The sequence below is a fragment of the Trachymyrmex cornetzi genome, unplaced genomic scaffold, assembly GCF_001594075.2.
Source record: "Trachymyrmex cornetzi isolate Tcor2-1 unplaced genomic scaffold, Tcor1.1 scaffold1051, whole genome shotgun sequence".
Taxonomy (NCBI): domain Eukaryota; kingdom Metazoa; phylum Arthropoda; class Insecta; order Hymenoptera; family Formicidae; genus Trachymyrmex; species Trachymyrmex cornetzi.
Genome location: NW_017295600.1, coordinates 109,105 through 174,052, shown reverse-complemented (window position 1 = coordinate 174,052; position 64,948 = coordinate 109,105). Strand labels below are relative to the sequence as shown.

General features: G+C 35.6%; 6 protein-coding genes across 12 annotated transcripts; 3 read left to right on the top strand and 3 right to left on the bottom strand.

The window, feature by feature from the left end:
• Positions 1-5,726: 5,726 nt before the first annotated feature.
• On the bottom strand, positions 5,727-7,721 carry LOC108759581 (uncharacterized). 2 transcript variants are annotated; one of them, XM_018505090.1, is made up of 4 exons: positions 7,547-7,721; positions 6,865-7,051; positions 6,659-6,800; positions 5,727-5,744 (listed from the first exon to the last, which is right to left on the bottom strand). In XM_018505090.1, the coding sequence occupies exons 1-4, from the start codon at positions 7,674-7,676 to the stop codon at positions 5,742-5,744; spliced, it is 462 nt and encodes a 153-aa protein (XP_018360592.1). In that variant the 5' UTR covers positions 7,677-7,721; the 3' UTR covers positions 5,727-5,741. The 2 variants fall into 2 exon arrangements, with proteins under 2 accessions (XP_018360592.1, XP_018360584.1); XM_018505082.1 differs by lacking the exon at positions 5,727-5,744 and having other exon boundaries at positions 6,588-6,800.
• Positions 7,722-8,479: 758 nt separating this feature from the next.
• LOC108759709 (probable Rho GTPase-activating protein CG5521) lies at positions 8,480-27,760 on the top strand. 4 transcript variants are annotated; one of them, XM_018505285.1, is made up of 29 exons: positions 8,480-8,789; positions 10,920-11,030; positions 11,259-11,276; positions 11,480-11,651; positions 11,763-12,120; positions 12,217-12,494; positions 12,569-12,863; positions 12,948-13,315; positions 13,398-13,620; positions 13,695-13,902; positions 13,972-14,103; positions 14,488-14,724; positions 15,270-15,460; positions 15,573-15,671; positions 15,842-16,126; positions 16,213-16,338; positions 16,433-16,600; positions 17,329-17,439; positions 17,672-17,830; positions 17,904-18,083; positions 18,149-18,512; positions 18,611-18,759; positions 18,844-19,019; positions 19,122-19,581; positions 19,646-19,932; positions 20,006-20,142; positions 20,325-20,450; positions 22,814-22,977; positions 27,575-27,760. In XM_018505285.1, exons 1-28 carry the CDS (start codon positions 8,684-8,686, stop codon positions 22,972-22,974), a joined length of 5,685 nt encoding a protein of 1,894 aa, XP_018360787.1. In that variant the 5' UTR covers positions 8,480-8,683; the 3' UTR covers positions 22,975-22,977; positions 27,575-27,760. The 4 variants fall into 4 exon arrangements, with proteins under 4 accessions (XP_018360787.1, XP_018360804.1, XP_018360780.1 ...); XM_018505302.1 differs by lacking the exon at positions 27,575-27,760 and having other exon boundaries at positions 20,352-20,450; positions 22,814-24,653; XM_018505278.1 differs by lacking the exon at positions 27,575-27,760 and having other exon boundaries at positions 22,814-24,653.
• Positions 27,761-27,837: 77 nt separating this feature from the next.
• LOC108759594 (uncharacterized) lies at positions 27,838-41,870 on the top strand. 3 transcript variants are annotated; one of them, XM_018505108.1, is made up of 9 exons: positions 27,838-28,199; positions 28,305-31,865; positions 32,124-39,994; positions 40,064-40,267; positions 40,340-40,459; positions 40,653-40,910; positions 40,986-41,102; positions 41,196-41,267; positions 41,463-41,870. In XM_018505108.1, the coding sequence occupies exons 2-9, from the start codon at positions 28,655-28,657 to the stop codon at positions 41,532-41,534; spliced, it is 11,925 nt and encodes a 3,974-aa protein (XP_018360610.1). In that variant the 5' UTR covers positions 27,838-28,199; positions 28,305-28,654; the 3' UTR covers positions 41,535-41,870. The 3 variants fall into 3 exon arrangements, with proteins under 3 accessions (XP_018360610.1, XP_018360605.1, XP_018360604.1); XM_018505103.1 differs by having other exon boundaries at positions 27,838-28,186; positions 28,305-39,994; XM_018505102.1 differs by having other exon boundaries at positions 28,305-39,994.
• Positions 41,871-43,678: 1,808 nt separating this feature from the next.
• Positions 43,679-44,744, top strand: LOC108759773 (ADP-ribosylation factor-like protein 16). Its single transcript, XM_018505391.1, has 2 exons — positions 43,679-44,317; positions 44,403-44,744. The coding sequence occupies exons 1-2, from the start codon at positions 44,111-44,113 to the stop codon at positions 44,721-44,723; spliced, it is 528 nt and encodes a 175-aa protein (XP_018360893.1). The 5' UTR covers positions 43,679-44,110; the 3' UTR covers positions 44,724-44,744.
• A 141-nt stretch (positions 44,745-44,885) lies between these two features.
• Positions 44,886-50,289, bottom strand: pic (DNA damage-binding protein pic). Its single transcript, XM_018505381.1, has 5 exons — positions 50,149-50,289; positions 49,928-50,076; positions 46,372-49,097; positions 45,715-46,111; positions 44,886-45,279 (listed from the first exon to the last, which is right to left on the bottom strand). Exons 1-5 carry the CDS (start codon positions 50,216-50,218, stop codon positions 45,196-45,198), a joined length of 3,426 nt encoding a protein of 1,141 aa, XP_018360883.1. The 5' UTR covers positions 50,219-50,289; the 3' UTR covers positions 44,886-45,195.
• A 7,905-nt stretch (positions 50,290-58,194) lies between these two features.
• Positions 58,195-62,852, bottom strand: LOC108759511 (protein HEXIM). The gene is made up of 2 exons (XM_018504996.1): positions 62,017-62,852; positions 58,195-59,982 (listed from the first exon to the last, which is right to left on the bottom strand). Exons 1-2 carry the CDS (start codon positions 62,209-62,211, stop codon positions 58,969-58,971), a joined length of 1,209 nt encoding a protein of 402 aa, XP_018360498.1. The 5' UTR covers positions 62,212-62,852; the 3' UTR covers positions 58,195-58,968.
• Positions 62,853-64,948: the final 2,096 nt, after the last annotated feature.

The window sequence follows — 64,948 nt, the reverse complement described above, 5'->3', positions numbered from 1 at the left end:
CTCTCTCTCTCTCTCTCTCTCTCTCTCTCTCTCTCTCTCTCTCTCTCTCTCTCTCTCTCTCTCCCTCTCTCATTCTTTTCTCTCTTTTTTCTTTTCTCGCCGGAGCGGCGATCCTTCGACTGCTCTTCTTCGTGCCGGCTCCTGTCGGTCGAACGGATCCGAAACGGTCGTAAAACGAGGACCCTTCGATGACCGCTGGTGGATGTGGTCGTCCGCGAAATTGCCCCTCTATTTTCGTATCCTCCCGCACACGCTCCCGTTCGCCTTTTTGTTTCCATGCGTTTCACCGGCTGACCTTCTTCTTATAAAATTCAACCTTCTGCCCACCGATACCGCAAGTACTATCAATCAGTAAGTATAATTATCGTTTATGCCTGTTCTACAAAGGGTGCTTCCCATTTAGTAACACAAATCGACAGTACCCAAGAAGGAATACACAACCCAGATAGCAGAGAGTTCAAAAATAATTCAGTTATTAATATCAACTATGTACATACAAAAAGAATTCTAGCTGCAAAAAGAATTCTTTTCAAAATTGTTCAGGAAAAGAATTCTTTTTGTGTCTGAAAAAATAAATTCTAAATTGATGACATAACAAACTTGTTATGAAGAATTCATTTTTTCAGACACAAAAAGAATTCTTTTTCTGAACAATATTGAAAAAAATTCTTTTTGCAGCTGAAAATGAAATCGAAATTGATGACATACAACTGAATTTTTTTTGTGCTATTTGAGAAGTGCTATTTGAGAGACTCTGTAATACAAAATGACTTTATTTTGATTTTTATCATCATAAATAATAGTCAAATTGTAACAAAAAGTTATTATTTTGACTTTCATGACGTCAAAATAAAATCATTTTGACTTTTTCTTGACTTGGATAGCGTTCTGTCTTTCTTACTCATGGAATGCAAAGAAAGATAGAACAATGTTTGTTTCGACTCGTGTCACCATAGAAAGCTCTTCATGATCGTAATTAGCCATAAGCCGTAAGAAGTTGACCAATTACAATTAAATATGAGAAAAATAGTAAACTATGATTGATTAATTTCTTAGAGCTTGCATCATTGCGTCAATATATGCGAATATCATTGTTTATCTCTTTTGTAAAAAAAAAAAGATTTAAATCAATTAAATTTTTTAATATTTTATCATCGCACTTTACATGCCTTGTGTTTAAATTAATGAACTTGTTAAGAGATTACAGATTGTATATGTCTAACTATTATAGCCCACAATAATTACTAATAAACGACATTTAGCGATCCTCAGCAATCCGATGATTTAGACAGATCTACCTATCAAAGGAAAAATTAGGTGCTATAAAAGCGCAAATTAGATACTTGACAAGCAAGCAGCTCGTTCCTGTCCTGATCTTTCAGAAGAAGAGAGAGATCTCTTCTTCTTAGGAATCTCTCGTAAATCACGCATCGCGGGACCCAATGCGAGCTTCCGCCGATCGATAAGTCAGCGGACGAGACCGACACATTCAACATTGTGCGTCGACTCGCGGTTGAACATGGTGGAAACGGTTATCCCGAATTTTTGCACCATCGACCTGCGGACGTCGAGCGACACGATTGGCGGAATCATCGCGGTACTTTCGTACTGGAAAAAGCTACGGCGGGAGAGAGGGGACGTCGATGAGGAGGATGCACGGATGGTGAACGGCGAGGGGGAGAGAAAGAGAGGGGGAGGGAGAGAGAGGGAGAGAGAGAGAGATGAATAGACAAAGACAGAGAGCGTGATAGAGAGGGGAAAAGGAGAGTACGGGCTCGTGTTTCCGGCCGGGTGAACAACAATGCCCGCAGACAAATGAGCATCCCGCCTCCATTGTTCGCCTGATCGGCACGGCGCAGCCTCTCCCCGGTTCCGCTTGCGCTACTCCGGACCTCCCTATGTCGTCGTCACGGACCCACGTCGTCCTCCAACACCCGATTGGGGGGTCCTCGATCAACCTGATGCGGGCCAACACCGATTAAACATCGCTGCTTCGTCGAATCTCCGTCAACGGGACTCTACCCTCTCCTGTTTTCCTCCCTTCATCCACCTTCTCTCTTTCTTTCTGTCTTTCTCTGCCTCCCCCCCCCCCTCTCCTTTCTTCTCTCTCTTCATCCGTCCAGGTTCCTCCTGCTCCTTTTATACTACCTCTCGATCGCTCTCTTACCTCTCGTGCTTTTGTCTCTGTATGTTCGACCCCTTCATGCCTTGCCTGTTCTTCTTCCATCAGCGCGTCCATTATGCTCCAGGTGCGACTCCATTCGCGAATGAGGAATCAGGACGAGTGACGACTCTCGTGCGACATATTAGGACTGAATACGATATAGATATGAATACGAGTATAGATATACTGTACTATAAATTTTATTCGACTAAACCGGCGCAAAAAGTATTATAAGAAGGACATCACAAGTGGCCAAGAGAGTTTCAAGCCTAATTATTACTTGTATTAAGTAACCGGAAAAGTTTATTTGCTAGAGGCATATATACTTTTATAAGTGGCATAATTTATAACGCGCTCGTCTATCAATTGCATTTTAATTATTTAGCTCTGTAAGTGTTAAACATTTTTTATTTAACTGTTTTAAATATTTATTACTATATATTTACGCTAACTTACGTTATATTAACTTTATAGGTGCTGAACGTACTTTACTCTCAAATAATATTTTTAATATTTTTTTTTAATATTTAAAATAAAGTAAAAAAGTTCAGCACTTATAAAGTCAGCATAATCGAACTATTTAAAATGCAATTAATAGATATTGCATAATTCGTGCGTTCATCAATTATTATATGTATTACGAAATCGTTGTTATAAACGTTTTCAATCAAACGAACTTTTCCGGTTACTTAATACAAATAAATATTATTACACTCTCTAACGTTAACTTTATATATACAATTTCGATACAAGAGGACATTTCTTCATGTTGTTTTTAATTTCCACGTTTATCCTTCGTATTCTTTTCATATTTCTGTTTTCCCCTTTGATTATAACAGTTTTTAAATTAGCGTACGTAAATTATATAATTTTATGAGTATCATATTTCCTTTCAAATGAAATAATATCTTAAGCTAAGATCGTCCGCGAGTCATGCAATACTTAATGGCGTAGTGTTCCAATAACTTCAAACTTAATTAACTGCGAGATTCTCAACGTTATATTTGGATATAACGTCTTATTTGACTCCACGTATAGGAATCATCGAGAATTAGATTTGCCCGTTGTGTATATAACTCGCTAACGACGGCTAAGCACATGTTCCATTTAGCCCGCGTAAATAATTGCTCCAGAAACCGATGATGTGCCAATTCCAGTCTTCCGTCATAATTTATGTCCTATATATCTAAGAGTGTATTATGTTATTTACCCGAGCTTTGGTGATAAGGACTATTTCGGGGGATCGTCTCGACCGAAATAGTTATCGGATCACTTTTATAAAATTACAGATACACATTGCGATATGTGTGTGTATATACAGTGTATGTGCGTGCGGACGTAAGGGCGCGGTTTCGATGGCTGATTTCCGGCGTGGTCCCCGATCGAGAAACTTACGAGACAATGGACCGTTCGTTCCACGGGAGACAAATGGTCCGCGCGTAATGGCACGAGCAAGAAAAAAAAGGAGAACGTAAGATCGAAGCGAAACGGAAGTCCCCTGCGACGCACAAACGATCGGCTGTGATTATTGTCCATGGAAGATAATGCTGACGCAGTTGATAACTATAACTTGATCGAACTTGACTGGACTTCCGGCTTTGCTTCGAGGGGTAGTTACAATGTGCTTCTATCTCATTTTCAAATATAGCGTCAAAATGATAATCATTGACCGCGTTCAGAAGAATGTTTATTTTGCAACTGTTGGAGCTTTTCTTCGCTCTCTGATTAAATTATACTTTTAGATTTATAGGAATATAGGATCTAAATTCTGATCTCAGCGAAGAAAGCTTCCAACAGTTGCAAAATAAATATTCTGATAAACGCAGCCATTGCTGCTTCTTTTTTCTTATAAAACACGTGTATACATATAGATATCGAGCGATATATTTGCATGAAACTAAATAAATTTTTGCCACCTATGTTTGATGCCAATTATAATTATATAACTCTCGCACGCATACGAGTTACATAATAAATAAAATAAAATAAAGTAGAATATTATATTTTTATAGATGAACATTGTTATTGGAGTTTTTCAACAGCGATTCAATCGTAAAATCAGAAGATATTATATTTTATTTAACAATTTTATAATATCAATATGCATACGTTGATTTTTTCTGTAATATTATCATTTTAAAAACAGCACTGAGATGCGGCAATTTGAAAAATTTAAAACGAAATGTATATACAACAATGGGCATTAGGAGTCACCGCTAGATATTTATTGCGTGATATTCTCTGATATTTATAATCTATAATTATAATATTTTGGACGTTTCGGCTAACAATTTCGAGCCATCCTCAGCAATAATAAATTACCGCTAATCATCCGCGTCGTCGAGCTGCATCTCGCACAATCGCAGCTACAACCATACTGCAATTGTATTGGAAATGTGGTGAGAGACAACCATCTTCAACATAGTTAATGTTGCGCCATCCAGTTGCTTAGCTGAGTGGAATTGATAGTGGAACTCAAGCCCATCTCCAATAACAACTAAAAGCGAATCCAAGCATCGTCAATAGATAACATTATATTGATATTCGATGTTAATTAAATTCACAAACATAATGATCCGATATATGAAGAGAAAAATTCTCTGCGTGTTATCACAAATCCTTCCTTAACACAAAGAGAGACGTGTCGCACGAACGAAACATGTCGGTCAATAATTAGATTCACTTTTAGTTGTGATTGGAGATGGGCTTGAGTTCCACTATCAATTCCACTCAGCTAAGCAACTGGATGGCGCAACATTAACTATGTTGAAGATGGTTGTCTCTCACCACATTTCCAATACAATTGCAGTATGGTTGTAGCTGCGATTGTGCGAGATGCAGCTCGACGACGCGGATGATTAGCGGTAATTTATTATTGCTGAGGATGGCTCGAAATTGTTAGCCGAAACGTCCAAAATATTATAATTATAAATTATAAATATCAGAGAATATCACGCAATAAATATCTAGCGGTGACTCCTAATGCCCATTGTTGTATATACATTTCGTTTTAATATTTAGAGGAGTCTATTAATTATATTTTTCTTCAATTCTTTTTTTGAAAAATTTAGTAGTTCGATTAGCTTCTTTGAGGACTTATCGAGCAAATTCGTTTTAAATCAATATCCTTAAAATCCTAAAAAAAGACGGATTGCCTCTCGATCGTAGAATACTTGGAGGAAATCGAGCGATGTTCTCGATTGGCGCAAAGTATCCCGCTTGTACAAACGCTAACAATAAGACGACGATGTCGTCGGCCCAGGAGGCCAGATGTCGCGTAAGGATTCAGAATCCGCCGGTCCATTCATGGGTAGCTCCCGTGGCGGCGCACCTTGCTCGAAACAACGTCGACCTCCTGGACTAAGGAAATCCGATACACCACCGCGGTACCTCTTGGGATGTGCGCTACCCTACTCATCCATATTCCGGCCCGTTCCAATTCCATTAAACGACCGGCAACCTCCGCCGAGAGCTGGCCCTCGTGTGGCATTGTAAACGCTGTAATTCTCCTGCCATCGATTACATCGATTGGTATCGCTGTCTTCGACGTCAGTTCAAAAGCGCGCGGTCGGTGCGATCACTGTGTCACCAAAGCATTTTTTTATACGTCTGTTATATCATCCACGCGTTTTATTGATTCAAATTTCTTAAATTTCAGCTCTTTTACACGCTCTCTCTAAGACAACGTGTTTAGCTAAGAGCATTTTTTGTTTCCTTTTTCACTCTTTCCTAGAAATAAGAAACTAATAAACATAAAATTAATAAAACAAAAGATACTATTGTTTAATCAATACCAATACTGATACTAATACCATGAAAAATTTTAAAAATGTGTTACATACTGATGAGAAAAAAAATGGTTACAATTACCATAATTTAACTCTACAATTTATATAATCACTTTTAGTGCCAATTATATTCTTTATAGAACTATAAATGTAATTATTATTGTTAACATTGTAGTAGTAATAATTATAAAAATACACCTTCTAACCGTAATTATTTTATTATGCAATTATAGTTATAATACTTTTTCTCTCAAAGTGGAATTAAATTTATCGAGCTCTTTTTGAATCAACTATATATATATATATATATATAAAGTAATAATACATTCAGCCCGACAAGTGGATAAGAGTGCATTGTTACCAAAATATGTTGATTCAAAGAGAGCTCGATAAATTTAATTCCACTCTGAGAGAAAAAGTATTATAACTATAATTGCATAATAAAATAATTACGGTTAGAAGGTCTATTTTTATAATTATTACTGCTACATACATACATATTATAATGGAACATTTCTAGAAAGATAAAAAATCAATTTATAAATAAACATGCAATTTGTTAAACTATAATATATAATAAATTTGAATTTTTAGAAATCGATTTGACGAATTGGAACTCGAATGGAAACGTCGCGGTTCGCGAGTTGAAAAAAAGACCGCCCTAAGGTGTCAGTCACTCAAATTAGATCATTTTTTTTGTTTTTACATTGGAGTTGCAAAATTTGTTGGTAGCACAAAACGCTTCGTGCTGAGTAAGGATCGAGTCACGGTTTTTCTGACGCTGCTCGAAGGCCTCAGTGTTCAATTCTTCATATGGCTGCTTCACCGTGTCGGCCAGATCTTCGCATCTATGATTATCAGGAAAAGTATTGATTTATCTAACGTTCTATCGAATCGTTCCGCTAACCATACTGGAGCTTTGTTTTATGAGCGAGGCTGCAGAATCCACATCTGTTATCAGCTGCGAAAGCGGTTTTATCTAAACCGAGTTGTTGGAAAACTTGCAATCCCTTGCGCCAAATATCCTTCTCCCTCATAATTTCCTCCATGCTTGATACCGACGTTTTCGTTTCCGATGGCGATTCATGCTCCAATATTCCTTCGCGTCAAAGTATTGTCTCAATCAAATGCTTGATATTGATTACTTTTATAGAATTTCATTTTTTATGTAATTTAATAAAAATAAAATTAATTCTATGCAGTGTTTTAAGATATACTTATTAGTATCATTGTTAAAATTAATTTAATTTATTGTGTCTTACAGTACAGCAAATATCATTCCAGCAACATTGCAGCAATGTTGCTACAAACTACTGTGCTGTATACAACTTAAGTTATTTTGTGTACCATGGCTTTTGAGATATAAGAATATGAATTTTTAATTTAATTTGTGATATTTTAATTATTTTAGCTTATTCTTTTTCGTTATTGTGTTACAATATATAATTATACAATAAACACGCTTATAATAATATGATTAATAGTATATTATAATATTAACACACATATCTTATAAGATATGCAAGATTTCATAGTAAAATGAAAGAAAAATATCCTTAGCGAATTGATAACATAAATTCATATTTTTCGTTACCTTTTTGCGGTTGCAAACAATTCTGAGCATCCAGAAACTTCCAGAATGCCTTCACTTTCTCCTGCTGACTTACGCTGTTCTCTTTAATAAACGAAAATTCCATGTCAGCTTCCTCATCTCTCGAATTCATTTTGAAAGCGCGTATAACTAGTCCACCATGACTAGTCTTTTGACATCACTTCTCATCACTTCCGCTTTGGACATGATGCGGGCCTCTAGTGAAATCGAATATTGAGCTATAATCGCTGTTCAGTCGGTAAAGACGATTTCGTTATCTAATCAAATCCTACTGCGGATAATGCATATTCCTACTTCAAGTCTATCAAAAAATATATGTATAAAATATAATATATTACATATATATATATATATATATATATATATATATAATAGTATGTAATAGTAAGTCTCTATATAATAGTAAGTCTTTTGCTCATTAGCAATAATTATATAACATTTTCAAGAAATAAATATAGATATAAATATTAATTAAATTAACATTATTAAAATGATAGTTAAACTATTGACCAGATTAATTCATTAAACGATTTAATAAATAATTCTTACAATTAGTTTCTCTTCTTTTGTTGCTATATAACGTATATCTTTATTTATATACATTATTATTATTAAACTGTATTATCGATCAAAGTTACACGCGTCAAGAAACGATATCAAATAGAAAAAAAAGTTTCAAAAATGACAAATCGGGACACAAAATATTCTAAAGACGTCGCATTGGTAATTTTCTATTTCGTGAGACGCCTTCAAAATTTTAAAATGTATCTTACGATGTACGAAACTTACGTAATTATAATTAATCATAACGAATTTTCTGGGAATTGGGAATTGGATGACGGATGATGTCATTGCCCCGAAGTACCACCGAGGGGCGCAGCGCTGCTTGCGTGTGGCCAGTTAGGCGCTCAAGATGGCCGTCACGTACATCTGATCGGAGGTGTGTATGTGAAATTCGACGCCGATTTGACGTGACACGGGTGGGCCGTGCATCGTGCACCTCGCGCCGCTGGCATGGTGATCGCGCGGAGGTAACCGGGCCCGGGCATCGACGCGGACCGTCTTGGGCGTCGCCGTCGATGATTGTTCCTGTCCCCGCGGCCGCCGGCGGCTCGAATCATGTTCAGCAAGAAGCTCCATGTAGACGTCAAGAAGTCGACGCTCAAGATCCAGGATGTCAAGAAGGACAGCGCGACGCGGTTCAAGCATCTTAAAATCGTACTAGGTGAGGATCATGACGACAACGACGTGTCGGTGATGACAGGTCACGATAGGCTGAGTCAGGTATTTCGCGGAAGGACAATAGCGAAATCGAGGCGGTACCACTGATATTTACTCGCTCCCACGCGTGTTGGCGGAGACGCCTCAAATTGCGAGCCACGAGGACTTTTCTCGATGCGGATTCCTCGTTCCGCCTTCATTCTGCCTCATATCGCGTTCTTTATTAACGAATCTTCAGCTTTTACTTCTCAGAGATAGAGTGAGAGAGAACATGAGAGTACACAACATTACTTTTACGTTACTGAGGAAAAATTGTTTACTTCATGCAACTCGTTTGACTTCTTTGAAAATAGAAGATAACCCTGAGGAATGTTGATGTGTTAAAAGTAGAAAATTAAAAATAACCATTGTAATGACTTTGACCAAACCAAATAAAACTTTGATTAATTCAATTAGAATTACTTGCTGCAAAATTTTTAATTGTGTTATTATCCCTGATCTATATTTTTTATGTAAGAGATTAATTGTTTGATATATTTTTTATGTTAACAAAATAGCACAGATAACTTGAGTTGTTAAGTTAATCAAAACTGGACCTTAATTAACATTAATGAGAGATTATTTTTGCAAGCAGATTTTAAATGAATATATAAAGATATTGTAATAATTAAAAAATCCAGTTATACACAGATTTTAAAAGACGTCACTTTTACCTCTTTGTGAAATATTGTGAAAATTGTGAAAATTAATATACTTTGTATAATATTTAACTGATTTTAAAAGTAAAGTTAATTAACAGTTTTTTTTAGCAGGTTTTATATAGAATATTACTAAAAGATTTGAGAAAGTAGTATCCTATTTGTTTCTCAGCTGTTTATTTAACATAGATAAAACTCTGTTACATCACTTGCTTGTTGTATATCCTAGTTAAAAAAAGAAAAGAATTAAATCCAAGCAGTTACAAGATAGTGGTTTCGCAGTATTATGAGAGAGGTAGTCAATATCTAATCACCAAACCGCCTGACCACATTGACCAACTCGTGGCCTCCATGTCTAGCTAAAGTTACATTGTTGTTGCATGTTTTACATCTTTGCACACACACACGCGCGCGCGCGCGCGCACACACACACACACACACACCTAATAAAAATAGTCTACAGCTTTAGATATTTTGCAAACATGTGCTTATGTATGTCTAATGCCATACATATTAATATCTATATTTCTGTTTTAATATTTCTATTCTATTTATCTATTTCACTACATTAAATAATTTTGAAATATTATAACATGTATTGCATATTTCTTTCTCTCCTTCCATCTTTCTCTGTTTCTTATATACATATAAGGAAAAAGAAAAGGAATTCTACTATATAAGCACAGATACTTAAATACACACTTGGAACCAGTTATGATGTAATAGAGTTTCCACTACTTTTTTCTGTAAGACATATCACTCCCGTATTTCAAAGGCGACACACAATACAAAAAATTTCTTTTTAGTTATTACCATGAATGAGTTAACACTAGAAGGATGAAGAAGCCAAATTGGCTCCAACAATCTCTCTAGGTAGACAGTTAAATAAAAATTCAACTATTTTACATAAATGAAAATTTTTTTTTTAAATTAAGAACATGAAAAATGATAAAAAGTCACAAAAGGATATCACGTAGAAGCAAAATTGAAAAAAGTTATATCAGTTTGAATTTCGCAAGGAGCCATTGGCTCCTTCTAGTATTAAGTAAATAACTTCGGTCCTTCTAGTATTAAGTAAATATTGTCCTATTAATCATCAAGAGTAAACTTCATAAAAAATCAAAACGTCACAATTCAAAGAAAATGGTTTTTTGAAAGATTGTGAAATAAAAATGACAAAAAAGAGATTTGATGGGATCATATTATGAATATATACTTTTTATCGATATCATTGATTAGTCAATAATTTTTTATCAAGTTGAAAAAGAATTTTTTTTTTTTAGGGGAAACTTAATTTTTTTATTTATATTACTTTTAACATTAAGGAATATTGCGAGAGAAAGTTTTCTCTTTTATTTAATCAATGATGATATGTTTACAAATATCTTATATTTTATATAATAAACATATATCAATTCACGCATTATTGTTTAAAGAAAATGTGGACACTGACGAGGCAAAGGGCTTTTTTGAGGGTAACTTCAGCCATGTGTACTTCATTCTTTACGATTGCTTCGTGTCCGCCGAAGCCAATCTTCGGCAACGCGGTAAGTTGCAAACTAAATTGATATTAAAGTGTAATGTACTAAATAAAGCTAACTGTCCTAATGCTGTATAACTTTGGAAATTTCCATGCTTTAATAAATATCGCATAAATGTGTAACTTGACAAAATAATATCATTGCCTTCAAAATTATAATAAATTTTGTATTAACCATAATATTCACTCGTTATTTTATTATCATCTCTTTCATTTCTTCCCATTCTGCTGCCAGAGCTTTCCTTCCATATTGGTAAGTCATATATCATATTACTTTAGCTTGATTTGCATTAATTATTTCTTCCATTACTAACGTTTTATTATGAGTTAAATTACATTTACATGGATACTTATGTGCAAATATCATTCTCATGTTAATCATAGCATATTTGCCATAAATATTTCTTATGTAGTATGATTAAAAGATAGAAAAAACTAATCTATATTTTTTTATAGTGCATAAGGCACACAGGGAAGAGTTAGAACAAGTATTGCAACTTCTGGAGAAAGTTTTAACTCTTCTTCCTGAGCTGCTTAACAGACGATGGCAGTGTCATAGTTTAGCACGGATTTTGCAGAAGCTCTTGCATCCTGGTAATAGTTGGAAACTTCGTAGACAAGCTATAAGGTATATGGCAACTGGTCACAGTATATATGTTCTATTTATTTAGAGCATATTATTTGGTTTTTATGTGTGTTACATTTACTTGTTATTTGTGTAACACCATTGATGTTTTAGGTACTTTATTTTGTGGTATCAAGCTCTTGGCGAAAATGCTCCCGAACATATACATCAGATGTTCGCTAGCTTGGTGCCAGGATTTCCACCGCATCAAGCATCGCCTTATAAATGTGATCGTAAGACAGATGGCAAGAAAGAAAAACTGGCGAAAACATCTAATTCTGAAGAGAAAGATAAGAAAGAATTTTATGATACGCAACTCGGGCAAAGTACTTTTCATGATAATGGACCAAATCAATGTCCTATCAGTCAAGTTGACGGCGGACCTATCTTACCACCGCAAAGTGGAGAAAAACCTCTCGATAATGAAACTGTTCGATTTTTGGAAGCATTGCTTGAATTTATGGTTACTCAGGTATGTAATTTACTTCTCTATGGACATATTTATAGATATCTATTTAATGTTAAAACGCGATAAAAATGATTAACAATTTGTTTGTGTTATTTTCAGGTGGTAAAAGTAGAATGGCGAGATAAATCTACACGACAGCATAAAACTTTTCAATTTTTATTAGAACGTTTTAAAGTAGCATATCTTCGTCACATCTGTCCGGAATTCAATGACAACTTTTCCCTTTACAAACCTAATTTGGAATTACCCACAATGCGTAAACCGATGAATCAAAATCAGAATAATTATGTACTCTGTAAAGTCGCTTTAATCAAATGGGTTGCAAGTTTCACGCATGTCGCTAGAAAAGATGGACTTTTTGCACATCTTTCGCAAAGGTAATTCATTTATTTTATCTATTTGCTTCTGTTGTAATTTGAATTATAATACATTTTTGAACACTAATCTGCAGTACAACACCAAATGAGGAAAATGCCGAGTCGGAATTACGCCGTGTGTCGGTGTATACTCAAAATTCTGCGGATTCGAATTTACTGTCACCTGAATCAGCTATGTCCCAGCAGGATAGTCAAAATCAAGAAGATAGTGCCGTTTCAGCTTTGTTAGTCAGAGAAGTTTTATATGGAAATAGGGATAATGTAAACTTTGTACACGAATTGTACAGACAAGCATTTCTCTTGGATTTCCATCATGCAGGAGCCATAAGAAAGGCTATTGCTGTTTATAAAGATTGGATTCAAATGAACGTGAGTTTCAAATATTAGAAAATTATATATTGCACATATATTTATGTAAATATTATTATTATATATACGTAATATATTTTATAGGAAATCCCTCCCTTTATGTTGGAACCATTGGATGGCCATAAAGATCGGGATTATGAAGAAAGTCAAAAAAGGGAAAGTGAAATGGAGAAGAGTCCATCTGATAGTTATCGGCAGACGAGATTAAGAAACGATTCTTATCTTGGCGCTATACATCGGGAAAATTTGTTTATTAGGGCAGGCCTGCAAAATGTTTTACAAATTTTTATCACGCAAGCGTCAAACGTATTTTTCTTAGAGAACTCGGGACCGAATGCATCTCTAACGTTACTCGAGGAACAAACGGACAGTTGTAAGAGAGTTCTAAATGTGTATCGATACGTTGTTATGCATTCTAGGCTGGAACCAGCAACTTGGGAACAGTTACTTAGGTATTTATTCGCGATTTGTTACCTTCTTTCTTCACGATTAATTTATATTCCTTCGCAATTTAATTTAAACTCCTTAAATCAGAGTGTTACTGCAAATTACATCGCTCGTGTTAAGCGAGAAATCCTCTCGCCGCAAGCATCAAGAAAGTATCGGTGGGAAACTTGCGCCTGCCATATTCCAGACTTTAATTGTTACATGGATTAAGGCTAACTTAAACGTGGTTATTTCTACCCAGTTATGGGACCAGTTTCTAGAGGTGTTAACATCGTTGACGCAATGGGAAGAATTAATTCGTGAGTGGGCGGTGAGTATGCAACGAATATCTCGCGAGTTCTGACTTACATACGTAAAGTAATGTTTTCTTTTTTATATATGTAGAAAACTCTGGACACACTAACAAGAGTATTAGCGAGACACGTGTACAACTTGGATTTGAATGATCTACCTTTAGACAGACTCAGCGAACAAAAATCAAAAAAGCGACGTGGAGTTGGAAGCCGCGCGGCGTCAACTGGAAGCGTACAGCCGCCTCGGAAAGGTAGCGTTGATCAAGAAAACAATATCGCGCCGAAAGGAAGTGTCGTAGGTATGTAAGATTGCAATTTCCTTTTGTCGCAATAATAGTTTGCCAAAGGAGTTTTTTAATTTTAATTAGATCATCCCCTGCGTGATATGAGGAAAGTGCGACCATTACCGCGCAGTGCGAGTGACAACACTATATACAATGTCAAGGCTCGTACGAAGTTGCATAGACAGCGGACCCATACGATACATAGCGGTATTCCTGGTGAGTGAATAAACGCCATTAGCTACATAGTTCTTTTTTTTTTTTTTTTAGTTTTACTTCTCGAAACTATGGCGAGATCTTTGGTAGTGCCTTTGTGTTGCTGTGTGCGCAATTTATTTATAACCGTGTCTCTTCTTTTTTTCGCTTTGGCGCCGACACCAAGTTAAAAATAACTTCTCCCCATACCGTACAGACAGACAGTAGTATCATTCCTACTCGTAGATTTGTCATATTTATAACGCAGCGCCCATTGTCGCTTATTCTAATTTTTAATCGGCATGTCGTTCATAAGATCGATTTTAACTAAACGACTTGTCATTGAATACATCTCCGCAGTGTGTGTCCTACTTCTTGATTAAGTATAAACAATTTCCACACGTGCAGTACTCCCCCTATCGATAGAACAAGATATGGCGCGGTTACTGTCAAGCGGCTCAGCTTCGTCATCAGCGACCAGTCGGAGGATGCTATCCAGCAGACGTGCCAAATCTTTGGATAGCATTGTTATAGTTGATAGCGAACCACCATCCCCACGCTGCCCGTCGCCAACACCCAGCAGTGGCGTTGACAGCAACAAAGATAGCCCTATACAAATAGAAAATATTGATGGTAGCAGTATTGGTATGTATGGCCTGTCATTGTAATCTATATAACGTATTTCATTGTGCGAGAGGCTACATATTATCACAGACTTGATGTGTGAACATTTTGATATCTCCAAAAAAATTATTACATCCGTCCTACATTAATAATCATTTTACAGCATCTCTTAGTCAAATAATATCCTTTTATTAACAATACGTGATGCTTTGATGATTGCTCGAGCATTTAATATAACGGAGAAGAATCCGAATAATATTAAATCAAAATATTTCTTCAATTAAACTTATGCTTTTCAGATGGTTTTCCGCTTTTGGGGTTTTGAAAGATTTATCATTGAATTAAGTCATATGTTAAGCTTGTAACAATTTTTATTGCACAACATCATAAGATATAAAAAGCTTAACTATATATGGCAATTTCATAATTCATAAATAACGCAATGAACTGTATTGTTCAATAATATGTATTTGATTTTAAACTTAAATTTTATATCTTAAATTATTTATATATAATTTTATATCTTAGATTAGCATATATTTAGCAACTGTTTTATTGTTCTATAGATACAAATGACGCATCTGAGAGAAGATCAGTTATGGCAGGTGGAGGGGTCCGTGGATGGTTGCCAGATGTGGCTGTCGTTTTATGGCGACGTATGCTCTCGGCATTAGGAGATGTTAATAATATTCAAGATCCCGTTTTGCACGGTCAAGTTATGGATTATCTTGTACAACTTACACAAACGTTAATTAAGGTAAGAATTATTAACTTTAAAATTAAATTAATTAAATTAAATTAAAAATAAAACGTGTGTGTACATGTGTGTCTTGACTCTTATGCTATTCTCTTGGTTTATATACGTTTAGATACGTTTGAATCAAGGAGTATCCGGAGATAATCAAGCAACACCTCCAGCACCAGAGTTAATTCCACCTCTGACAGTTATCGCACCTTGGTGTTTCAAGGTATATATACATATCACTATTTGCTATATAATTGGTAAAAAATTGTCATTGTTTAATTAAAAAAAAGAAACAGTAACATAAAGAAAAAACATATTTAAAAGTTGTAGTAAATAAACGATATAATGCAAAAATATTATGTTTTTTGGTACTTACCCATATATTCTTTGCAGGCGATTCAGCTTCCGGATCAATACGAAATTGGTAAATTAGCCGCATATCGTCTTATATGTCTCTTAACAGTACAACCACTGGACATTAGTCTACCGAAACAGCATCTTACGCTCTTCTATCGCGCCGTTCACAATGGAATTGCTAGTAACGATAGTAAAGTACTGCATGTACTTGTGAAATATACAGGACCCAGATTATTTAGTTTGAATCTACCTGGATCGAGTCTTCTGACTTTGGATTACATACATGCTGCAAATGTGATACTTAGCAGTCAAGATGTCGAGGTGTCTTATTTTTCTCTGTAAATTAAGTAATGTAATATTTATCTCAGTGCATACAACATTATATTATTTATATTATTTTTTCTCAGGCACCAAGGACGGAAGCTGTTTCTATTATCGGCTCATTATTATCCTTACCTGTTGCAATGATCAAACTACCCATGTTACAACCAAATGGGCCTGATATTGTAACTATGACGTGTCCAGAAGCAAAAGTAATACAACTATTGCATATAATTTAATATCACAATTAATAGTCTCAAATTGATCCTTGTAATTTCATGTTTATTTTAAATTTTATATTTTTAGGAGCATATTGTAACAATACTTCTACGGAGTTGTCGACGAGAACCCACTGGTATTGCGAGATGCCTGGCTCTATCAAGTATCGCGATGTTTGTATATAAAGAACTATCTTATAAAACACAACATCCGAGAATTCCGGAAGCTGTCACAGTTCTTCTACTTGCACTTAGAGTAAGTTGAAAATTTTTTTTAATTAAATTATAAATCTCTATTAAATATCTTTAAAAGACAATTATACGGGAATGGCTACATATGTACACGCGGCTACATATGCACAGATTTTAAATCTGTAGATTTTTTAGAATATAGAATGCATGGGACAATTATTCTCTACGACTTGTAGTTGCTTGATAGTTTGCATTTGGAATATTGCCCTAAATCAAACGGTACATATCGTGTGAAATGCACCGTGAATGTATTTTTTTTTTTAAGAAAGAGAGATCCATTTAACAACATGTAAGTTAAGTAAATCAGGTTACAATAATATTAAGATAAAAGCGAATCTCTTTCATTGAGTGTCATTGACAGCGGATGCAAGGAGCAGAGCGTCGCAGAGCTGGTTTCTGTTTTCCTCTAATAGATCAGGTAGTTTTCCTTCTTTTTTTCTGCATCAATGTAGCTGTGTCGACCGTCATGTGACGTTCACAATTTTGGACTGATACCTGCGTGTCTTACAAGGATCTCATTGATTTGCATGGCCTACCGCTATATGTGTGTCCAAAAATAAACTGTTTCAGTCTGCAATTTCTTTTTTTTATCTGATATTCTATATACTTACTAATGAACAAATTCTTTATATGTTACTAACTAGATGTTGATAGTTCAAATATGCAGAAGTTAATCTTTACTTATCGGAAGTTAATCAATACTTAATGACTATATCAATTTTTTGTTTTCAGGCTTCTCACGCTACTGTTGCACAGGTTGCGTGTGATTCTTTGTTACTTCTTTGCGATAAGGCTGATGTATTACTAGAATTGTATCCTAATGTGCCATCTAAAATAATACAGGTACGATTGTGAAAGGATCCCGCACTAATTACTATAAAGCCTACCCTAATTAATTATGGGGAATTGGATCCCGATAAAAGTTCGTCTTCATGGATGTTATAGCTTATAATATGGCAAATAAATGAACTTATTTTACTAGAATTTAATTTCCTACATAAAATTAGTCCAGAGTCTTTTGATTTAAGGATTGTACAGAAGAATCTAATGATAATTTTAATTTTCCGATATCCAGATCTTATCGGATACGCTTGGGCGAATGACAACGCGTGAGAGACGCGGACCTTTAACGGTGTCGATGCTATTTTGCTTAGGCGAATGGGCCATGCATTTAGGACCAACAGTATTACTACAGGTTTTCCAAGGAAAACCTCTCTTGATGACTTTATTTACAGTCAGTATTATATTTTCTTATATTTTATATATGACGTTTTATCTTGTTGATAGCATTTAATTTTATTATGTAGGTTTTAAACAACATAGTGCAAAATAAAGTTGGAAAGGAATTTTCGAAAACCGCTAAAAATAACCAGGATGACGATGATGATTTTGATCCTAATATTACATTAGATAATTTAATTGATGAGTCCTCTACAAAATCACCCCGCAAAGGAAATATTCAGTCGGTACAATTGGCAGCAAAGATGGTAAGCTAATCCGTTACACACATATATAAATATGTATAATTTATGTGAATATTCAATCGACACAGGTATTGATGCATTTAATTAATCATCTGGGACATTTTCCGATGGGTATTGGAGCCGCGCGTCTCTCATCACTGGTTGTTGAGTTGGACGACGTTCCTGGAATCGACGGAGACGAGCTATCATCCGCCGTTTTTCAAGCACCTAATATACAGCTGTTGATGCTATCTAATTCGATCATAATGTCACTTGTAGAATTAGCGGCATTGGATGCACCTGGCGGAGGCGTCACAGCTGGTTTAACTACAGCTCCTTCTCTGGTCAGAGTTTTGTTGCGTGATCTCGCTGGAAAAGCTTCTTGGGACAGTTCGATCTTGTATAGCCAACCTTTCATTGATGACGATCTGCCGTTACCGTTTGCAAAACCTGGTAATGATTCATTTATGTTACCTTTTTTTGCGCATGATTAGCTTTTTTAATGAAAGAAGATGAATCGCGACATGATAAATCTCTGTGATTTATTTCAGTTGATTGGAACGTGAAATTACATACAGAAGATTTGAATAGTGTCATCACACCTCACAACTGTACACCCAGACACACAATACGGCATCGCGAGCCCCATATATTACCGACTTTTGCGAATGCTGCAAGCGACATGGACAACTTGGACGATGTGAGTGAAGTTGAAAGTTATATTGACATCGTAACCTTCAATAATAACAAAGTAGTCAATTGCTAAAGAGCTGTACGGTTTTAGCTTCTTCAATATATAGGACATACAAGCCCAGAGGTTTTGACCAATCCAGAAATCGCTCTCAATGCGCCCGCTAATCCACCTCAGGGACATTATCTCGAGAGCGAGACTATTGCGACGATTTTAAATCAGAGAAATGCAGAACAAGAACACATGAATAATTGGAATCAACACATCAGGTTGCGTGTCTATCGTTTTCTAAATATATTCTATCGATTTGCAGTTGATGATAATTTACAATTTGACGTTGTATTTTTGATTATAATAAATCTTAATTTTAGTATGAGCGCAACAGCAATCAGTCCACCGTCATGTCGCCCGCCTCCGGCGCCATTTCATCACTGCCGCCTCCTGTTTTCGCATCTCGGTTTATCCGGCTGGGAGCTGCGTAAGAAACTGCATTTGCTAGCGAAAAACGAGAAGCTCTTACGTGAACTCCGTAATCTCGATGGCCAACGGTCTCGGGAGACACACAAGATAGCGGTGATTTACGTCAGCCAGGGCCAGGAAGACAAGAACTCCATACTAAGCAACGTCACTGCCAGTAAGGAGTATGAGAGTTTTATCGCGAGGCTCGCTTGGGAAGTTGAGCTGGAATCGCACACTGGTTTTCTCGGCGGCTTGGTACCTGGAAAGGCATCTGGTGTCACCGCACCATACTATGCCACATCTTTCACTGAAGTTCTCTTCCATGTTGCTACAAGGATGCCATCGGATAGTCCTGAGAGTTTGCTGCAAAAGGTATTTTAGTATAGCTTTCTGCAACGCGTGTATCTCAAGATATTTACGTGATATTTAATTTCAGACACGGCACCTTGGCAATGATGAAATCCATATAGTCTGGTCGGAACATTGGCGAGATTATCGCAGAGACATCATACCCACAGAATTCTGCGACGTTCTCATTGTCATTTATCCATTGAAAAATAAGCTGTATCGAATACAGATTTCGCGTAAATCGGAAATTCCATTTTTCGGTCCATTATTTGATGAGTGTATTGTGGAGGATAAGGTATTACCGGGTTTAGTGAGGACAACCGCGTTAGCCGCCAGTAAAGCGAAGAGGTCTACGCTTACGTTATATCAACATTAGTAAGTAATCTGTTTATAAACTGCAATATTAGGAAATTATCGAATCGAATCGGACATTTAAATAAAATTTTAGTTATGAGGAGAGAGCGCGATCCATCGATACCGTTATGAGAAATCACAAGGAAGCTACAACATTCGAAGAGTTTACGGCCAATGTTTATTCACCAGTACAACCACCAAGCCCGTTTAGCGCAGCTTCTTCTGTCTCTGGTACGTGATTCTCAATTAAGTAAAAACAATAATATCATACATATATTTTGTAATATAATATTTAATTTTTTTCACCTTTTCACACATGTGCAGAAATAAACGTCTCTCTTCAGTATTTCGCGTATCACTACAATATTTATCGTTTATACAAGTTATTATTGCTATTGATATCACACTATCAGGATCTACAACAAGCGTGCAATCCACAGCATCGTCAAACCTCGCAGCAGCGCTTATAGATTCGCACCAGGGACGCTCCGGTTTGCGCAGCAGTTCGACGGCGAGCAGTGACAATCGTGCGAATAGAGGTGACTAATTCAGTCCACTAACCCCCACCCACCTTGTAACACCACCGAACAAGGTAGTATTATTAGTTATTTATTATTTCCGTGCTGTTCTTCCAACATTTATCTGATATTGTATCCTATGCCTCTATCTGTATCTGTTAAGTGTGTGTATGTATGTGTGTATGTATATACATATATATATGTGTATACATACAAGGTATTTGATAAGTTTTGATAAAACGCTCATGTGTAGAGCGGATAAAACTGACAAGTAAACCTACGGAAGTGTCACTCATCGATTTTGATGAAACTTTGCATATTTGTAGAACTTTGAAAAATATTTAACACGTATTTTTTTATCGGCAAAGGTCCACTCTGAAGGATGAAAACTACCCCTTAAAGATAAGGGTAGATTTAACATGTTAGGTGAAATAAGTTGAAGAAAATCTATGTTGACAATTTCAGCTACGTGCCTTATCTATAGTTTTTTCAACTCTGTTAAAAACATCAAACCGCTCATATTTACAGTGTATGTATGCGTCAGTGAAAAGGGAAAACGCTTATACGCCCGCCGTATCTACTCACAATCGCACGTGGCACGTGAAGAAAACTTTTGAATTTTATACTTTTGACGTAAGATTTAGTTTCAGCGACCCAAAAACCCCCTAGCCCATTTTACTTTATAAAATTTTCACCTATATGTTAAATCTACTTTTATCTTTAAGGGGTAGTTTTTCCCTTCAGAGTGAACCTTTGCCGATAAAAAAAAATACGTGTCAAATATTTTTCAAAGTTCTACAAATATGCAAAGTTTTCTTAAAATCGGTGAGTAACACTTCCGTAGGTTTACTTGTGAGTCGAAAAGTCCTATTTTACAATTTTTGCAATAGTTAACGAAATATCAATTTATAAAAATTGCCAAATAGACATAATATCCAGTGGGTCATACAACCAAGTACACATTCAGTGATCGTTGTCGCGATGACAATAGAGAATGGACTGCGCGATCCGTGTGTCAAAATGATCAATAAAAATAAGAGAGAAGGGCAGTAAAAGACGGCTAATCTATTTCCATTCAACTATGTAATGGGAAAGACAATGAAAAGAAGATTAGCTGTCTTCTACGATCCCTCTCTCTCATTATTACCGATCACATTTGAACATTATCTAAATATAGGATCACGCAGTTTATTCTCTACGTCTTTGGTCATGGTTGCTAAGCACGCGGGAAGTTGTTTTCTTTCGCCGCTTGTAGTAAACAAATTTACGTATACCTAGCGATCACGACTGATTGGGATAAGGGGCGCAGATGGCCGGGCGAATACGCGCTTATTCAGCAACTTTTAGAAATCAATATTTCGTCGATTGCGAAAATTGCAAAATGATGAAGAGAGAACTTTTTTACTCACAATCAGTTTAATTCTATCTGCATACAAGCGGTGTCAAAAAGTTTGTACACGCGCACACACACACACACACACATACACATATATTTTATGATCGTTTAGTCACAATTTCATAGACAGTAACGTTCGTGCAACATGCTGCAGATAAATATTTGAAAGTAAATATTTTCTAATTCTAATTTATGTTGTATACTTGCTGTGTGTCTAATAACCATATATATAATTGCAAGATTTAATCTGCCGAATATTGTAAAATCAAGAATATTAATCAATTTTTTCTTTAACCTTTCTATGTCTTTTAATTAACTTTTTGTTTGGCAGTCTTGCAAAATATATTCAGAGGTAATCTTTCTAATCTATGAGCAACATTATAAACATAGCATGTTTGGATATTATTTTTCTTATTTTTATGTGTATTTCATGTTTTTTAAATATTTTTAATAATTTTATTTTTTATAATTTTTTTATATTGCTTTGCAGGAGAACAGGTGCGTTTCGTTTTGCGCTTATAGCGCTTATAAACATTATTTATCCTTGTTTAAAGCCGTAATCACAATCTACGTGTTGCCGATTGATGGATTCTATTTTAGCCAATCATATTGCAGCTAATTCGTATTCGCTGCATCGTCGTAGTTGGCTAAAATAGAATCGATAATCGGCAACTATAGCCAGCAATCTAGTAGTGCGATTACAGCTTTTAATATTTGGTAAACAATAAGGATGAATTAATGTTTATAGTGTGAGCGTGAAAACGGAATGCATTTATATATGCAATATATATACGTAAAATATGGAACAAAAAATATTGTTTCTATCAATGCTCTCTTCTTATTCAAACTGCACGCTTACTTTTTTTTTAACAATTTCTGCCTTTTTCACATGAACTGTTTTCTTGCTAAAATTTTATGTTGCTTTTTGATTGATAATCTGCAAAGTTACAATTAATGAGATTTTACTAATTCTGGCTTTTGTTTCCAGTTTCTGACGGAAGCAGAGTATGGTTTAGTAGTGATACTCCCGAGAGTCCTGCGCTTCACGGAATTTCACCGAGACCCGTAAAAAAGATGTCCTTTAAAACTGGACCAAAGCAGAAGGCTAACACTCAACCAACCCCGCCAGACAGTCCGAGATATAAATAAAAGGTTTTTTTATTTGTATTCAGAAAAATGCTCTGCACAACTAATTGGGCTCATCGAGCATTGTACTTTAAAGAAACTATTCGGATAAAAAAATAGAATAACGAATAATTATACGATAGAGTATTCCACTGTTAGTATTTCGCGCATAGCGTGAAAATTAACAACAATGCCTGTGGCAACTTGATACTTTTGCCAATCGATATACTTTATTCACAGTGGGAATTGAATATCTGATTAGCGTTTTCTGTTTTCCGTCCTTAGGTTTAATTTTTATATTGAATGTACAGATCGTTGTTTATTTGTTGCAACGTGAATATTAATTTATTGGAAAGTATAAATATATAATAAATTTATTAAATTATAGAGGTATATAATTAGGTATACTTCTCATAGACTTATCGACGTCGAAAGACAGCTATTTACATTGTACAGCACTTTCTTAAGATTAATTTATCCTAGTATTTTCGAATAGCTAGAATAATAATTCTGGACTAAAATTTCTTGAAACATATTAAATGTAGCATAGAAATACTAACATTGTCAGAATGCTCTGCGGTACTGCTATATGGCCTTTGTAATTTCTTATTTGTCACACAGTATACATAGAATATGATATAACTATTTTATTATTAATTAGCAAGATAAATACAAGAGAATTTACGATGTTATTCCCGATAACGCTTGTCAGCTTATACATTAAAATCATATTCCAAATATGAAGCTGATGTGAATTTGACAATTCCGTTAGCTTGATTTGAGGTAAACAATGTTTATTACAATTTAAACAAAGTGATAAATAGCCATTTTCAGAAAACCACTTAAGTTACACATTCCATGCGTATATCATCCTGTTCTTAATTTATATTTATATTATGATATAATTCATATGTATGCATATATATGCATATATGTGAATGTATGTGAATTACCGAGCCATTCCATTTGAACATAATTCGATTAACGCATCTACTTTTATACACTTTATAATGGATCCCTCAGCATAGAATTTCAGCATCAAATAGAATTTCTTTCATTTTATTTGATATAATGTGAAGAGATAGCAAATGCAATCGCCGAATCACTTAATTTCTGTATTAAAATCGAAAATGTTTGATATTTTATAATAAATAAATTAAATATTTCTTATAATGGTGCAAAGCCGAATAATTACCACATATATTTGGCAAAAATCAAGACATGAAAAAAATGGAAGTTGGAAACTTATTCCATTTATTAAATAATAGCTACTTGCTTTATATGAATTATTCTCATACAGTGATAATAATCAAAGTATTAATGTTATCTATTACTATTACTATTAATGAATGGCAGACTATAATAAAGGATTATATTGTGGTAACGATCGATGCATTATTCGAGATGAGATTTTTCTAGAGGTATACACTTCGCGATGATAAACTCTGTGTATAATTACAATTTTTTGACTATTTTGAAGACTACCATGAAACACATTCAAAAATGTAGGTATTAGCAACGAAGATGTAGTTGATAATTACTGATGCGCAGATCATGGCCAAAGCAGCATTATTTTTCCACTAATTTATAATAAGATAGACCAGGAAAGCTCTGTGTGTATGTATATGTATTGTATATAAATTGTTAAGCATATAAAATGGTTCCGAAGTCATTTAAGATTATTCTGAATATATATCACGTTATGTCGCTACATTATTAATGATGTATTACTTGAATATATACACATAGTATATATATATATATATATAAAATTCATTTATTATATCGTTAAATGCAAAAATGCTTTTACTGGTTGTATTTAAATGTACTTAATTAAACATTTTCATTAATGTCGCTATCATTATCGTGCTATTATTTAACTTTTTAAAAGAAAAATCATTCTTAATCTCAAAATTTTGTCGAAATATTTGATTATGTTGCGCGTTTAATCGACAGAGCAACAGATTAATGAATGCATAAGAAAGATAATTAAAAATATATAAACAAGTCTTTCGCCGAGGTGAGAACGAATAATTTTTCTTTTTTTCCAAAAAGGAAAAATATTCAATACATAAGCCTAAAAATAATACTGAAAACAGAATACCTGAACTTCTTAATCACACCGACTTGTTTTTGTATAAAGATAAAGTTTTACGTATATCTCTTTATGTAAAGATATTGCAAATGTTTACATATATTAATATTTACGCGGAATAACATATAGTTGTCTTATAGCATTTCTCCAGATTTACAAAAAAAGCACTTATTTCCAAGAATTAAAAGAAAATAAGATATAAGTATTGTAAAATATTATATATATGTGTGTATATATATATATATATATATAAAATATCTTACAATATATAACGATTCTATATTAATATTAAACGAAAGAGAGAAAGAGAATCGATATATATATATACTAATATATATTTATTGTTTTCTACAGAAAGCTGCAAAGCTAAATATATATTTATCCGATTATCTTTCTATATAATTAATCGCGTATTGTATAATAACTCTAGCTCAGTTTGTTAAAAAAAAATTGTGTATCTTATTCAACATTTGTCGTATAATTTCAATATGAAAGAAGTGAAATTCATGAAATATAAGTTCTATACATTCAGTTATATATAAACGGAAGTAATTTTTAATACGAAACAATATATAATTTTCTCAGCACAAATTCCATTACTCTTATCGACTTTTCAAACTTCAACAATTTTATGCGGTACAGCAATCAGCAATCATTGTTTCGATATCTGTACAGCGTTCAAACGTGTTCAAGAGATGTTATTCTTCTGCCACACACAGAAATTTGTTGTCCAAAGATATCTCTGCTATTATAATAATTGTACACACCTTCGTAACGGAATGTACATTTTACTGCACAATAAAATTGTGATGAATTGCAGCGAGAAATTATTCATTCTTCCGTTAATGTTTATGTTATTGTTGTTAACATTGTTTATCTGCAGGAATATCAGAATGACCTTAAAAAATTTAAGCGATTTACCCGAACTGATAAAATTGTATCTATATTGTATTGTCAAGCTCGATCAATACACTGCAAATGCCTAAGTATGAATAAATATGATATACAAGCATAATTTTTTCAATCACTGAAATAATGAAATCATTGGATTAAGGTCAATTAAGTTATTGCGACATTTCATTTATCGGACGGCGATCAATCATTCGTAAATCTCGATTAATCATACTTGTATTACGTGGTTTTCTTGTAACAGGCTCCTCGTAGCGAGAGTTATAGGCCTTCTACAATAAGCCATTAATCATAAATCAAAAGTCAGAAGTTCAAAAATGACGACTGTGATTGGTCAATTTTTAGTTTCTGACTTCTAATTTATGATTAATGGCTTATTGTAGAAGGCCCATTACAGTCGCGCAAGAGAGATTACTTCTATTTTAAAATTACCGAGATTCCGCGCGCGTTACGTTTACTTTAAAGTTTTCTCTCAACCCTCTCCTCTTTTCCTCCGTTGTGCTTTACTCCATTTCAAAGGACCTCGCACTAATTTTACAGGCAGGACTCATTTTAATCTTAGATAAATATTTCGAAAATATGCAATTTTACTAAAAAAAGAACATTCTAAATTAAAGTTGTATGATATAAAAGGGAACGTCATCATACGTCACCTATGCCATACAATGTTTTTTTGGAATCTGTTTTAGTAAAATTGTATATTTTTTTAAAATATTCGCCTGTTAAGATTAAAATAAATCACCCTGTATGGAAAACTCATTATTGAGCCAGTGTTTATGACACTTTTTGTTCACGTTATAAGCTATGTTATATATATACGTGAAAAGTGAAAATCAACTCGTTTTACCGGAACCCAATATAATTATGTGGAAAATTAGGTCAAGGTAAAATGAATTGGTTTTCACATATAATGCAGCTCATGTGGTGAACATATGTCACGAGCACGATGCTCAATAATAGACAGTTTTTGGTATATCAAAGGTGTGAAACCTTTGATATATTATCGCTAATTGAAAACTATCCATTATTGAGCCAAATATCTACATCTTTTTGTCCACCCGCGTTATAAGCTACATTATATACGATCTCTAAATTTTCTGGAGCAGAATCTCACTTTAAAGAATGAAAATTAAGGCAGACTTGCTGGAAAAAAAAGTAGCTCGATTCTCAATCTTTAAGAATGAGATTTCTCTCTTCCGAGTGACAATTCATTCTAAAAATTTTACAGAGTGTGAAAAGCAACTCGTGTCACCGGGACAATTTTCCATCTAATTTAACGCAGAGTCCTTTAAAAGACTTCACCTGTCCCGTTCGCTCTCTCGTTCGGTTCCACTCGCGGTCACGTGTCGCTAGACAAGTGCGAGCAACGATGCGATGCCCGCGAGTGGCAAAAGACCGGCGCGTATGGTTCGGTCATAATGCAATCGGCCGAGCGCAGAGGGGCGAAGAGGGAATATGCGAATGTTAATTTAAAGGAAAAACAGCTGACTTGGAATGGAGGAAATTGATTGTGTATGCGCACATTTATAAGGGGTTTACCAACAACGCGAGGAGGAAAGGAGGGAATGCGTAAATAATATAACAAAATGCCTATCTTCCTTTTTTTTTTCTTTTTCATAGATAAGACAGCTTAAACAGCGCCCGCACATAGAACGTAATAGTAACGCTCCACGCAAATGCACTCGGTGCTCAGTACAGCAGCTGAGCAGCAGGCATGGACAGATGGACACAAGCATGAATTATGCCTCGTTCGCTCGGCCGATTGGATAACGTCATGATATCAAAACCGCCGGGTGTCGCGCTGTCTCGACCGATTTTATGCGTAATGAAATCGCGTGGCGAACCTATCAGCAAGTTGACCGCGATATCGGCGCGCATGTGTACATTGTGTACGCGCAGTACGACGGCGGGTGTCTCATCGCTACCTACGTCGGTGGTACCGTGAACGATCGGGTGACGCGTTCTTACGTATTTCGTCTAAACGACGGCAAGGAGAGTCAGATCATCGACCGTTCATAGTCCACGGTCCACGGCGCCGAGGAAGGTATTCATCCGAAAGGAAGGGATCCTCCGCGACGTCGCCACGCGACGGAAATAACATCGTCGCAGGGAGCTCGCGAGGGAGAGGGAACAGGAGAGAAAGAGGGAGAGAGAGAGAAAGAGATAAGGATTGGAGACGCAACTCACGCAACTCCAAGGAGCGCGAAACATCTGATTGTTTGACGCGAACGCGTGAGCTCCGCAGGTTTGTCCATTGCGTCATATCGTGATGCGCGAAATGCGCCGGTGAACGCTGTCATCATCCCCGATGTTTACCCTTCAAGGTCTAATCGCACGTGTTTCTTTGCAGTCGAAAACCTCATCGGGAAGCGGTCAGAGTCAGTGGGTCCTTGCAGCGTGAGAGGTTAGGTGGGATGTCCGAGAGCGACATCGTTCTCTAGGGTAAATACGTGCGAGACGTGAGGATATGTAGAGACACGATGATCTTTAACATCCCGAGTGCGCAAGCTTGCAGAAGAGACGAATTGTGGAACTTAAGAGGCAAGAATCGTCAACGCGTAGTGCAATAAACGTGCATCTTGATGAAGAGATGCTCGTTGCTACGGCATGTTAAACTACCAAAGATTGTGCGGTGCTAGGTTGTTGTATTTACGCGAACTCTTGTTGCAATTGTATTGAGGTGTTAGGCTAAAGAGTGGAATGAGTTACAGCAATTTCGGCCGAGGAAGGGGCTACCCGCAGGGTACACGTGCCGCGCGTCGCTTCGGTAGGCCCCGATTTCCACGTCCACCCTTCCGACATGCAGCACCTCCACCGAGGCCAGGACATCCCGCGCAATTCGGCGCGCCCTGGCAGCCGAACAATATGTTTTTTCAGCCCCATACGCCGTTACGTGGCAGCCCGTCCTTTAGAGCAGACGGTAGGCGAAGGAGGTTCTGTAATTATGACGTACGATTCCCTGCCCCTAATAGATTGCCTGCACCTCCGAATTTCGAGGAGACTCCCGTGGTGTTATTGGAAGAGCCGATTATGCAGGAGACCAATACAATTGAAATTGTGCCACAACTTCCTTTGCTCGGCTCAGAAGAGGAGCGGCAACAGAAAATAATCGAAACAGCGGATCGATTAAAGCAGAAACTCTCTTCTTTTAACACCGATGACATCCCAGATATTTGGAATGAAGATGTACCATCTAACATTATTGAGGACAATACAGAGGATAATGACCAGAGACGTATCCCTGCAGTAGGATACAAATCATCTGAGATCAATTTGACGTACAATGATCTAAAGGACATTGGAAAAATAAATCCTGATAACACACAATATATTGAGAATGAATATGATATTACTAATGATACAGATATTATTAATAATACAGATATTATTAATAATATAGATAGCGACGTAATGATATTAGACGAGAACAAAGATGAAACTCATTTAATGATACCTAACGATCAAATGACAAATCTAGAAGATATACCAGATGATAACCAATACATGGAAGTGGACAAGGAATGGATTGAGAATGGACAAGGAGTGGACTGGGGGGAGCTTCAAGAGCCAGTTGATAATTTTCAGAATTTGGAACAACCAGACCTACACACAGATAACATTATTGAAAATGAATTACTAGAATCAGACTTTCAGTATCAGTATGATACACCACTGATTAATATTTCACAAGAGCAAGATGATCAACAACAGGATATTTCACAAGGAATCGAAATATATCCCACAGATGTTACGAAAGAACCAGATGAGTCTGAAACACTAAATTTACAAGCTGATGTATCATTTCCAATTGATTCAACGGATCAGGACAATTTGCAGAAGGACGTATCGCAAGACAAAGAGGAACTTTTTGAAAATTTACAAGTTCAAGAAAGTGCTTTAAATTCTCATGTTCATGCAGAAAATTCAAATAGCAGTAATTGTACATTGACACAAACACCATTAATTGATACACCAGTAAGTAATGTCACATTAAATAATCAATTGCCAAGAATGAAGGAAAATTCTTTTCAGAGTGGTCCACCAAAACTGTCTCCACATACGGAGCAAGAGTTGCCCATTGATTTTGATCCTACCACTCCACCGCCAATATTACTAAAACAAGATCAATCGGGTATTTTGCCTCCATATTCAATTCCTGATTTACCATTATTCGATCCCACTGAGCCACCACCAAATATGAAATGTTTACTCGTGACAAAAATGCCTCATGAAGATGCAAATCCTCCATGGAGTAATGCTCAAAATCCAATACCTGCCGTCTATAATAATATGGAAGTTCACACGGGCTTAAATACACATGGAGGATTTATGCCTCAACAATTACCATTAGAAATAGTCAATCAAAGTAATGTTTTTATGCCATCTCATATCGATTCAGTAAATTTTTCTCCAATGTTTCCTATGTTGCCCAGCAATCCTGTTGTCAATACACACGTTCCATCATTGCCTCAAGTACATGCAGCGCCTCTTAACACTTGTGTGTCTTCATCTTCTTTACCAGAGCTCTCTTCGTCCTCTGGTTTGCATTGCAGCGTAAACAAAGATGATGGTTTAAACGACATGCAGGAAGCTATGAGATTTGCAATAGAAATGACAAGTATAACAGGAAAGACAGATGAAGAATCTAAATCAAGTTCCAAAAGTTACAAATCTCTTTCCAAAAGCAGTACCTCAATTGATCCTGCTAGCGATGTAGAGTCTATAGCACTGCCTCCAGGAAAGCCAAAAACCAAAACCAATAAACAAAAAAAGATAAAAGAAAGTGATACGAGTAGCAAGAAAAAAATACCTGAGGAACAAAGTACAACAGACTATCCATCATCGGAAGAAACAATACAAGATGCAAATGCGAAATCTAAGGATGCTACCGCGTTAATGAATGAATTAGAGCGTCCTAAAGTAGTATTTAATTTGAATAATAAAGCGAAAGTAGTAAGTACCAAGTCATCGTGGAAAGAAAATAACGAGAAAAAAAATGGAATGACACATTCCATAGAACCAGAAAAAATATCTGTAACAAAAATACCTTTCATAGAACCAGAAAAAATATCTGTAACAAAAATACCTTTCATAGAACCAGAAAAAATATCTGCGACAAAAATACCTTTCATAGAACCAGAAACAATATCTGCAACAAAAATACCTTTCATAGAACTAGAAAAAATATCTGCAACAAAAATACCTTTCATAGAACTAGAAAAACCACCTCCAGCAAAAACATCTCCCATAGAACCAGAAAAATCACCTGCAGCAAAAACACCTTCGATAACTAAAAAGAATTTAGAAAATATGTTATTAAAGCATAAAAAAGAAGAGAAGAATTTGAAGAAAAAAGAAAATAATTCTGAGAATGCAATATCATCCGAGATTGCAAACCAAAATATTATATTGCGTCATAAAAAACCACAAAAAGATGTCCATAGAGAAAAATCTCAACATTCTAACGTTTCACTTCCGAAAGTCAACGTGCCAAATTCCAGGAGCCGTGTAGAAAAGAACAAGAATTTTAAAATGGATGCTTCGTGGAAAAATAGGATTATTACCCGATTCTTAAAGATGAGTAAGAACGATATCTACAACATGGTGAATAACACTAGTCTTCGAAAGTTCGATATTATAATGAAGCGTCTAGTCAAAGAAAAAAAGCCTACATTATCCTTGGAGATGAGACACGCACAGGACGAAAAGATGAAACTATATGATCAACAGGAATTTATGAAGCAATTAAACGCGATGTTGGACACCGACGCAATCGTATCCATTAGGGATCTACCTACAGAGTTTATACATCATTTGAATGAAGTACTACAATTGGACGTGCAACCAGACATTCATGCCGAGTCCGCAGCAGCTTCGAGCAGTCAATATGGTCATTTGGAAGATACAAATCGTACGTTCAATCCCGTAATAACCCAAACCCCAGAATGCACGAATAAAACAACAATGTTGAATGATGTTAGTCAGGAATGTGTAAAAAGCAAAAGTCATGCGGTAAAAACGGGATCTAACAAAAATGTACCGGTACATAGTACTATAAATAATGATCTTAATTTAAAAGATGACACTTGTAATCCTATTGTAACTAACGTTTCTAATGTTAATAACAGCTTGTTGACTCTACAACATGATTTGGATGATATATTTTCAGAAGTAACGAAGAAAATTCAAACACCTGCGGCAGTAAAAGAACGTAAGCGTTGCAGTATGGAGCAACAAAGTACAAAGAAATTCAATGTTGGTGCGATTTCGAGGATCATGGAGAAAGAAGCATTCATGGAAGATGACAGAACACACAGACTGGAAAATAGCCCGCACTGGGACGAGAAATGCGATAGATGGAAAAGGAAGGAACGAGAAGATCCACATGCATATAGAAATCTTACCAAAGAAGAATGGGAAGCAAGATATGGAATGCAAACAGATTTGACAGTCTGTATTCCTTCCAATTGTATAGATAGTCCAAAAAGGATTGTTGTTACCAAGAGAGGACGCGGTTTATTAAGTAGAGGACGCGGTGGAAAAGTTTATCCACGACGTCGTTATTCGTCTGAATCTTCAAAACAACAATTAAATACAAGACACAGAAGTTTGGAAAAGGAAAAGCACAAAAAATCTAGACGACATAGTGACGATAGAAAACATACCACAGAATATTTAGAATGTGATGTCAATCAGGACAGTGACAGTAGTAGCAGCAGCACTAGTAGCAGTAGCAGCAGTAATAGTAGTGATAGCACAAATGTTACAAAGTTATTGAGAGCAATAAAAGAAAATGAGAAGGTAGCCAAACAAATGTCATTGAACGAAGCGATAAGAGACGAGGTAAATGCCGAGATTGAACGAGAACGGAAATCGAAAAAATCGCGGAAGACTTATAGAAGCTCCAAGAGCCGAAAGCAGAGAAAAACACGTTATAAAAAAAAGAAGAGACAAAACAAGGAAAAGATGAGTTCCTCTAATTCCTCCTCAGACAAAGACAATGATGATAATGAAACAACTGATAGATTGCTGACGGAAAAGGAAATTAAGAAGGAAGTTATAGAAAATCAGATTGTACAAGAAGTTATTGTTAAAGAGGAACTAGACATTAGTCAAGAGAATACTAGAGACGCTGAATTTATAAATGCTTCGAATCATCTCATAACTATGGAAAATAAGACAGCACATTTCTTCTCCACATCGCAGAATAGAGTAGAATCTCCTTTAGCACAAGAAATTCCGCTGACATCTATTAATACCACGCAACTACATGTTGAAGAGAGATTGCCGATAGGTTCCCCTACGCAATTGAAAACTAAAGCGCAGCTGAAGCAGATGCCAGAAACATCCGATATGAATGATAACAAAGTTCCCTTAAATGTATTTACTTGCGTACCGGAAAATTGGAATGCTCCTAATCCGGCGAGTTTATCGGAATGTACGGAAGATCTAAATAAAACCTGTGAAACACCTGACGCTAGCTGCAGTCAAGATAAGGCTGTTTTGTCGACAAATGACAATGTAATAGATCAAAGCAGTATCGCACATGTATCGGTATGTAGCAGCGACGTTAATGAAAATGCGATATTGCAACAATCGGACACAACAGCACACACTCTTACCGAATCGTCTATTAAAATACAAGACAGTAAACCAGTAGCTAAAATCTCAGCTACTGATAACGATACGTCAAAGGCATCAACAGCTGCTATGTCAGCATCTTTGGTATCAAGTGTCCCGCCTGCGAGTACTGCGAGTCCAAAGCAAGGTGGCAGCAAAAAGATCAACATAAAGACGTATTACGAGCGCACCATACAACGTCGTATGAATGAGAAATTGGAACCGAAGAAGCCTACAGAAAATCCTACGACATCAACACAAAATTTAATTACACCGAAAAGTATAGAGCCAGAAATTGCGGTAAATAAATTTACATTAATATCTACATCGAGCAGCTCCATTCAAGATCCACGATTAGCACCGAAACGTTATGAAGAAAATTCAAATCGTACCGTCAATAATGATAGCGTCGTTCAAAAAAGTAATCAGATTAAATCAAAAGATAAAGTATCGCTTGCTACTAGCAGTGTCAATGTATTGCCCAACATTGTAACGACATCTAAGAGTGTAGCGTCTAAAACAAAGAAATGCTCAGAAGTTAAGAACACTGCAACAGATAAGACATTACAAAGCAAAGTTGCGTCTGATCCTAAACGATTTAAAAATATTCGATCGGAAGGTAGTAAAGAATTGAAGCTGAAGAAAGAAATGGCAAAAGAACAAAAAGCAAAAAAGAAGTCTGCGACAATATCAAAACCTGATAATTTAATTTCAACAAAAATATATTTTCCTTTGGAAGTGACAACAAACACGGAAGAGAAAGAAAAAAAGATCAATAATATTAGTGACATGAACAAAGTAAAAATTAAAGGAGTACAGTCGATAAGTTCTCAAAATAAGGTAAATACTAGCAATGTGAAAACGTCAACAATTTCCTCTGGCAACGCTGATAACGATGGTAACGAATTACCGCATAATACTATTAAGAAAGAACGTTCTTTAAATTTAGAAATTCGTGAACGAGGAAACGCTGAAAAAACTGCAGGTAACATTGAAAGCACTGATACGCGCGAACATTCTTCTAAGACAACGCGAGATGAAACTCATAATATAAAGCGTGCAAAGAATACAACAAGTGTTAAGATCGCGGATAAAAAAGGCCATAAAAAAATTCGTAACATCACTCCTGAACTCGACGTATCGACAGCTTCTAAAATTGCCCCGAAAGTTCCTGAAAGTAAAATCTCAAATAGCATAGAAAAAATAAACAAGGATATCTCAACTGAGATTCAACAATCTGATACAATCAAAAACATGAAACTTTCATTGAATAACACGAATGAAAATCAAATAAAAAAATCAGATCGAGATCTGATAACGGAGAGCACAATTAATCGTGATAGCAGCATTTCCGAATTGGATGCGGTATCTCGAGTAGATAGTATCGATAAACAAGATAAACAAAATTTGTTAGTAAATATTGAAACTAGCAGCATTAAGGAAAACGATACGAAATTAAATATCCTTGAAGCTACAAATAAATCTGCGAGTGCGAATAAGGATAATTCTCCGGGTAAGAAGATCGCCGAGTCGTCGTCAACTTCGAACGAAAACTCTCAGGAACGGCAAAGCATAGAGAACAACGTTGTTTCTTCTGACAGCGTAGGTAGTCCGTTTAAAGGCTTTCTTCAGGAAACTATGATGGACTTCGAGCAGCCTAACTTATTCGACGTGAATTATGCGACGACAAGTGCCAATTGCAAGGATATGAAGATCGAAGGGCAGGATTACGAAACGCTAGAACCTGGTACTGATTACGCTAACGATACGAATATCAATGCCAACGAGAACTTTAATATCGCTTTTGATGACAATTTACTTTCTTCAGATAAAGAATGCATAACGAATGAGAAGAGCGATAAATCCGATTTGACGACAATGACGACAGATGAAAACGAAGAAGGGCATGTAAGAAAATCCTCGAGCGAGATAGTCACGACCATGTTACACGATGACGTCAACGATATCAACATCGTTAGAGGTAACGAGACGGACAGGCAGTTGACCATAAGCAAGGAAGGATACACGTCTTGCGCGGGATTAGTGATTAAAGAATCTATGTTATTAGATAACGAGGAAGAAATTATTCAGAGCGAAGTTCGATCGAAAGATTTGATAAGTAAGCTGAAAACTACAACCGATCCCAGTTTATCTGATGCGTTAGAGGCAACGATCTCGGATGACGCATTGAGATTGCCGGATTGCCAAAGAGATTGCACAGAACATCTCGACAACCATATTTACTTAGGAACTAATATATCCGCAGAGAAAGCATCCTGCGACAAATTGCCGGACTTCGATTCCGACGAGCATCTAGATAACGACATATTTTATTTGGACGATCCTTTGCAAAGCACTGCTACGTTCGACACCAAGGACGACGAATGCGTGCATTTTTCTGTTGATCAACAACAAAGCTCAGAATTCGACATCATACCGACGGTGATTCCGGAAACGACAATCATTGCACCGTGCGCAGATTTATCGCGCAGCGAGATATCGAAATCGGAGGGATGTAAATTCGACATGAAGCATATTTCGTCAACGGAAAACAATTTGCTCGCGGGACCGTCACCGATGGAGTGTTCGCCGACCGATTCGCCGAGGACTTTGAATGTCCCAACGAAAGCTGCTTTGAAGGAGGCCGCGAATCTCTTTTTAAAATCTTCAAGTAACGTACCGACGACGACTAAAGAAGTAGCACTTGAAATGTTAGACAAAACACAACAGAGCGAAATCGATATAAATTACCAAACGCCGACTTGGCGTGTGGAGGAACAAAACAATCGAAAATCGAGTACGCCAGAGATTGATAACAGTACGACTGTCACGCAAAATGCTCACGACAATATAACCGTACAGGTTAACCTAAACGTAAACAAAATACCGGCGCACAATGGCACACGTAGTGAATTAGTTGAATCGGTCCGTAAGGATGTTGGTGTTAATGCTAATCACGATAAGTCCATAGTATCTCCGACTAACATCGAGAAACGTCTTCACAATATGCAACGTGAGCCGGTTGTCGAATTGTTAAAGATGAAAGAATTGGATAAACTGTTGAAAAAGAGAAGCCAGGAAAATTCCGAGAAAATAAAAGAGAAAGTTCATGAAGAAAAAAGAAGCCAAGAAACTTCCGCGAAGATGAGAGAGAAAGATTACGAAGAGCAGAAAAAACATAAAGATTCAGTTTTATATAGGTTAAAAGATAAACGGCAAATGAAGTATCGATCTAAAGAAACGCTGAGGAAGAACAGTTTGGTGAAGAGACTTAAGAAAATGGAACGATCTGGAAAAATTGTCGGTAACACGAAAGAAGCTGTTTTGGCTAGAATGTTGGAAATTGATCTCGAGATTCACAAGCTAGTGACGGAGAAACTAAAGTTGCACGAATTATTACGAAGTAATGTTCCGTCAAGTGAAAAATCTATGATAAATGACAGTGTGGTGTTAAGAACGGCAGAAAATAATACTGTTCCCGATCAGTCTGAAATGCCGTCAACGTCACAGAATAGTGAAATAAATCATGCTAAACAAGACAGACACGTGTCTCCGTCGAAGTCGCCGAAGCTGATTAAGAGCAGAAAGAGAGCTTTATCTTCGCAAGATAATGAGAATACGAGTTACATGCCTAGGTCGAAAACGCCGGTGATTAGATGGAAAAAGAAGCCACGACTAGAATGGACAGTCAGACAAGAGAAATACGAAGGAGGAGATGAAGAAGAGGATCTTAACAAAGTGACAAAGGAGCAGGTTTCGACTTCCGCGAGTAAAAAAATAAAAAATGGTATTATTGACACATCTGAAAATTTTCAGAAATCGAACGCCGTAAAAAATAATAAAGCGCAAAAGGACAAAACCGCTAGAAGGAAGACTGACAAGGAGGCTAATATCAGTTCGAAACGCTCGATTGATTCAGATAAAAGCGCAACGGATAAAAGTGCGGATGAGCGTTCAGAATGTCGGGACTCTACCGAAGGCGAGACCGAACGTGCAAAACATTTTGATACTGATAAGTCAAATGATATTTCACCACCGAACGAAGTGGCAAAAGTAAATTCTCAACCGTCGAACAAGCATATGCACAGCACTCCGGAATCCTTGTCTATATATACTGACGACAGCACATGGGATTCTCTGGTGCAAAATACCGCGTCGGAGATACATAAGAAAGCATCGGGTCTCGCTTTGCTAAATGAGACTCTTAAGAAAGAGTTAGCTATGTCGCAGAAGATGAAATCGATGGTGCAAAAGAAAAAGAAGGAACAACTGGACAACATCTTGAGGACGGTTAACAACTTAACGGGTGAGGAAGAGAATTTGCCTCTGAACCAGTTATACATCGAGAAGCTGCAGCAACAACGAGACTTGCTCGACACGCTCAGTCAGAGGAAAGAAAATCTCATTGAACCAGACATCACGAAGAACATAAACGAGACGATAAACGCTGTAGCAGAGAACAAAGAGGAAAATCTTTTTGAACCTCAATCAGAAGTGCGAGCTTCTGATGATACTCCACCAACGTCCAACGTTTCTCCAGTATTGCAGTCCGATAAGCATCAAATTCTCGTCGACGCTGAAGCGAACGCCAATTCGGATTGGCCTTGTCGAGAGAAAGAAAGTACAGAAGAGATTGCATTGCAGCAAGACAGTAATGATGTACTTGATGGATCGAATCATGTTTTTAAAGCCGTAAGTCAGGACAAAGTTCCTTTCCACAGTGAACGTAACGTGGAGCCTGACAGTAGTATTACTCCTGAAGAAACTCAAGCGGAAAGTCATTCCTCAGATTGCGAACGTGACCGTGTGAAAAATTCCAATGATGTTACTTCGCGTAACTTTGATATTAAAGTATCCGTGCCCAAAACTTTAATAAAAGATGATTTCAGTCTGGGATTGTTGCAGAAAAATAAAGAGACGGAAGACAGCACGGAAGTCGTAGGCACTGATTTGGTCGATTCTACAACAAACGCATTTTCAACTCAAACTGAGAGATTGGAAGAGAAGGATAAGAATTCTACAACAAACGTATTTCCGGCTCACACCGAAAGATTGGAAGAGAAGGATGAAAATTCACAAAGTACCTCGCAAGCTGATAATTCGACCATGGAGAAAGACAAGAAGGATGAGGAAGATGAAGCGAAAGATAAACGTACAGTGAACGCAAATGAAAAGCAAGAGGCGATCGATAGCGCAAGTAATACACCATCTGCGCCGCAATTGATTACTGCGAACTCCGATATTACTGAGAACGAGCGATCTAATGACAGCGTTGAATCTAACGACAAGATAGCAATAATAGATACAGAGTGTGACTCAAATGTCTTGGAAAAAACAGATACTAAACAGAAAAAACCACCAGATACTGAATCCGAGCAACTCTCGAACGACACGATTGCTGTGAAACAAGATTGTCAAAACGTCGAGAATGCCACTAAAACCGCCAAAGAAGAGCAAAATAATCCCGAAAATAAATCCGGCACATTTGAGAAAATCCTGAATAATGATCAAGGCAGTAGCAGTTCCGTTCCAGTTGATCTAATGAACGAAAGATCAGAAGACGAAGTGTTCGTTGAACAAATGCCCAGTTTGGAACACACGTCGACTTCTACCTTCTCGTCCAATAAAGCAAGTAGACGTGCGTCGCAGAAGCTTCGTCGCAAACACGATACTTCAACACCGATTCGAAGAAGCACCAGAAACTCCAATGAGATCAAGTCTAGTAAGATGAATGAAACCGATACTAATTCAAGCAGCAGCGGACCTTCTTCACGAGAGACGAGCGTTTTTCACGAGAATGATTTAACAGCGCGAAGCAGAAGCAAATCCCCAACGTGGACAAAGCGTGATGAAAGAGTCGTAAATAATGTCAGGAAGAATCGTGTTTCACAGAAAGTGCAAAATACGAATAGCCGGAAAGTTAGTACTGAATCTGAAACGAAGATCGAAAATCAAGCTAAACATCTCGATACGATTACAGAATCTGTAGTTTTGAAGAACAGGAGTGTGGCGAAGAAGAGGAAACAGCACACAGATTGGCAAATGAAACACTGCAAAGTGAGATTGATCGACTGTAAATCCATTCTTTATAAGTATATTAATCCCAAAGTTCTGGACAGACTTGGAATAATTGTCATCAATCCTTCTGCACCGAGCGATTCGTCGTGTATGCAGCACACCACATGCGATCACAATGCGGAAATAATTCCTACTGCAGCTTCGAGCAAAAGTTTCTTTGACCCGGCCAAATCCTGCGATAAAGAAAAATTCGAGATTGAAATCTTAGAAGAGAAATCAACCACGGAAAGTAGCGAGAAGGATCTTGTTCAGGAACCTGTTTTACATATAGCAGAGAGCAACGAGGATGAATCTGCGAGAACGCAATACACGGTCCATAAAGGCCCTATTTTGGACTTAAAGGTATTAATTTAATAAATGATTATTTTCTATACAAGATAGGCTAAATATAATCTTTTTTTTTTATTTTAGATTTTTGAGAATTCTTTCTTAGCAGCAAGCGAAGACGGCAAAATATATAGATATAGTCAAAAGTCTAATGGAATATTGAATATATATAAAGGTCACAAATCTGCAGTTACGTGTCTATATATCTACAAGTCGGATGCAGGAGTTGAGAAAAATCTTATGTATTCTGGTTCCTTAGATGGCACATTGCGTTGTTACAAAATAACAGTAAGCTTTAGTAGGTTAAATATTAAATAATTTTATTGGAAAAAAAACTAATAAAACACTGCTTCTTTGCAGACTGGCGCATTAGTAGGAAATCCGGCGCAAACAAAGAGTCCGATTCAGTGTATGGATCAAGCATGGGGTATGATCTTTATTGGAACAAAATCTGGACATGTCTCGCGTTTCCATATCGAGGCGAGTTATTTTTTTTAAACCACATTCTCTTCTGTATATCTCTAAACATGTAGATATAGTATAGTAGTAGTAATTTACATTACTTAAAAGAAAGAAAAAAATAATTTATCTATATACGAAAAAAAATTATATATAATATATAGTTAATATTTATATGTTAAATATTTATACATACGAATATAACTTGTTGCAGGCTGGTGCTATTAAAGAAGACAGTATTCCGTTCTCGGAGAAATCTGTACTTGCGCTTAAAGCGACGAACGAAGGCCCCAGAAGAATTCTCATTATAGCATCTCGAAATCAACCGATAAATATACGCGATGCATTGACCGGTTTGCTTCTTCGTATGATTAGTGCCCAGAATAATTCTACTGTTTACAGTTTATTGCGACATGATAATTTGATCTATTGTGGTACAAGCAGCACATCTATAAACGTTTTCGATTTCACGGCAAGTGACAATAGCGCTTTCTGAATTTTTTCAAACAAATTGAATTGTATCATCATTTTTTAAATATAATTCCAGACGGGTGAACAAGTAACTCAATATGAGGCTGGTGTTGGTATTGTATGTATGCAGCTTTATAAGCAACTACTCTTCGCGGGCTGTTACGACGGCAATATTTATGTTTTTGACATAAGTGTAAGTGTTGCATTCTTATATTTTAAATCATCAATTTATAATCAGTTCATTACAGCATATTTGCATATATATTCAATATAAATCTCTTTACAGAATCACAAATTAACACATAGCATACGTGGTCCAGGGAATATGTTATTGAGTATAGAAGTTGTAAATAATAAGGTACGTATTCAATGTGCAAGTTAATATTTTTTAATAACTTTCCTTATATTTTTGTATTATCTCTTTGAACATTTTTTATTAAGTATCAATAATTATTTTCTCTATTTTTATATGACTTTTTGGTTAAACATGTAAATTAAGACATTGATGCTAATAGTAAATACTAATGAAATTTTCAATTTCATTATCTTTCAGATTATAGCGGGAAGTAAAGACAAGCGTTTGCATATGTGGCAAATGCCAACTCAAGTGCGTGCCTTACTTTGAACAATGTCGTAGCATGCTCAGGAATTCTCTACTTTAAACATAATTAATTAAGTGATCAGTTAACAACTCACAATTGATCGGATAATATTATATAAATATGTAGAGCGAGAACTTGTGACACTGAAGTTACGACTTAATAATATACATCCATATATTTTCTAACTTTTTCACTATAAATAGTATTATATTATCATTACATTTTCCGCGAGTCGCTTTTATTTATATCATATATTTGATAAGTACATGCTAGATAAAGCACAAGATGCTAAATAAAATAATTATAGTTATTACAGTACTATATGACAGTATGTAAAAACTATTTATAGTGAAAAAGTACTGGCGCCAAAATTATTCGTTATCAACTATATAAAAGATTACATATCTGTAATATGTAAAGTGTACAGACTTGTAAAGAATTAGATTTAATTAATGCAATAATGGAAATTATTTTATGTATGCTTTGTACACACCTAAAGGTTTGGAAAGATTTCTTAACTTTGTAATCATTTGAAAATATGACATTTTAATACACGCGTTTAAAACAAATTTTGTGTTAACACATGTCAATTTTTTAATGGGCTGTTGCAAAAAAATACATATAGTTGAGAATGCATGCAAATGACGATTTATATAAGCTTTTTTTGTTAAAAAAAATGATCTTGTTTGTTGGTGTTTTGCGAAGATTTGTTGCTCTGTTCCTAGAAGCTATGTCCGTATAAGATTTTGTTTATATTGATGAGAATGTCATATTTCATTCAATATTTTGTCAAGTGTTTTTAATGGAAACAAATACACTCTGCCATCCTTTAACTTCTATTTTATTACATTAGACATTAGCGAATGTAAATAAGGAATTGTACCAAACAAAATATGTAACAAACCATTTATAATCTAATTAGAAAATCAATATAAAATTAATTAATGAATGATTAATGTGTGTGTTTATGTTCATATTTACATAAAAAGAGAACATTATATTTACTACATTTTAAACTTATTGATAGGCTGTAACATTTTTAATTCATTATTCTACACATACAATTACTGTATCATTTATTATTATACTCTCTTTAACAAAAAAAGTTTCGCGCAGATCTAAACGTTGGAATCATTTTTGTTTAGACTTATACGTTTTATACTATTTTTTTTTATCAAAGGGTGCATATGTAATTCTCATTGTATGTAAATTTATTGTATACAATATTTATTATATTGCTCATTTGCTATAACACGATGAAAAAAACTAAAGTTTTCCAGAAAATAAATTCAATATTTTGAATCATTAAAATTTTGTAATATTAATTTAAAAATGCAATTTTAATGTAATAACTGATTGTGGAAGAATAAAAATACATTTTTTTAAGTTTTCTTTCTTTTTTTTTATAAGTAAATTAAAAAATTACAATTTTATATCGTTATTGTAACAAACGAGCGATACAGAATTATAACAATCATATATGTGTTAATTTGTCTACAAAACTAATGAATGCATAATGTTAGGAAATTACTGCCAATATTTAAATGGTATGATGAGATATTATCAATTCTTTTGTGTAAAGTTTTCAAATAGAATAATATAGAGAAATTTTATAGATTTTTTTTTCTGTTTTAGGTAATTGTCATAGAAAAGCAAATTTTTAATTTTGTTAAAACTTGCAATAAAAGCATAAAATCGTAAGAGTAATTGTTATATATTTCTTGTATTTAGAAAAATGGTATATATATGTGTGTGTGTGTGGATGTGGTGTGTGTATATATATATATACATACACACACACATACACATTCACATTATAAATGTATAAATATAATTAATTTATAATAAATTTACACATCTATACCTATTTACTCGTCTATGAACGCGCGCGATGTATATATATATATATCTCACACAAACAGAAAATTTTTTATGCTATACTATTTTCGTAAAGCCATAGGCCATGATAAGAATTGTATCTTCAATTGAGGTATTTGATTGTAATATTGATTACTGCAATCATAAAATAGAAAAGAAATACCTGAATTTAAAAACATATATATATATATATATAGTTAATATATAAATAGAATGATTGACTTGACATTCGAGATAGTGTCTTTTGATTATTAGAAATTTTATTATGTTCGACTTTTTAACAGTTTAGATAGAAAATTCGAATAGAGTATCGTAACTGAAACATTTTTAATTACCTTTAAACAAGTTTTGCAACTACACATTCTTAATTCGTTGGTAGAGATATGACGTTCTGGCAGCGAATCTGTTAAATCAATATTAGTCTATTGTCCCTATTGTATATAAGTCTCAGAGAACTGCAAACATCTATTAATTGGACGACGAATTCATAAACGCGTATTAACTTATGTTACGTATTACTTTATAGTTAACATATACTCGAAATGAACTGACTCAATAATTTAAAAATTAAAATTGCCGAAAAGAAAGACAAGTCAACGCTAGTTGGTAGGTGCTTGTAATTATTCTATTTTAATGTTTATCGTAAGGATATACATAAAATAATACAACATAAAGTTAACAATAATTTGTATTTAAAATAGAACTTGAAATACAAAAGGAAATGTGTCTCTGCATTGGACCATTCAAATCAGGCAAAACTCTTTTAATGAAAAGTCTCCAAGGAGACGAAATCGACGACGCGACTCATACTGTGCCTACCAACGGAATAAATATATATACTGTAAAAAATGATAATGGTGAATTCGATATGGTGATTAAAGAAATTGGCGGTAATATGGCACCGATCTGGAAGCATTATTTTGATAAGGTACTATATTATGTAAAACAAACAAAGTCGCATCTTAATAAACATATGATATACTTAAAGTATTGCATTTTTTTATCGTTATTAGATTCATAAAATTATCTACGTAGTGGATACCAGTAATCTTTGTCAAATAAGTGCTGCAGGCGTACTACTTTACTCTTTCCTCGTGGAACCGAGATTACGGAATGTGAAAGTAGCACTCATCTTGAACAAGATGGATGTTTCGTATCGTCAGATGAGAAACGAAGCTTTGCTGATGTTACAATATGCACGTCTGCAAAAGGAAGTAACACAGAAGATCACCGTGCTGGAAACCAGTGGTATGACGGGTCAGGGGATAGAGAGTTTACGCAGCTGGCTATTCGATCCGGAAACACTGCGAGCTACACTCAAGGCTAATAAATAGGCTAATAAATCATCGCATGATAAGAGAGAACATTACCTTAAAATGCATTTATTTTATTTACACTCGATCTTACAAAGATACAAAGATATTACTCTACAAGAATCTTCGAGCATTCTTTGAAAATAATTCATTAACGAATGTTAAACGTATATTACTTCTATGTTATACGATCAATTCTAAAAAAAATACTGCAACGGGTGTTGACGTGCATTAACAAATGCTGATCGTCAAAATAAATTCTCACGCAATTGTTACAAGTGCTAAAAAAAGACAATTTTATACATAGAAAAAAGGGCCCGGAAGATAAGAGAAAATTTATGTCGTTCCTTTCATGCATCAGCAATAACAAAAGTAACCGTATAAACATTCGCTCCCGCTTAAATCATCGATTGAAAATCTTTTCTATGTATATCTTCTAATATTCTTATAGGTACATTCAATGAATTTAAAATATTGTTTACTTATACGACATTTAATGTATCCTTGTAAGATCTTCCACTATTTTTACAAGATCGTCTACCGTCGCTTCTTTCTTCATGCCGCTGCCATCGTCGATCTACGGAAAAATAGCGTATTAAAATATTTAGGAAAATTAATTCAGTATGCTCATATACACGAATCATACATCATTAATTCAGTATGCTCATATACACAAGTCATACATCATTAATTCAGGAATAGTTTACCAAATTTTTTTGCATAAACGATTACCTAGAGTGATTTTTACATCCCAATTAAAAGTCACTATCATTAATTACATATTATATATTATTGATTGTTCTACGATTTATATTAGTATTTAAGATTATTATATTTTTAATATATAGATTTACTTTTAATAAATAGATAATAGATATATATTTGTTAATAAAAAACTAAAAATAATTGAATTATTTATTAGTAAAGTACTATAACTGACTCCATTTTCTCTGCCGATGTAAAAATCACCTGAGGTCATTATTCCCAATAAGAGAACGCATAATTGAATTACCATAAGACCCATTGCGACTTCTGCCATTTTATCGTGGTTCAAATCGAGGAAACTTTCTATTAGGTCGCCATCTATAAATCCTTCACACTGCTCAATCTTCAATTCCGTATTAAAACTTCTCCAGAAGTTGTGTTCTATCTTGCCCACGCTTTTTATCACGCTGTTTAATCTGTCCTCCATGTTACGCAGGAATTCATAAAATGTAACTGGTATTTGCGTCACCAGACCGATCGCACCGCTTACAGTGCCGAATAACACACAACCTAGAGTCGGCGTACTTGATTCTCCCAAATTTTGCATCACCAACGAACCATGCCGAAACACATTGACCATATCACCCAGATGAAATTGGCCTATTTCCTGCATCTGTTGTCTTTCATCTTCGGATGTTGCAGCACTAGAAAGAACAATTGTCCATATTTAAGATTATCTTATCAAAACCATACCAATAAGAATCACGCGTGGCTCTGTATAAAAGCGATCGATTCATAATTGATGGATTTTTATCATATATATATTTCGGTTTTTAAAAGAGACATTGATGAAAAAGAAAATTAAAGATTGTGAAAGCATAAGAGCTGACAACGAAACTCGTTTCGAGCAAACTATATTTCACAATAAAAACATACACAGAAATCTATGTTATTGCAAACATACCTGTCCTTTTGACATACAAAGAGATTGAAGCAATTTTCAGCGCCCAGAAAAGTATCATCGTCTAATATCTCGATAGAAGTCATCCAATTGGGATTGTAGTCTCTAGCTATTTCTTCAAAGCTGCCCTCCATAGTCTTATATTGAAGCAACGTGAGGGATCTCATCAGATCTCCCACAAGGACAAAATCGCCTTTAGTTTTCAAATATAGTGCTATAATATTATTAAAATGACTGCATTCCAATCGGAGCTCCTTTTCCGCAGTCCATTCAAATAATCTCACAGTACTGTTGATGCTCGCCAAGAGTTTTCCATTAAATTCGACCAAGGAATAGCACGAACCCTTGATCTCCTTTTCCGCAACCTGCGTGAACTTGCCCTCGCTCCAATGATACAGCAGTATCCTGCCCATCTTGGGCTCAGTCTCATCGGGATTTATAAACGCGGTCCCAACCACGAAATAAGAAGTCGGATCCTCGCCCAGTCTTGTTGAGATCAACGATAGCGCATATTCGGTCGCCATCAGCGTGTGTGCATGTAGAACCTCGAATGTATGCTGATCAATGATGAGAAGATTGTGAACCTCAATCTCTTGACCAATCTCACTGGCCGTGTGTCCACTGGGTTTGTTGTGCGAGACAACGTGGCTGCTACTGGATGTGGATGCTGCCTGAGTAGAAGCGGAATGCCTGACAATGCTCACGCCACTGCTCTCCTGTACGTCGACACGCATGGTAATCACGCCAAAGGTCTGCGAACTTTCTTGATAAGCGATTCTTCGTGGAGATTCCCCGAGCGGAACCGTTCTTATGTGTAGTTTTTGGATCTCGTCGATTGTACCAATAGTAACGGTGCTGTCAGTTGCCAATGCAAGACTATCAGGGTAAGATTCTGCATTCAGGGAGCACATGTGATTCACTTCTTTGAGATTGACATTGCTGAAAACAAGCTTGTGATTCGAAGAATAAATAACAGTGGGCCTATCCGAGCACGCAAATACATTTGTTGTGGACAGTGATCGGAAAGTTCTGAGAACAGTAGGTTGAGTACCTAAGGTAACCTTCTTTTTATCCGAGAGCATACCGCTTTGTCGATGTAGAATAAAATAGTACATGCTGCCATCACCTAGCGCGCAAAGTAAGTATGTGTTACCCTCGAAGCAGGTCATTAAAATGGACCTGGGTATAATCTCGCCCCCAAGAAGCTCTTTATTGATCTCCTCTAGATTGGGCAGAGTTAAGATTCGAACAGATATGTCTGTCCAAAGTCCAACAGCAACAATCTTGGCCTCGTTGATGCCATCCAAGGGGGAGATGTCCAGGCATGCCACTTCATGTTGCAAGGTAACGAATCCTTTGGATACAATCTGATTGCATATGATCTCGATGTAGAATAGATCATTTCCTGTTGCACAAAGGACTTGGGTGCCATTACAGGCTACCACACTGATAGTCCTTTTGTTTTGTGGCTCCCACTCAGAGACGACTATTTTACTCTCGTGCGAGATTAGTCTAACAGAGGTCGAAGTTATTTGGATAAATAAATCATCGGTAACATTACCCGTATGAAATGTTTGTTCATCCGCAACAAAACCTGGAATATCCGTTTCTTCGACTTCTTCGCCATTTAAAGTTAAGATCCTAGTCTGCCCAACGAATGACAATACCAACGTGTTATCGAAATGTGAACCTCCAATCTTTAAAGCCCACATACCTTTAATTCCCGGCAGATCCATACTCGCATGTTCTTGTATGCCTATGCCGTTCCTAATAATCCTGAGAGAACCTTCTTTAAAGGCACCCGAGCATGTAACCATCTGCCCTTGGCCTTGTCTCTCCAAGTCTACTACAGCCATATCGACAATAGGAGCCAAATTAGTGAACGTCTCCATAGGTACACAATAGGATCCATTTTCATCTGCCTTTGTAATTAATTTTATCAATTGAGAATCACCTAAGCGACTACCAACATATATTACTCCATTATCCAAATAAGTTATACATTCTGGTATACTGATTTCCCCTAACAGCTCAACTTTCAAGTCTTTCACCACTTGCGATCCATCGGACTTCTTTTCTTGTTCCAAAAATAACATAAATAAATGACCAGCCATATCCCCCAATAAATACCTCAATCCCTGATTATCTACCTTGGCATAACAAGTGATAGTGCTCTGTTTTATAATTGCTGGCACCACTGCAACATATGTGGTACCATCATGATACAGAATACTTTCCTGTCCTATTATAATTGCTCCACAAATAGGAGAAGGTACAGGAATGACCATCATAGCCTCTCGCTCTACATTATCCTGCCTCCATGGTATCTTGGCAAATTCTTTATCTCTCAAGTTAATCTCATGTGTTTTTACGTGTCTACCATTGATATCTTGATGAATGAGAATTAAAGTAGGATTAGCACATCCGTGGAGAAAATTAACATCTTGTACTTGCTGTTCGTCCATGCGGATTGAAGATGCTTTCAATTCCGGATTATCTTTATCCAAAGGTATAATTTTAAAGAGGCCATCATATAATCTAAGACCGATTACTCGTGCTTTTGGATCAATAACAGCTTTAATTCCAGTCTCGGACGCCTTTCCGATGCGATCTGCTACATTTCCATGAGCTTTCGTTATAATTTCTATATCCTCTCCCTCGCCGATACATTCCAAGATCATAGCATTATAACGTGTTGTTAACAGAAATAGAAGATCTTTTTTCTCATGCTATCAAAAAATAAAAATTTGATAAGTTTTACTGTACAATTTAATCTATATTCAACATAATCCTTAATATAATGTCTCAGCCATGCAATATTTATACAAATTTTCATATCTTTATTAACGATACTTTAGCAACGACTTTTCTTAAGAAAATACCTATTTATGAAGTTATGTATTATATACACAGTGCATTTTCCAATAAGAACATAGCGTAACGCAATCAATAATTATATTCTTGTTATTTACCGATATTAAACAAAGATGAAATAATTTACTGTGTTGCACTGTATTCTTGCTGAAAAACACCTATATATTGTAATGTATTAAAATATACAAATTGTATGTGTGTGTGTGTGTATAATACATACACGTACAAAACACACACACAAAGTATATATATATATATATATATATAAAATAATTCACACAAGTTACTAGATCCCTGATGAAAATAAATATCAAAGTATAAGTCGAATGTATTGGGAAAGTAACAAAAGCGTAAACGAAATTTCTAGGAAGCGAAAATTAAAACATCAAAATGTAAGAGCGTAAATGCTTCTTTTACATTTCATTGTTCTAATTTTCGCCTTCTAGTAGTTTTGTTTTAGAAGCTTCTGTTACTCTTCCATTACATCTGATTTATGCTTGGATTTTTATTTTCATCAGGGACATTGTGTGTGTATATGTATGTATATACAATATACATGTAAAATAATACTTTTCTTTGTAATTTATTAACAAAAAGTAATAAACATAACTGCCAGTCATACACGTGTAAACATGGCTTTCTAGGAACTGCTCTAGAACAGATTTCAGCACGGAGATAACCTTACCGGTGGTCTGAAGAATTTTATGACGCTTATTTTGCCATAGATCCCGACTTCCTTCAAAGGCCGTAGACCTTCCGGTGTCACGAGGTATATCTCCAAACGTACATTTTTGGCTAATATCAGATTCAAATCCGTAGGTGAAGTGAAATTACCTTGGGAAAGCACAAAGCGAATATATAGTGATACAACTTTCGCCGTGCGAATTCAAGAATTTAATCACTTACCGGTCACGCAGGCAGCGACAGCCGTTGGTTTATGTGCCGTCACTACGTAATGGTGGGACATTGCTTTCATAATATATTGCCTGAAAGCTGCTAAACACTTTTCAATAACTACAGATAGCAACCCCAAGCGCTCCGCGCTCTGCAGTCCGCTTCGCCAACATGCGTAGCTCCGAGTTTTTCAATTTATCGCGCCATAAAGTTGGTCACACTTCAGACACGTCAGACCCCTTTACAATGCATGGAGAATTGATGAAGCATTATTGAGGTGTTTTTTCATGATGACACTGAAAGCCTGTTCTTTTTTTTGGCACAGTTCATCTTTCTTCCTCTTCTTTTCTACTGGAGAAAAAAGGAAGAAAAATGAACTAGTGCAAAAATTCAACCAAAAAGAACAGGCCTAATATGTGCCTTTTCATGTTGACGCTTAACATTTTCGGCGTCAAAGAGTCCACTTGACGCTACAAATGCCACGAAACTTTTGACTGACCAATAGGAAGAAAGAATTTTACTAACTAACCAATCAAAAAATGGCTGCGTTCAACGGACTCAACAGTTGAGTGAGCTCTCACTGCTATTGGTGTATTCTTCTAAGTCTAAAATTCTGATTGGATGAGCTAAAAGAATACACCAATAACAGTGAGCGTTCACTCAACTATTGAGTCCACTGAATGCGCCCATTGATGGGGTTGCACCCAGTTGGACACGGCTCAATTGGACACGAGCCACTCACAGCGCTTGAGACTACAAAGCTCCTAGGCACCTGGTCGCTGTGATTGGTGGTGTCCAATCACGAGCCGTGATCAATCGGGATCAACCCCATTGATATATTCTTCCAGATCTAAAATGCTGATTGGATGATTTAAAAGAATACACCTATAACAGCGAGCGCTCACTCAACTGAGTCCGCTGAACACAGCCTGGGTGCATTCAATGCGACGACTGCTCACTGAGCGCTCAGTGAACTCTTGTATCTGATTGGCATATTCCGTTAAATCTAAAAATATAGACCAATCAGATACAAGAGCTCACTGAGCGCTCAACTCTCGCTTTAAACAAATATCAAACGTATATCTATCTCACTTTAAGTTCCAAAAGTGTACACTAGTTCAGTCACAAAAAACAGATCTCTTATTAATATTCTAGTAAATTCGTTCACTTCTGTAATTTTCACGTTTCAAAATACAGGAGATCGAGTCTGTATCTTGAAACGAGGTGAAAATTACAAAAGTGAGCGAAGGGAAGACTCCGATTGCACACATTGCATATTGCACACATGTGTCGCTAATTGGCCAATTTAAAAATAAAATATTCTCATTGGTAAAGCAGTGAAAAATTACTAGGCATCAGCTGATATGAGTGGTGTGTGCAATCGGGATTGTAGGTAAACGGGATTCTCCCCAACAGTGCACTGCCGCAGCCATTCCAAAATTACTGTGGTACTGCCAGCACTATTGTAACGTCGTATTTCGGAACGACTTTGCAGTAGACTGGCAGTGTAAACACAGAAATGGATAAACGTACTAAATTGTCAATAAATTTTGAACGAAAACAGCAGCGATAGTTCTTCCGAAAAAGATGAACTAATTATGGGATCACCAATTCAAGCTGTTTGACCTCGTGTTAAAAACTATATGGACACAGAGTTAATAAATATTCAGATGTGGAATTAAGAGTCATTTTCGGTAAAATGAATATATGTGTATCTTCTGTAATTAAATATAATGTATATATTTTTTTATTTCCTGGATCGAATATTTTGACGCATTGTGTTTCTTTAAGCGACGCCATATTGCACTGTAACTGCTTTACCTCGAAAGCCGCAGTAATCGCAGTGGCAATATGGCTATCATTTATGACGTCATTGAGGGAATTAGACGCTGTCGCAGCGCGCTGCGTAGTAATAGCGGAACAATTTTTCAATACTGCCAGTACTGACAGTAGGTTTGTTCTTTTTGGCTGAACTTTTACACCAGTTTATCTTTCTTCCTTTTCTCTCCAGGAAGAAAGAAGAGGAAGAAAGATGAACTGGTACAAAAGTTCAGTCAAAAAGAACAGGCCTCTAGTGTATATCGGAACACACCCTTCATTAGTCAACACCTAGTAAATTTGCTCACTTTTGTAATTTTCACCTTGTTTGAAGATATAGAATTGACCTCCCGGTCTCACCAACTTCGATTGAGCTAATCGGTCGATTAAATTTCAGTATTGTCAACTACAAGACTTGAAAACATCCTTTTTTGGCGGGGTACCGAATACTCACATGTGTATAACTTTTTCGCGATTGAAGAAATTTGCGACTAATAAGGCCGGAATCAGATTACGCGTTGAGGAATGAGATTGAAGATTAAAAGATTGAAGTTTGACCAATCAGAACAAAAGAAATCAAAATTTCTTTGTCCTCATTGGTGAAATTTCAATCATTATTCTTTAATCTCAATCTTCAATGCATAGTCTGATTCCGGCCAAGAACTAGTGCTGTTAGGGCCTGAGCACAATAGAGGAACAGGAATTAGATATTAAGATTTTAACCTATCAGAAACTGATTACATCGGAATACACGGTTTCTGATAGGTTGAAATCTTAATATCTAATTCTTGTTCCTCTATTGTGCGCAGGCCCTTATTATCACATCGTTCTTCACAGCTGCCAGAACTAGGTTATAATTTTCAGTCTTGTAGTTGGCAATACCGAAATTTAATCGACCGATTAGTTTAATCGGAGTTGGGCCCGTTTCTACCAACGCAGTTTAAAGAGTTAATTCCTAGTGACATTTGATTAACCAAAGTTTAGCAAAATATTGGTTTCTACCAACTTTTTTCTTTAGTTTACGTATATAAACTGAGTTTAAATTAAACGGCCAAAAATCTCTTTCTATTTCATTACAGTTACTAAGCTAGTTGAGTAAACCGACGATGGTGAAAGTGGCCCTTAGAGGTAGTTGAACTGCGGTTAAGAAATATTACTAGTGTCAAACATTGCATATAACCTCGCACTGTCATCTTCTGATGACGAGAATATTATTATTGAACAATTTAATAGAAGAAAAAGAAGATTTAAACAACGTATTAATTATTTTGAGGAATTGGACGATATAGAGTTTAAAATGCGATTTTGATTGAGTAAAGCATCAGTGTTAGAAGTTTTAAAAAATATTAGAGATGAATTAGAATTCGGGACTGACAAGTAAATGAAAAAATTATAAAATAAATTTATAAATAAATTTTTTTCTGAAATTATTTTACGAATATTTACAATTACAAATATAAATTTAAAAAATTTTAAATTAATACAAATAATTATTTTTTAAGAAATAAAACAGTATCTTCTATGGAGCAATTGATACATTTCGAAATTCAGTAGAAGACGTACTATTAAACTTTTGTTCTATTATTTTCCAATTTGTCCTTCTCTTATCATATCAGATCTTTTATTTTCTATCACATCTTTATAATGAGTTACTAAATCTGTTAAAATAATTTTCTCGGCCTCGGAAAATTTGCAGCACGTTTACGTTGTTTATTACTTATTACGTCTTCTACGTTAATTTTTAATTTAATTTGTAACGTTATGTTCCTTACACGAGTATTCACATAACACGATGCTGCATGTTACCGTACAATACTGTTAGAACGGGTGGCACCCAGTTGGACACGGCTCAATTGGACACGAGCCACTCACAGCGCTTGAGACTACAAAGCTCCTAAACACCGGTCGCTGTGATTGGTGATGTCCAATCGAGCCGTGGTCAATCGGGATCACCCCGTTAGAACCAATATTGGACCAATCAACGACTGAGATTTAGTAATTTCTTTAAGTTATGACACATAGGTTATAAGTTTAACTAAACGTTTGCATTGTACCGTTGGTAGAAACCAATCAACGTCAAATCTAGGTTTAGTTTTAACGAAAGTTTGGCTAAACTGGAGATTAAGGGCCTGAACACAATAGAGGAACAGGAATTAGATATTAAGATTTCAACCTATCAGAAACTGATTACATCGGAATACGCGGTTTCTAATAGGTTGAAATCTTTATATCTAATTCTTGTTCCTCTATTGTGCGCAGGCCCTAAGGCAAAAGTGGTAGTAACGGGCTTTGGTGATGCCCATTTCCAGGAACGTACAATAGATTAATCTCGGTTTAACTTAAGCCGGAATCAGATTTATGTATTGAAGATTGAGATTAAAAATTAAAAGATTGAAATTTCACCAATGAGGACAAAGAAATATTGGCTCCTTTTGTTTTGAGTGGTCAAACCAATCAATCTTTCAATCTTCAATCTCATTCTTCAATGCGTAGTCTGATTCCGGCCTTATGCGGGGTCTACAATAGAAGTCGTAGCTGTTGTAGGATCTTAAGTCGTAGAAAATTGACCAATCATAGTCGATTATTCTTCTCATATTCGATTGCGATTGGATAATTTTTTACGACTTAAGACTCTACGACCACTACGACCACTACGACTTCTATTGTAGACCCCGCATTACTCTTTGTCTTTTCCTAATCTTTAGAACTAGAAAAACCTAGTCATTCAAAAGAAAAACGAAAAATTAGAGAATTATTACAATTATTTGTCTGAATTTTAAAATTTTATTAACTTACATGTAAGCGTTTCTCGCGACTCGACGTAAAGGTCTTGTGGTGTCGACAGTCAGAGATGAAATAAGAGTAAAAATAATAAAGTCACGTAGTTATTGAAACAAAAATAAGAACATAGGGGGGAGGGGGAAACAACGTCACAATTCCATAAACAGATTCATATATGTATAGTGAGTCTAAAGAATACGTATCATTCTGTAAATTCAAACTCTGTTTCTGTTGCTTTATATGGATCATTTCCGAAATCAGTCTTTTATTAAGCACCCTTTTCTCGTCTAATATCTTGACATTTTCCCAATCAAAATCATGCTGTTGACTAATTCTGTGTTCCGTTATTACGGAATCCTGTGTAGTGTTCCGATTTATGTGATTTCTATGTTCATTTATGCGTGTCTTCAAACATCTACCTGTTTTGCCCACATATGATGCTTCACAATCTCGACAATCAATTTTATATACAACGTCTATGTGAGATAGCTTCAGACGAACGTCTTTATGACCCCTGATGAACCCCCTAAGATTGTTAATCCCTTTATATGCCATGTGTATTAAGGAGTCTTTTTAAAAAAAATTTTTATTTTTTCTGATAAAAGGGATTGTAAAAGGCCTGTGATTAATTTTATTTTCATTATTGTCCCTTGTTTTGACTTCCCAAAGTATAATAGCATTGCTGAGATTTTTGAACCTTTATCATTTACTTCAAAGATATCATATGAATTGTATTTAAATTGAGAAGCAGATAGACTCACTTTAGTCATTTCATTGTTTATATTTTTATTCTTCGGTTCTTGGAACTGAAATTTTTTGTGAGAATTGCTGTTATCAACGTCAGGTAAATTAGTCTCCGCGATATTGTTTACTACGTAATAAGTAATATCCTTTATTTTCTCTTTATCACAACCATATCTTTTTTGTAGCCATAAAAATTTTTTGTTTAATCTCCAAGATTCACTCATGACAAATCTATAAAAAACATTATATTGTGTACTAAAAAATCTGTTACAAATGTTGAGCGGAAGATGATTTATCAACTTTTTCTCTAAATAACATAATCTATGATGAAGAGTTCTGCGATATTTAAACCCATCTGCAATTTCTAATTTCAGTAATGTGTCAATGTGTTTGTTAATATTATTGAGTGCCCTTCGTTTATATTTGTAACAGTGAAATTTTAGTTTAAAGAAATGGTTGCGATTTAAATGTGCCGGGTAGAATCCGTGATTCCTGTAATCGCGTAAAAATTCTATTCTTAGATCGACTAAGATTATTTCCTTCTTAATTGAAACTCATATTCTCCGAAAATAGGTTGTCAAAAAAATTTAAACAATGGAATGACCAGTGTAACACACCTAAAGACAAGACAAGGGACAATAATAAAGATAAAATTAATCACAGGTTTTTTACAGTCCCATTTATACCACTTTTATCAGAAAAGATAAAAAATTTTTTTTTTATAAAACTCCTTAATACACATGGCATATAAAGGGATTAATAATCTTAGGGAGTTCATCAAGGGTCATAAAGACGTTCGTCTCAAGCTATCTCACATAGACGTTGTATATAAAATTGATTGTCGAGATTGTGAAGCATCATATGTGGGCAAAACAGGTAGATGTTTGAAGACACGCATAAATGAACATAGAAATCACATAAATCGGAACACTACACAGGATTCCGTAATAACGGAACACAGAATTAGTCAACAGCATGATTTTGATTGGGAAAATGTCAAGATATTAGACGAGAAAAGGGTGCTTAATAAAAGACTGATTTCGGAAATGATCCATATAAAGCAACAGAAACAGAGTTTGAATTTACAGAATGATACGTATTCTCCCCCCCCCCCCATGTTCTTATTTTTATTTCAATAACTACGTGACTTTATTACTTTGACTTTTATTTCATCTCTGACTGTCGACACCACAAGACCTTTACGTCGAGTCGCGAGAAACGCTTACATGTAAGTTAATAAAATTAAATTTCAGACAAATGATTTTAATAATTCTCTAATTTTTCGTTTTTCTTTTGAATGACTACATTTATATTATTATTGTATAAGTTAATATTTTTGATAATCTCTCATTTGGCTATTCATTACATAGCTAATTTGGCATTTGGATAAAGAAGAACGAGCTAAATTGTTAGGAATCTCCATCTTGGAATTTGCGTTACTTATGTAATTTAGATTTATAGTTTATATTGATAAGGACCCGAATTGAAGGGTCGAAACGTTTATTTTATTTATTGTACATTCACACGAAAATAAAAAGTTTTCTATACATCTGAACAACCGATATAGGCTCTGATGGGCTTTTTTATACTTTTCATCGACAGATTCTTTCGAGCCTCATTTTATATATTTGTTTATCTATACGTTGTCGATTATTCTTCTCATATTCGACTGTGATTGGTTAATTTTTTATATTTTTAAGACTTTACGACCGTTACAACTTCTATTGTAAACCCCGCATAAAGCCTGTATCAAACTACCGACTCTGCAAGCCGACGACTGCCAACTCCGATTAATATAATGGACCAATCACATTGTATCAGTCTTATTGTGATTGGTCCATTATTGATCGGCAGTCAGAGTTGGCAGTCTGGTCGGCTTACAGAGTCGGTAGTCTGGTATGAACTTAAAGGCCACTTTGACCAATTCCGATTAACTTTAATCGACGATTAGTCCTTTGGAATTGACCAATCGCATCTGTCGTTAAGTGAAATGACAAATGCGATTGGTCAATTCCAATGGACCAATTCCAATGAACAGCAAATGCGAATGATCAGTTCCAATGTAACAATCGATCGATAAATTTAATTGGAGTTGGTGAGACCGGCCGTATCTATAAATCAGTCTCATGATTGGCTACTGCGATGGTAACATCCGAATGTCCGCACTGTTCGCAGTTTGATGAGTTTAATCGATCAAATAAAGGTGCGAGTCAGCGCGAGTCGAATGGAGATCCAAAACCGTAATTGTAAACGTAAGTAAAAAGAATGTCAACGATAAGTTAGCAAATATATATCACTTGCAAGTAATCAATATCTTAAAATTTACCAACCGTTAATAGTTTTATACATGTGCATTATCAAAATTAAGTAAAAGTAAAGGTGTGCTAAATGAAGATTTTAAATTATAGTATGTGTTTCCATTAGTGAAATAGATTTTTTTAGATTATATATAGACATGAAAATCTAGAAGAAGAAATCTAGAAAAAGAAAGAAAAACCAAAGATTTCAGTTCTGATGATAACTAGAACAATTAGTTTCTATAATCCGTACAATTTAAAAAGTTCATTCTTTTTTTTATTAAAAAAATATTTCAAATTTTTTAAAGAATCTGTATACAAAGAAAAATTTTAGGAATATATAAGGGAAAATAGCGTAAGTCTTCAAAAAGACTAATCCCAAACATCATTGTTTATAATTAAAACATACATATCGGAGCAAAACATAAAATTTATTAAAAATTGGAAATGCGAAAAACACTTTTGCGTATCTTACAATTTCAGACCATAAACTAACATTTCGTCTTACTGTCTAAAAACTATACAATTGTACAAAGATTTTTAACCTCCTACAATATAGGTCATCACATTTGATAATATTACATTTTATACATATAATACTTCTGATGAGTCTAAAAGAATCTGCTTCTCACTTTACCCATGCGCATATGTACATAGGTCTGCGTTAGTTGATGGTCTGTAGACCTTTATTTGCAAACTGCAAACATAACTCTTGTAATTGGCAGTACGCGAAAAAAAGAAAAAGAAAATCAGGCTGAAAAATACAAATTCCATGTGTACGATACTAGAGTAAAGTACAGGAGATAGAAGCAAATACATGATAGGTATGGTAAATATTTTGCCAAGCAGATAACAAAATAGCACAAACAGATACGAATAGTTCTCCTATAGAATATTAATCCTATATTTATATTGTTACACATATATGTATCCACGTGACTGTATATACATACAGTCTCAAGAGAAAGAAGATTGGACCAGGAAATCGTAAACGGGATATGAAGAAACGATAGCTTAACAAGATTTAGCAGATATTAGAAGAAAGATCAAATGTTGTTTGACAACGAAATTGATTGAAGAATCTGCTTCTTTTAAATCTGTAGATATATCGAATGGATGCAGCCTGCCTTATCCTGGTAATTTTGTAATATCGAACGTAATATCAATACGTACCAAGGAACAATTTTGAAATCTATGTGGGTAAACTACCGGTTTCATTCAGAATTACGTGACCATTAGAGAAATTAGTAGGTGTTATAGATGTTGTGGGACTTCCACTTTGGCTAGTATCGCAGCTATCGCTTTTGTTATCTGTTCTTATATTATTATCTAATCTAGATTTATAAGTATGCTTAGGAGATGTTACTGGACTCGAAAGAGAGCAACTACATCCACTTTGATTACTATTACTAGAACTGTCGCTGTCGCTTTCACTGTCGACACTAGATTCAGAGCTGCTCGCGTGTAATCTCTTTTCAGTACGTAACATTTCGTTCTCTCGTCTTAGCTGTTCATTTTGTTGTAGTAGGTCGTCGATCCGTTGTTGACACAGCTTCAATTTCTTCGATATCTCAGAATCTGTAGTAGACACATTTTTATTTTCCGAATCCCTTTCCTCTATTTGATGAATGCTCTTATTACGTCGTTTTGTTAACGAATCCATTTTGGCTTCTAAGTACCTATATTCCTGTATCAATTCCATTTTTGTCAATGTGCTCAATCGTTCCTCATGAACAGCTTCGTACGCAGTTGAAAATTCTTTCGTTAAAAATTCCTCTTCATCCTCCGGAGATGAGTAAAAGTAATCCTCATCGGAATCTACGCTGAAACTCGAATCGCGAGTACGCGACGGCGCCGGTGGCTTTTGAAACATAGCAGGTACTTCCAGTGATGCAGCTTCCGATAATTTTTGCTCGAGATCAGGCAAATCGCTGTGATCGGCCATAAGGAATTGTGTAGTATTGTACAAGGCTGGTGGTTGCCTACTGGTTTTAGCAATCCTACCAATACACTTGCTCCGCAATTGTTGCTGATAAGATAACTGCTTCGAATATGGCTTTAATTTTTTATGCTTGGGTTTGCCCCTTCGAGTTTTCCTCTTCTTCGCTGCGATGTCTGTTCCGTCCTCGTGTTGACCACCGTCTTGATCACCGCTGCCACTACCGCTTTCCAACCTTCCACAGGTGTTTACAAGTGATTTCGGATACTGCAAAATAACAAAAGCATAATATTAATAATATTAATAATTGTATATAATAATTTTACATAATATTAATATTAATAATTGTATATAATAATTTTACATTTATGTCTAATTATCTCTTTTACAAGTGTAAAATAAGTCACCGATATATTAATAAAGATCAACCATGTGGATAGATTTTGGTGATCATGAGTCTGTTCTTTTTAGCTGAATTTCTTGCACGGTTCATCTTTTTTCTTTTTCTCTTCAAAATGGAGAGAAAAGGAAGAAAGATGAATCATGCAAGAACTTTAGCTTATAAAAATGCGTTCCGTTTCACGCATGATGCGCATAATGTATCATTTTATCCTTGTTCACCGAATATTAAAAAAAGATAAAATGATACATCATGCGCATCATGCGTGAAACGGAACGCACTTTAAGACACTTCAGAGGACTCGACGGTAATTGAAGAGCATCGACATTATCAACTGTCGGCAAATTTTATTTCCGATAGAATTAATATCTGAATAATTATTAACTTATAATGTAGCATTAAATTCAACATTTTTTTGCTATGATACCAATACTTCATAAATAAAAAAAAATATTTACAACGTATAATAATATTATATTACTGTAAAATTATGATTTTTTAACTGCATAATTATCATTTGAATGGATAATTAAACATTAATAATAATAAAACAGAAATTTTAAATTAAATACTAAATAAAAATAATAAAATCAAATATTATTAAGATGTAAGTATACATGTGCATATAAACGCATAGAATGTTTTAATATTGCAGTACCGTTGCAACATTTGGCAATATTATATATATGTGTGTGCGCGCGTGTGTGCGTGTATATCAGTGGCTACAATAATGATAAATAACTCAAAAAATAAATGTTTCCAGGTAATGAGTTTAAATGTTTTGAATCAACGGCTGCGTTCAGTAGAGAAAAGAGATCAGTGAGCGCATTTTACAATGCGTTGCCAACAACCGTTGCCAGTTGAAATGTTTGTCACGACAACCAATCAGAAGCATAAATAACACCATTAACGCTTCTAATTGAGTGTCGCGACAAACATTTCAACTGGCAACGGGTGTTGCAACGCATTGTAGAATGCCCTTTAATGATCAGTGATTCCTTTAATACGATTGGTTCTTCGCCAGATCTAAGAGAAGGAACCAATGGCCGCGTTTAACGTAAAATGTTTGTTTTACAATTGTTGGAAGTTTTTTTTACTCCGATTGGATTGAACTTTTAGATCTGGAAAAATAGTTCTATCTCAGTGAAGAAAACTTCCAATAGTTACAAAATAAATATTGTACTAAATACGGCCAATTATATTAAAGAGTCGCTAAGTCTCACTGACTACATTTACATGGCACGCTTAATCAGATTTAGTAACATCCGCAGTTACGAAATTGGCCAATCATAACTGTTCCTCGAAAGAATGGAACGACTACGATTGGCCAGTTTTGCAACTACGGATGTTATTGAACCCGATTAATGGTGCCATGTAAATGTAGTCACACTGATCAGTTTTCTCTGCTGAACATAAATAAGTGCGCTTAGTGAGCTCTTTTTTTTCAACTGATTGATCTATATTTTAGAATCTAATGGAATATGCCAAAATATGAGTGAGCGCTCATTGATGTATTCTTCTACATTTACAATTCTGATTGGATAATCTAAAAGAATAATAGCGAGCGTTCACTCAACTGTTGAGTCTGCCGAACATTGGTGTATTCTTCTAAACTTAATCATCCAATCAGACGTATAGATCTAGAATACACCAATAGCAGTGAGCTTAACTGTTGAGTCCGTTAAACGCGTCCATTGTTGTAGCAAATGAGCGTGATATACAATATAAGCTAAATATTCAACAAATTTTAAAATCGAGCTAATTTTTAATCGTTAAAATTTCAATAATCATACAAACTTGAATAAATAATTGATTTTAAGTAATACGTTGTCAGCGAATAAAAGAGGCATTAAAAAAATATTCGTATTATTATCTTCACTTATTGATCAACCGGGCCTTACATTCCTTCCGTTGGAGCAATCGAGGTTCCGCTCCGTGTTCTCGCCGGCAGATCGCGGTACTCGCTCCGCTCGCGGAGGCGATGACGTCGCAGGCGTTGGCCCAGCTTCTACGCCCTTCGGCTTCGCGTCGTGTACTCCATCATCGGCGTCGCCCGACGCTTTCTTCGTCGGCGTTTTTGCCCTGTGCAGCTCCATACCCGCGATACGTACCGGGATCCGTTAATACGTGATGGCACGATCACCCACTACCGTCGAAGAGTCACTCTCGCGTACTGGCACCACCCGCCACGGCACTAGTAACAGTATGCTCGTACCGTAAACAGCGACCGAATCGCCATGTTTGATTCGCCCGTGATTCTACGTACGATAGCAAGGCGCGACATGCTGACGTTACCGTCCCTACCCCGACTACCGCGGCTACGGCCCTCTCTTCACTCTTGCGCCATCGCTGATCGCGTCGCGTCGCGCCGCGCAACGCGGTGCGGTTGTTCCGTTCGGCCGTTCTTCCGAATCGCGCATGTTGCTTCGATCCCGCTGGATCGCGCTGCGCTGCACCTGCGAAATGCTTGAATACAAGTATACAACCCGCTATTTCACGCGATATGTTGTATGTACACTAGTATATAATTGATGTAATTCGTATACGTGACTTCTGTAATTATTAATGATCGCGGTAGCGGTTTATGGTACGTAACGACGCCAGGTACATAATGTATAAGAATGAATGATTTCACAGGGGACTACTCCACGCGACTGGCCCATAAATCATTTCATTGTTCTATTGTATTTTTCTGTTGGTTGTTAATGGGTCTGTGAAACTCAAACTATCCTTTTAGCTCCATAATTGTGTTGCTCACTCGTGACTGTCCTTATACATTTCCAATAATACCTGTTATATTTCTTTTCTATTATTATCCTGGCGAAAAGAAAAGTCGGAGCGTACCCAAGTAGAACGAATTAGGCTCGGTTTCACTAATATATATAAGATTTCTTTCAATTTCAGTTTAATTTTCTCTTTATTTTTTTCTAATTTTTTAAATTAGGAATTGATAAGCAATAAGTTAAATCGAGATTAAAGTTAATCTTACATTGTCGGGCTTTAGTCACGGAAACATTAATATATGTGATCATTTTTATATATCATCGTGACATCAAAATAGCTCACCAGCAGCATTTTTATTCATGACGTCATCAGGATATCAAGATGATGTAAAAATGATCTTTTTTGTAAAGCATACTGCGGTTTATAAGTAAAAGATTAGTGTACATTGTATAAAATCAAAAGGAAGAGTGGCAGAAGCGTAAACGAAAAGTAGAATATCAGAATGTTAAAGAAGCATTTTCCTCTTAAAACGCTTGTTTACGTTTCGAATTAGAATGGCCAACTCTTGATCAGCCAATTTGGGGATATATTAGCCTTGAGATATTGGGACATAACAAAAAAAAGGATTTTTTTATATATATAGAGTTAAACCATTGGTGAACCATTATTGGTAAATCGTTTGTGGATCAGCCAAACAAGTTTTGTAATTACTCGTTAACAATTAAGTTCTATTTGGAGTTCACTAGGAGCTACGTTATTGCTAAGATTAAAGGTTACCAAGAAATTCATCAATGAAATTCATTTATAAATTTCTTGGTAAATTTTAATTTTTAAGTAACCATATATTGTAAAAATGGGCCTTAATATATTAACAAATTTTATGTTAATTTACGTTATATGATAAATCGAGACATGGTATTAGGTTTTTTCAGGATGCCTCTAGAAGTTAAAAATCGAAAAATCCCATAAATTCGGGATGATTGGCCACTCTATTTCGAATGTTCGAATTTTCACTTCCTATAGAAATTTCGTTTACACTTCCGCTAATCTTCCCTTGTATTCGAATTACACGCTTCAACCTTTATTTTCGCTAGAGTATGAAAGTAGAAATTGTATTATCGAAGATAGTACAAAATGAAAATCTCTAATAAAAAAATAAAATGTTAACAATGTGTTAGCAGATCGCCGAGCAGCTGATCGACATCAACTACACGTCCGCATTAATACAGCTTGGGTTTTGCTAGCACAGCCTGCTGACATAATCTGACAACAGATCGCCAGCAGAAACCGAGCAGACGTTCAGTCATTTCGTAATTATTTAAAGGACCGTAAATCGTGTTTAAATGGTTTGATTACGAAATGGTAGATTTAACTCGGTTTCTGCAATCAAGCTGCCATCGTAGGTCTATTCTTTTCAGTTCAACGTTTCTCTCTCTCTCTCTCTCTCTCTCTCTCTCTCTCGCACGGTTCATCTTCTTTTTCTTTCACAGACAAGAAAAGAGAAAAGATAAATGAGAAGTTCAGGTAAAAAGGACAGGTCTTATATTAGTAAAATCCCAGGTAGCAAGCTATTTGTTTTTTTTTTATGTAAAAATTAACTTTAATGTTATTTTTACGTCAAAATGATGACAAATAACGTCGGTCTAATTATTAAATATCTGGAATCGTATTGTATATTCACGCTAGGATTTTGTCAACAAAATTTGCAGCTGAGATTTTGTAAAATTTGCTGCTTTTAACAAATTCGACTAACGTCTCCGGATATCTGCAGTGTCGAGATCCAAGTTAATCAACAACATCGACGAGCAATCAGTTTCAAAAGAGATTAAAAAATGTGTCTTGTAGCACGAACTATTTTTAGTTTCTCAATCTGCGAGTCTACTAAAATTTTATTAAGTGTATAACATCGTATATCGTGGTCGAAAAAGGTGTAAGTGCGCATTGCCTCATCGTCCTTGCACACACAAACGCGAAAAGGTATTTTTATTCGACGACAATCTCCAATCAGTATAATATTCATGATCGTAAAAAGTAGTTTCCTCGCGTATGGCAACGTAAACAATTGGTCTGTTTTTCAATCTGCACTTATATCGTTTGTATTTTAAAGTA

What these genes read in the sequence shown, in the direction of transcription:
- LOC108759773 (XM_018505391.1), top strand. Translation starts at nt 44,111, where the DNA reads ATGTGTCTCTGCATTGGACCATTCAAATCAGGCAAAACTCTTTTAATG. An exon ending in GGAAGCATTATTTTGATAAG is followed by an intron (nt 44,318 to 44,402) that starts GTACTATATTAT and finishes TATCGTTATTAG; the next exon opens with ATTCATAAAATTATCTACGT.
- LOC108759709 (XM_018505285.1), top strand. Translation starts at nt 8,684, where the DNA reads ATGTTCAGCAAGAAGCTCCATGTAGACGTCAAGAAGTCGACGCTCAAG. An exon ending in CTTCGTAGACAAGCTATAAG is followed by an intron (nt 11,652 to 11,762) that starts GTATATGGCAAC and finishes TTGATGTTTTAG; the next exon opens with GTACTTTATTTTGTGGTATC. An exon ending in TTGAATTTATGGTTACTCAG is followed by an intron (nt 12,121 to 12,216) that starts GTATGTAATTTA and finishes TGTTATTTTCAG; the next exon opens with GTGGTAAAAGTAGAATGGCG.
- LOC108759511 (XM_018504996.1), bottom strand. Translation starts at nt 62,211, where the DNA reads ATGGAGCTGCACAGGGCAAAAACGCCGACGAAGAAAGCGTCGGGCGAC. An exon ending in ATTGCTCCAACGGAAGGAAT is followed by an intron (nt 59,983 to 62,016) that starts GTAAGGCCCGGT and finishes GTTATTTTGCAG; the next exon opens with TATCCGAAATCACTTGTAAA.
- LOC108759581 (XM_018505082.1), bottom strand. Translation starts at nt 7,676, where the DNA reads ATGAATTCGAGAGATGAGGAAGCTGACATGGAATTTTCGTTTATTAAA. An exon ending in TTGTTTGCAACCGCAAAAAG is followed by an intron (nt 7,052 to 7,546) that starts GTAACGAAAAAT and finishes TTTGACGCGAAG; the next exon opens with GAATATTGGAGCATGAATCG. An exon ending in GCTCATAAAACAAAGCTCCA is followed by an intron (nt 6,801 to 6,864) that starts GTATGGTTAGCG and finishes TGATAATCATAG; the next exon opens with ATGCGAAGATCTGGCCGACA.
- LOC108759594 (XM_018505103.1), top strand. Translation starts at nt 28,655, where the DNA reads ATGAGTTACAGCAATTTCGGCCGAGGAAGGGGCTACCCGCAGGGTACA. An exon ending in TAAACGTTTTCGATTTCACG is followed by an intron (nt 40,911 to 40,985) that starts GCAAGTGACAAT and finishes ATATAATTCCAG; the next exon opens with ACGGGTGAACAAGTAACTCA. An exon ending in TAGAAGTTGTAAATAATAAG is followed by an intron (nt 41,268 to 41,462) that starts GTACGTATTCAA and finishes ATTATCTTTCAG; the next exon opens with ATTATAGCGGGAAGTAAAGA.
- pic (XM_018505381.1), bottom strand. Translation starts at nt 50,218, where the DNA reads ATGAAAGCAATGTCCCACCATTACGTAGTGACGGCACATAAACCAACG. An exon ending in TGTCGCTGCCTGCGTGACCG is followed by an intron (nt 50,077 to 50,148) that starts GTAAGTGATTAA and finishes TGCTTTCCCAAG; the next exon opens with GTAATTTCACTTCACCTACG. An exon ending in TTTGTATGTCAAAAGGACAG is followed by an intron (nt 46,112 to 46,371) that starts GTATGTTTGCAA and finishes TGTTCTTTCTAG; the next exon opens with TGCTGCAACATCCGAAGATG.